We start from the raw sequence: 72,089 nt of genomic DNA on the forward strand, positions 1-72,089 counted from the left end.
GTGCGCTTTCTTCCTCTAACTATAGTAACCAGTGCTCGTCTATGTACACTAGATCAGTAGCACTGTGCGCTTTCTTCCTGTAACTATAGTAACCAGTGCTCGTCTATGTACACTAGGTCAGTAGCACTGTGCGCTTTCTTCCTGTAACTATAGTAACCAGTGCTCGTCTATGTACACTAGATCAGCCTCACTGTGCGCTTTCTTCCTGTAACTATAGTAACCAGTGCTCGTCTATGTACACTAGGTCAGTAGCACTGTGCGCTTTCTTCCTGTAACTATAGTAACCAGTGCTCGTCTATGTACACTAGGTCAGTAGCACTGTGCGCTTTCTTCCTGTAACTATAGTAACCAGTGCTCGTCTATGTACACTAGATCAGTAGCACTGTGTGCTTTCTTCCTGTAACTATAGTAACCAGTGCTCGTCTATGTACACTAGGTCAGTAGCACTGTGCGCTTTCTTCCTGTAACTATAGTAACCAGTGCTCGTCTATGTACACTAGATCAGTAGCACTGTGTGCTTTCTTCCTGTAACTATAGTAACCAGTGCTCGTCTATGTACACTAGGTCAGTAGCACTGTGCGCTTTCTTCCTGTAACTATAGTAACCAGTGCTCGTCTATGTACACTAGGTCAGTAGCACTGTGCGCTTTCTTCCTGTAACTATAGTAACCAGTGCTCGTCTATGTACACTAGGTCAGTAGCACTGTGCGCTTTCTTCCTGTAACTATAGTAACCAGTGCTCGTCTATGTACACTAGGTCAGTAGCACTGTGCGCTTTCTTCCTGTAACTATGGCAACCAGTGCTCATCTATGTACACTAGGTCAGTAGCACTGTGCGCTTTCTTCCTGTAACTATGGCAACCAGTGCTCGTCTATGTACACTAGATCAGCCTCACTGTGCGCTTTCTTCCTGTAACTATGGCAGCCAGTGCTCATCTATGTACACTAGGTCAGTAGCACTGTGCGCTTTCTTCCTGTAACTATGGCAACCAGTGCTCGTCTATGTACACTAGGTCAGTAGCACTGTGCGCTTTCTTCCTGTAACTATGGCAACCAGTGCTCGTCTATGTACACTAGATCAGCCTCACTGTGCGCTTTCTTCCTGTAACTATGGCAGCCAGTGCTCATCTATGTACACTAGGTCAGTAGCACTGTGCGCTTTCTTCCTGTAACTATGGCAACCAGTGCTCATCTATGTACACTAGGTCAGTAGCACTGTGCGCTTTCTTCCTGTAACTATAGTAACCAGTGCTCGTCTATGTACACTAGATCAGTAGCACTGTGCGCTTTCTTCCTGTAACTATGGCAACCAGTGCTCATCTATGTACACTAGATCAGCCTCACTGTGCGCTTTCTTCCTGTAACTATAGCAACCAGTGCTCGTCTATGTACACTAGGTCAGTAGCACTGTGCGCTTTCTTCCTGTAACTATAGTAACCAGTGCTCGTCTATGTACACTAGGTCAGTAGCACTGTGCGCTTTCTTCCTGTAACTATAGTAACCAGTGCTCGTCTATGTACACTAGGTCAGTAGCACTGTGCGCTTTCTTCCTGTAACTATAGTAACCAGTGCTCATCTATGTACACTAGGTCAGTAGCACTGTGCGCTTTCTTCCTGTAACTATAGTAACCAGTGCTCGTCTATGTACACTAGGTCAGTAGCACTGTGCGCTTTCTTCCTGTAACTATAGCAACCAGTGCTCGTCTATGTACACTAGGTCAGTAGCACTGTGCGCTTTCTTCCTGTAACTATAGCAGCCAGTGCTCATCTATGTACACTAGATCAGCCTCACTGTGCGCTTTCTTCCTGTAACTATAGCAACCAGTGCTCATCTATGTACACTAGATCAGCCTCACTGTGCGCTTTCTTCCTGTAACTATGGCAGCCAGTGCTCGTCTATGTACACTAAGTCAGTAGCGCCATCTTCTCACTGTGCGCTTTCTTCCTGTAACTATAGCAACCAGTGCTCGTCTATGTACACTAGATCAGTAGCACTGTGCGCTTTCTTCCTGTAACTATAGTAACCAGTGCTCGTCTATGTACACTAGGTCAGTAGCACTGTGCGCTTTCTTCCTGTAACTATAGTAACCAGTGCTCATCTATGTACACTAGGTCAGTAGCACTGTGCGCTTTCTTCCTGTAACTATAGTAACCAGTGCTCGTCTATGTACACTAGGTCAGTAGCACTGTGCGCTTTCTTCCTGTAACTATAGCAACCAGTGCTCGTCTATGTACACTAGATCAGCCTCACTGTGCGCTTTCTTCCTGTAACTATAGTAACCAGTGCTCGTCTATGTACACTAGGTCAGTAGCACTGTGCGCTTTCTTATTGTAACTATAGTAACCAGTGCTCGTCTATGTACACTAGATCAGCCTCACTGTGCGCTTTCTTCCTGTAACTATAGTAACCAGTGCTCGTCTATGTACACTAGGTCAGTAGCACTGTGCGCTTTCTTATTGTAACTATAGCAACCAGTGCTCATCTATGTACACTAGATCAGCCTCACTGTGCGCTTTCTTCCTGTAACTATAGTAACCAGTGCTCGTCTATGTACACTAGGTCAGTAGCACTGTGCGCTTTCTTATTGTAACTATAGCAGCCAGTGCTCATCTATGTACACTAGGTCAGTAGCACTGTGCGCTTTCTTCCTGTAACTATAGCAACCAGTGCTCGTCTATGTACACTAGGTCAGTAGCACTGTGCGCTTTCTTCCTGTAACTATAGTAACCAGTGCTCGTCTATGTACACTAGGTCAGTAGCACTGTGCGCTTTCTTCCTGTAACTATAGTAACCAGTGCTCATCTATGTACACTAGGTCAGTAGCACTGTGCGCTTTCTTCCTGTAACTATAGCAACCAGTGCTCATCTATGTACACTAGGTCAGTAGCGTCATCTTCTCACTGTGCGCTTTCTTCCTGTAACTATAGCAACCAGTGCTCATCTATGTACACTAGGTCAGTAGCACTGTGCGCTTTCTTCCTGTAACTAAGTATCAAGTGAACCCCGTTCTACTCCTCAGTTACAAATCCTTGAACTAGTCGGAAAACGAACCCAGGGCCTTGGAATACGAGACACACACGCACGCTACCTCTACACCACAGTGCTGGCTAAGAAGAAGAAGAAGAAGAAGAAGAAGAAGAAACTTCTCCGGAAAATGTATAGTCCCACAATAAAAAGTGGAATGTGGATTAAGAGGAGAACAGCGGACCTCTACTGGTTCGCTGATGCCGTACGCAAGAGACATCTGAAATTCTATGGCCATATCTATAGAACAGACTCGCCAACAGATTATTTAACGTAATCAACTCAAAGAAGGTGAAAATAAAGTGGCTAGAAGAAACTAAGGCCGACCTCCAAGAAATGAACATCACGGGTGACATCATAGAAGATCGTGGAGCTTTTAGCACAATAGTAGCCAAACACAAATTCGTGGGGAAGTCTAAGAAGAAAACTGGCAAGAAGTGGTCCACTGAACAGAAGATGCAAAACAGTGCATACATGAAGAGATTTGGGGAGGACAAGAAGGCGAAAACCATCAGGCCAACGTGCTCTTTGAATGGGCATAACGAAGACAGTAATAATAATAATAATAATAATAATAATAATAATAATAATAATAATAATAATAATAATAATAATAATAATAATACCGGGCGAGTTGGCCGTGCGGTCTGGGGCACGCAGCTGTGAGCTTACATCCGGGAGATAGTGGGTGCGAACCTCACTGTTGGCAACCATGAAGATGGTTTTCCGTTGTTTCCCGTGCTGGGGCTGTGCCTTAATTAAGGCCACGGCCGATTCCTTCCCACTCCTAGCCCTTTCCTATTCCATCGTCGCCATAAGACCTATCTGTGTCCGTGCGACGTAAAACAAATTCTAATAAAATAATAATAATAATAATAATTAGCGCCCGGAAGTTTATGACATGTCATATTTATTCTGTATATACTTTCCATGCAAAATACAACTTGAGCATGATTTTATCTATGGTGACTAAAATTATGCAATTTTCATGGGCCATATAAAGTCATATTTTGACTTTTTTAACGTTTCTTTGTCATTTTCCGGTAAGTTTTCATATTATGGGCATATTTCCCCTGAATATTCGTATTTTTGTCTAATTTTTAATATTTTGTATTCCATTTTCGCATAACTGCTTGCAGTCGTCTCAAATCTTCTAATTGTTGTCTGTAATTTATTTCTTAGATATTTATGTGAATTAGGAGGGTAAGCTGTATAGAAAGAGTCAGGTGCGCAGAAAGATGAGCCTCAGACGTATTTCAAATAAGCACCACTGTGATGTTGAGAGGTCTTTTCCCTGTTACAAGTCAGTGTTGCATGAAAATAGAAGATCGTTCCTACTTTAAAATGTATGTAATTTGTTGTTGTAATTATTTCTGATCGGCCATCAACATGAGACATTTATTTAATTCTGTGCAGAGTCGAGTTATCTCTGGATTGAGTAATTAAATTCAAAATACCGTATAAAAGTTAAAGCGCCCATAACCGCACGACAAACTCGCTCGGAATTATTATTATTATTATTATTATTATTATTATTATTATTATTATTATTATTATTATTATTATTATTGACACGGCATAAGCCCAAAACCCTATACAGTATCATGTGTATAAGTACGGGCCGTGAAAGCATCAATGGCAATATTATTTATTATTATTATTATTATTATTATTATTATTATTATTATTATTATTATTATTATTATTATTATTATTATTATTGAATGTGGTACATTTTGAAAGCATATTTTCAATATAATGCTAATGTAAACAGCGGAAAGATTTTGAAGATATCGAAAATGTTACGAAAAAATCTTGGTCATATTTATTGTCATATTTTAATACTTTTTTTACGTCATAGATGCTTACATATGTCTAACATTTTAGGTCATAAACATCCGGGCTCTAATAATAAAAATATAATAATAATAATAATAATAATAATAATAATAATAATAATAATAATAATAATAATAATAATAATAATAATAATAATAATAATAATAATAATAATGTTGGTGTAATATTTATGAGGTCTGGATTCTCTCATTTTATCACAATTCACGAGCCTTGCAATTCTTTCGTGTCGCAATGATTTTCTTTCTATTTATCAGAACTCTTTATCTTCCCTTTGCGTGTCTTGCACTCTTGGCTCTGTGCTTTTCCGTGTAGCTGAGAATATGTACTCGTGCAATCACTTCAACAATTTTCTCTTTGGAATGGCTATACGGTAAGGTCTGAAAAAGAGATGAAAACACTAAAAAAAATGAAAGATACGGTATTTTTGTTGTACCTGCTCTGTAAAGGCATCAGCATGATTGTGCTGATACGTGTTTAACGAATTTTCCCACTATTTGCCTTGACACTAAGGAATGCTAAAATAGGAATATTTCAAATGGCTCGTAGCTAAATCTGTGGGGAGGGAACAACAAATTATTATACCGTGGACGAATTTTAACAGGTGGTGGTGGTGATTATTGGTTTAAGAGGAAATACAACTAATCAATTTATCACTAATCGGTCACTACTGATCTGCATTTAGGGCAGTCGCGCAGGTGGCAGATTCCCTATCTGTTGTTTTCCTAGCCATTTCTTGAATGATTTCTAAGAAATTGGAAATTTATTGAAATCTCCATTGGTAAGTTATTCCAATCCCTAACTCCCTTTCCATTAAGCGAGTATTTGCCCCAATTTGTCCTCTTGAATTCCAACTTTATCTTCATATTGTGATCTTTCCTACTTTTAAAGACACCACTCAAAGTAATATCATTCCACGCCATCTCTCCACTGACAACTCGGAACTGACCACTTAGTCGAGCAGCTCGTCTTCTTTCTTCTAAGTCTTCCCAGCACAAACTTTGCAACATTTTTGTAACGCTACTCTTTTGTCGGAAATCACCCAGAACAAATCGAGCTGCTTTTCTTTGGATTTTTTTCCAGTTCTTGAATAAAGTAATTCTGGTGAGGGTCCCATACACTGGAACCATACTCTATTTGGGGTCTTACCAGAAACTTATATGCCCTTTCCTTTACATCCTTACTACAACCCATAAACACCCTCATAACCATGTGCAGAGATCTGTACCCTTTATCTACAATCCCATTTATGTGATTACCTCAATGAAGATATTTCCTTATATTAACACCTACATACTTACAATGATCCCCAAAAGGAACTTTCACCCCATCAACGCAGTAATTAAAACTGAGAGGACTTTTCCTATTTGTGAACCTCACAACCTGACTTTTAACCCCGATTATCAACATACCATTGCTTGCTGTCCATCTCACAACATTTTCGAGGTCACGCTGCAGTTGCTCACAATCTTGTAACTTATTTATCACTCTGTAGAGAATAACATCATCTGCAAAAAGCCTTCTCTAATTCCACTTCTTTACACATATCATTGATATATATAAGAAAACATAAAGGTCCAGTAATACTGCCTGGATGAATTCCCCTCGTAGGCAACCATCCTCTATATAACACTAACCAGAGAGAATAAATGGAAGGGATCCGACACTTCGAAAAATGAAGGTATCGGCCAAAGAAAGGCAAGGGGTTCGAAGGGCGTGAAAATGAAAGACTCCCTTGGCTTCGAGTGCTCTAATACCGTCGGGGTCAGAAAAGAACGAGAGTTGACCAAGGAAATAGTGCCAGGACCCAGCTAAGGGCACCGCGGTCGCCAACCAACGCTCCCAAGTTGGGAGCCCCTGAAGCCCCTATTAGTCGCCTCTTACGACAGGCAGAGGATACCGCGGGTGTTATTCTATCACCTCCACCCACAGCGGGGCTAATTTTAACAGAAGAGGGGTAATTTATATAAAAATATTCAGAAAAATATTCAGTCAAATGTTCCAGCCAGAGTAATTTCTCAACATTTCATACGTATATTAGCCAACGGTCGTGGCCGCGTTGAAACACCGGATCCCGTGAGATCTCCGAAGTTAAGCAACATTGGGCGTGGTCAGGAGTTGGATGGGTTGCCTCGCGCTGTTGGTGGGGGGTAAGGGAATGGAGGAGCGGAAAGGAACTGGCCACCCTACCGCTCGTAAACTCCGGCTCAGGAACACCTCTGCGGAGGTTCGGACCTGCCTTCGGGCAGAACAACCCTTACCTTACCATACGTATGTAGAACAGTTTGAAACAATACTGTTTCCATTCGGGAGGCACAGGTCATTGCCTGCTAGATAACTGAATGTCGTAGGGAAAACACGGGTATGCACAGAGAGTTTTGGTTGTACTGTACTTGTGCATCGACAACTTGCAGGCCTTATATCTGCCGGCCAACCATGGTACACCCAGTCTGCAAGACCTACAGTACACAATCACTGCAGGCTGGGTTGACACCGCAAAAGCAACCATGTATTTATTATTAACCCACACGACAGTGTGAGTTAGGTGGGAAAGAATTTTTTTTTCTATTTTAAACTGTATTAAACTGTCAAATAATGTAAATTCTCGTATTACAACTTAATTATATGGCCAAACAGCCTGGACATAGAAGTTACACATCGTATGGGAAGTTGACTGATGCGAGCAGAATAGATCCGTGGCACATGCAACCTCCAACCCTTGTCTCGTTTCTCTGTGGAGTCATGTATGAAGTGAGATGAATTTTCTTAGCGAGTTTTCCTGACGTCAACCTCATAAGAAGAGTTAATGAGATGAAATGAATGACGTGATATATGATAGTAGGAAGAGGCAGATGAAACCCAGTTCTGGCACATAGCCTACTCCTCTCGAGTATCATCAAGGGATCTGACCACGCCTTAACGTCTCCATACGACGGACGAGTCACTATCAACAGTTTTATCTGCTCTCTCTCCACATGAGCAGAGATACGGAACTGAATCCAGGTTTTTGGCACGCAATCTAGTGTTTGCCCTGCCGGCCAGCATTCTGATGGTGACATTTTTTCCGACTAACGGGACTCGAACCGGCTAACCTCGGTGTCAGACCATAACAATCAATAACACCAGGCGGGGTTAATGTCCTCTTTTACCTCTCAGATAGTGTGGGTGAAGTCCGTCACTATCACACCTCCCATGGTCCCTCGCCGAGTCTGATGTACACGGTCTTTCACTCAAAGTGGGGCCGGCGAGCTGAAGGTCAGACGATCACATGGCAACGCGTAGCGGAGACAGCTGCCACGCAGGATTTGCCGAGTTGACTTCGTTAATAGCCTAGTTTATAACGTATGTGCGTGTTAGTAGTTATTGTTTACGACGTGTGTGTGGTTATTGTTTAATTGTTATTGTGTTCCTAAATTTTATAACGTGTCATTGCTAAGGTAGTGTTAAAGCCTACTGTTTCAATAATGCCTCAAACTGCGTACACATTAGAACAAAAGATTTTCATGTACGACACATATGTATTGACAAATTCCTGTAGAGAAGTTAGAAGGCTGTATATAGAAAAATTCCCGGGTGCGAACATTCCAGGTAGAGAAACTGTAAGAAGACTTGTGAACAAATTTAGAAGCACAGGTTCGTTTCTCGATAGGAAGCGAAGAGTAAAAAAGCGTGTGCTTACTGAGGAGAAATTATACAAGGTAGGGGAAAAATTAGAACATACTCCTACAAAATCGCTCAAAAAACTTTCGCAGGAAACACAAATTTCGATTACTTCCGTGTGGCGAGCTACTAAAATGTTAAAATTGAAACCATAGAGGATCACTGTTGTTCGAGAGTTGCGTCCACGTGATGATGAGACCAGGGTAAATTTCTGTAACTGGGTTTTAAAGGTTTTTTATGGTAGGGTACTTAATTCGAAATTAATAATATTCTCTGATGAAGCATCGATTCCATTTAAGTGCACATGTTTCAAGTCAGAATAACAGGTACTGGTCTTAAGAAAAACCTGAAAATTTCATACATGAAACACCCCTACATTTTGTGGAAAGGGGAGTGTGGGCGGCAGTAACTGCAGACACGATAATAGGCCCTATCTTTTTTGAAACCACAATCACTGGCCAGAGATATAGGGATGACATTCTCGTGCCATTTTTTGAACAATTGATGGACAATGAATACCAATCTGGATATTTCCTGCAACACTCGGCAACCGCGCGTACGGCTAACGAGTCGTTAAGTTTAACTGAGGAAATTTTCGACAAGAAGCTAATTAGTTAATCGTTGTGGCTCGCAAGATCTCCAGATCTTCTGGTTTGCGATTTTTATTTATGGGGAAAATTGAAAAATATCGTTTATGCAAACAAAATATCACGAAATAAGCTGAGGCTATCTCGGTAGATGAACTAATGTGTGTGAATGAACACTTCCTTAGACGATGCCATAAATGTGTACATGCAGGGAGGACATTTTCAACATCTTCTGTGACAAGGTGAGTAATTATTTTACTTTGATTATGCGTTATTGTGTGTGCTTGTTATTTACATTCGATTCATACGGGGGCTCTCCCAGCCCCAAGCTCAGCAAGTTGCCGTGTGCTTGTTTGACCTTCAGCTCGCCCTTCTATCCGGCCTGCCGCTCGGGCCTACTTCGAGTGAAAGACCCTGTGCATTAATCACGATAAACACACAGGAACAGAACATACCAACATACCACATGAAACTCTTTCTTACTAGATCTCTCTCTGCGCTAGCTAGAGCGTCGCATCAAGTCGGCCGTGGTATATTCGAGTACCGCACTTTAGTATCTTGTGGCCAGAAATATTCATTTCAGGCAAGAAGTCAGCACAGCCCACAGAACCGCCCAGTACCTGCTTACTATCTGCGCACTTTTTAACGATAGATTTGTGTACGGGTTTGATGAGTAAGGAGGGGGCACTTCCGGTTCCGTTAGCACTGCCAACTGAATGGAAATGAAATCTGAATTGAATCGATAATATGATCGATCGATATGAATTTTCTGAACCTTTGTTATTTTAAGCCAACAGCTGTGTTACACACACACACACACACACACACACACACACACACACACACACACACACACACACACACACACACACACACACACACACACACACACACACACACCACACACATTATATAACATTTCTCGATGCGAATCTTATTCCTAGAGTGAATTCTATAGTTTGGCTTTGCTGTGTAAATAACAACAGTACTAGTATGTAAAGTGTACGCCAGATGTCGCACAGCGATTCATAGTTTGTGTTTCAAAGATTGCCAGTACGAATCTCGAAGATTGCCGAGGTCGACCGCTTCAGCACTAGGGTGTAAATCTATCGCTAAAAAGTGCGCAGATAGTACACATTCTCTCTCATTGGTCACATCCATTAGACACGCAACACTTGCACACATCTGAAGAGTGAAGGGGAGGTGGAGAGAGTGAAGTACGGGAAATCTAGCACGAACGAAACACGCGGAAGGGAAAGTACTTGCTCCCCGCCTGCCCGCACGTCCCCCTGGCTTGACGACGATGTGAGAGGGGAATGAGGGGAGACCTTGAAGGCAACAGACGTACTGTGTATATCAACTCATTGAGAGTCAAAATCTCCAGTTTCTTTGTAATTCTTGTGTGCGAAGGCTGGCTGAAATGATAGCGGTCTCGACCATGACTTCATTACCATCGTGCTCAACCACGGTAAGAAAGAATGACCCATATTTTCGTCAATATTGACCCTATTAATATAAAATACTCATGCAGACACTGTCAAAAGAAGAATTAATATACTTTGCACTAAAATATACACGGATATCAAATATGAACAAAAGAAATTAAGATAAACGAAGGTAACTGTTTCATATAAAGATTTAGGGCCTACCCTTTTATTGAAATATTATACCATTCGTTTTTCTTAATATAATTATGGGAAATGGGATAAAATGACGTGTACAAATACAAGACAGAAACAGTGCTTACGTTTAAAAGACATATAAATAAAATATTATTCACAATCGAAAAAAATAATGGTAGGTAATAATAAAAATGAGATATTCTCATAATAACACAGTAAAGTGTCTTAAAAGGAACAAAGGAGAGCATTTTGTAAGAAAAATGTAAATAAATAAAATGAACGCTTCCTGCACATGAAAATAATTGTATTTGTATAATCTTAAACAGTGCACTAGTTTTCCATAAAAATATTTTTCTAGCAATTCAAATGATTGGAGGAAACTAATTAGGGGGAAAAAAGGAAAGAATGGTTCTTCTTACTTTGTTAAATACGAAGCAGCAAGGTTGTTCCTATGGAGTTTTGGGCCGGTTTACATCGGGCACATTTTTTTCACAAGTAAATTACAGTTAATTAATTGTTTTCCTTGATTTTACCATAGAAAGTGGTGTTGGGAGTGACCACTGGGTGTGTAACGGGACAGGCCACACCTCCTGGACGACAAACGTTGCCTTGGTTACTTCTCCTTCATCCTCAGGGTTAGCCAAAATCTTCGCCCAAACGTTACCCGATTCCTTTTCCACCCGGGATTCTTTGTGATCGCGATTGTACACGTGTCAACCTGCTGTCGCATTGCATCTCGGATGCACTGATGTATCCCTGGAGTATTGCAGACCAGCTGACAGGATCTCGGGCCCCTAAATCCCGAATGCACTGATGTATCCCTGAAGTATTGCAGACCAGCTGACAGGATTCTCGGGCCCCTAAATCCCGAATGCACTGATGTATCCCTGAAGTACTGCAGACCAGCTGACAGGATTCTCGGGCCCCTAAATCCTGCCCCCCACCCTCACTTAATTTAGACCAAACTTGCAAACCAAGACTTACCTGGTTGACAGCTCCTGGCGGCGTAGCTTGCACTAAAAATAGGTGCAAAATTTTTGTCGGTTAAAACATGGTGTCTTTGTTGTGCTAATTTGATGCAAAAATGACAATGGATGCACTGATTTAATACCAATGAAAAATGCAACCAAACTGCACCATAATTACACCAGATATTTTTTTACGTTAATTTACACCATTTTTACACCAACGAGGTTGGTGTAAGGGAAGAGACATTTTACACTAACAACGAAATACATTAATCAGACAATTTCTGCACCAAGTTCGCGCCGAAATACACCAAAGTTTTTTATTTTTTTCAGCCTTCTTTATGGTTAACACCACTGTTGAACCAAATTGCTTCAAAAAATGCTCCAAAGTTACACCAAGGATTTGGGTGCGTTTCTAGAATCAGCTTAGTGCCTTTTTAGTGCAATCTTTATGCAATTGTCTTCGTATTTACCCCACAAATACAATGGTTCAAATTTGGTCTAATCTTAGTATAAAGTAGTTGTATTTTTGGCGTATTTTTCGAAGCAACCATTGTGGTGCATTTGTGGAGTAACCTTTGTGCCACATTGCTTCAAAATTAGTGCATATTCTTTCCCATTTACCCCCCCCCCAAAAAAAACTATGGTATAACATTGGCAACAACAACAACGCTAACGTCACACTTCTCTGCTGCATACTTGCACACGCTCTACCTTCATTTGTTTCAAACAACAAAGGTTTGTATTCTTATTGGTATTTACATTTATTTAAATTTTAAGCTTTTTTCCCTGGGTCTACGCATCTATCATTGCTGACGGAAGGCATTTTGAACACTTCATGTGGTTTCTTGGTATATTCTGTTCCTGTTTGTTTGTTTGTTTGTTTCTTAATCTGCTTACCCTCCAGGGTTGGTTTTTCCCTCGGACTCAGCGAGGGATCCCACCTCTACCGCCTCAAGGGCAGTGTCCTGGAGCGTCAGACAGGATGGTGTACTCGCTGAGTGCCCGAGTGTCTTCCTGCCGATGAGCTTCCACTCCGCATTTGCGGTGAATAAACATATAGAGCGGAAGCACAGCGTACACTCAAGTGTCTGGAGCAGCCTCACAGTGTCACTGATCAAGGTCGTGCGCGTGCCATGTATATAACACCTTAGACTTTGATAGCACTTTGATGACTTCCGGGTAGTTCAATAGGTCGCGGGATACAACTGGGGAGAATGACCAGTACCTCGCCCAGGCTGAACAGGTGCCTTGGTGAGGGATGGGAAGATTGGAAGGGATAGACAAGGAAGAGGGAAGGAAGCGATCGTGGCCGTGAGTTAGGTACCATCCCGGCATATGCCTGAAGGAGGCGTGGAAACCACGGAAAACCACTTCGAGGAGGGAATCGAACCCTACTCTTCTGCGCTGACCTCCTGAGGCTGAGTGGACTCCATTGCAGCCCTTGTACCACTTTTCAAATTTCGTGGCAGAGCCGGGAATCGAACCCGGACGTCTAGGAGTGGCAGCTAATCACACCAACCACTACACCACAAAGGCGAACGAGGTATTTTCCAACTTGCCATTTTTCTTTCTGCACTGTATTCACTTGGAACCACTAAGGCTTACTAAAGCACTAAACCACTATTGTACTGTTAGAACTTCGACTTGCCTTTGGCCTGCAGGATGAAGCTCCATATAGAGCAGGGCCTCTCAGGGTGCATGCACTGTGCACGGTGCAAAAGACGACTTGGCTTGGTTGACCAGAGTGCAGACTCCTCGATTTGGAGCAATAGCGCTTACTTTCGCTTTCCTCACGCCTCTCTCGCTCGCTCCGCCTGTCTCCCTCTGCCCCACTTGCGCCGTAGCGCTCCAAATCCGGTCTGAGTTGAGCCGAGTAGAGCCGAGCTTAGCCGAGTAGCCCAGAGACGAAGCGTTGATCCGTTGATCCCAGTCATACCGAGCGGCACCGATGCACAGTGCACGGAGCTCTTGCGCCTCGCTCTGCACGCGTGAGATTTTGGGCGTTTGAGAGGCCCTGATATAGAGTCACTGTAATCAGGACGGTATGCACCTCTGTTTCCAGATCTGATTGAGAGATTCACAAGCACCGTGTTGCCTCCTTTGGCAGTTTGGTTCAAATACAAGGCCAAGAGGAAAGTAGCGGTGCATTTAAAAACATCCGTTGCACATTCCACATGAGAAAATAATACCTCATTCTACTCTGTGTAAGCCGTGCTGGGTAGGTGACTCAGCCTGTACGGAGCTCAAGTTGTCGGGTTCGATCCCGGCTCAGTGCCGTAGTATTTGAAGGTAGCACTCAAATACGTTAGTTTCGTGTTGGTAGATATAGCGGCAAGTTCAAGAACTCGTGCGGGACAAAGTTCCGACACCCGGGCGTGTCCGAAAACCGTAAAATTAGTCAGTGGGACCTAAAACGAACAGCATTATTACTGAGGGCGTGGCTAGCTCAGTGGCTCGGCCGGAAGGCTCAGGTTCGAATCCCGGTCAATTCTGGGTCGAGATATTCATCTAAAAAATCACGCGGCGTCCGGAAAGGTATTCGGCCTTAAACCGCACTGAGCCTGTGTGGCTCAAACAGCAGCACGCCGGCCTCTCACCGCTGGGTTCCGTGGTTCAAATCCCGGTCACTCCATGTGAGATTTGTGCTGGACAAAGCGGAGGCGGGGCAGGTTTTTCTCCGCGTACACCGATTTTCCCTGTCATCATTCATTTCAGCAACACTCTCCAATATATTTAATTTCATCTGTCATTCATTAATCATTGCCGCAGAGGATGCGACAGGCTTCGGCAGCCGGCATAATTCCTATCCTCGCCGCTAGATGGAGGCTCCATTCATTCCATTCCTGACCCGGTCGAATGACGGAAACAGGCTGTGGATTTTCATTATTATCTTCTTTTTCTTATTCTGTTTACCCTCCAGGGTCGTTTTTTCCTCGGACTCAGCGAGGGATCCCACCTCTACCGCCTCAAGGGTAGTGCCTTTGAGCGTGAGGCTTTGTGTTGGGGGATGGAACTGGGGAGGAGGACCGGTACCTCACCCGGGCGACGGCGTCATCTGCTATGCTGAACAGGGGCCTGGTAGGGGAATGAGATGATTGGAAGGGATAGGCAAGGAAGAGGGAAGGAGGCGGCCGTGGGCTTAAGTTAGGTACCATCCTGGCATTTGTCTGGAGGAAGAGTGAGAGACCACAGAAAACCACTTCAAAGATGGCTGAGGTGGGAATCGAACCCCCTCTACTCAGTTGACCTCCCGAGGCTGAGTAGACCCCGTTCCAGCCCTCGTACCACTTTTCAAATTTCGTGATATAGTCGGGAATCGAACCCAGGCGTCCGGGGGTGGCAGCTAATCACGCTAACCACCACACCACAGAGGCGGACTTATTATTATTATTATTATTATTATTATTATTATTATTATTATTATTATTATTATTATTATTATTATTATTATTATTATTATTACAAGTGGCCTTACGTCGCGCCAACACAGATAGGTCTTATGGCGGCGATGTGAGAGGAAAGGGCTAGGAGTGGGAAGGAAGTGGCCGTGGCCTTAACTGAGGTACAGCCTGACATGAAAATGGGAAACCACGGAAAACCATCTTCAGGGCTGCCGACAGTGGGGTTCGAATCCACTATCTGCCGAATACAAGCTGATAGCTATGCGACCTTAACCGCTCGGCAACTTGCTCCGTGGTTTTTGATCTTCAATGCTTGATTCTCTTGTCTCGGGGACTGGGTTTTGTGCTGTCCCCAACATTCTTGAAACTCACACACGTCAACACAATAACACGCAGTTTGCACATAATAATAATAATAATAATAATAATAATAATAATAATAATAATAATAATAATAATAATAATAATAATAATAATAATAATAATACAGCCTGTTTTATTGCTCTAATTTATTTCAGGATGACCCAGTAAATACACACTTACAATTCTATTCAACTATGAGTGACCAAACCCACTAATTGCTTACAAGTCTCTGTCCTCTTCACAGTAGGTGGTCAGGCTCGCAGGCTTACATGGTGGGAGATGGTAATCCTGATTGACAGGCCTTTCGCTTTCATTCATGTAAAGGTGCGTTTTCCAAGGTGCGATTGTAGCCGCCACGGCAGCCAGAGCCGCACGACTGGGGTCACCATATACGTTGGCGACGGGCCCGTGGGGTGTTCCCTTAGACACGACTCTAGCCGCCAGTCGCGCAGTCCAGTTCGTCAGAAATGGACGAGAGCACAGGTGATTTCTTTAATGGCAGGGTTTTCCTTGAAATTTTAATGAAAGAATAATAAGAGGACGACCGTTTACTGTTATTTTTGTACCAATCTCATCCCAAACATTGTCTCGTACACACATATCCTTATACTGAGTGTGCTTTAAATCGTACACACATTTATGCTTGGAAACTAAGTGGCAAAGAGCTATATCATGCGAGTGACTGAACTCTCCCTCGACTTCTCGTTGATTCGACATCGTACCCATAGTCAATAAGTAACTGCTACACTACTACTACTACTATCGAAGTTTTCATTCCCCACCTTGAAGGGGTGGGGCGGGCCACCTAGAGGGTGCCGCCCTCTCTCTGGCCAGGAGAGTTAACGGGGTTGAGGAGAGGTATTAGAAGAAGGAGATGGGTAATATGTGATGTAATTAAAGAGTGGAGGTGGCTAAGTGGAGGTAATTATACTGTGCTTTATTGAGATTGGATACAAGACATGAATGGATATGACAGCGATGCTGTAAAGCGAAGGTTTAGACAAGGTGGGAGGGAAATAGGTGAAGTGCAAAGCTATGATAGGAGGAGAAGTTAATAAGAGAAGTGAGGAGAAGTCGAATGATGTCAAAGGAAGGTGGTGGTGAAAAATAACCGGGTGGAGGTGGGGGTGGATAAGAGCGAAGATATGGACTAGGTGGTTGGGGAGGTGGGGCAGGCCAGGGACGGCTACGAGATGTGGTGGGACGAGGCGAAGTTTGGGGAGGTGAACGAGATGGTTCGATCCGATGGTGGCGGCCGTTGAGGTGTCTCCCGGTGGCGATGTGTCGTGCGGAGTCGTCAGAAGTTGGAATGTTGGACCGTCGGCGTTGTAAAAGCGGAAAGCTCTTCGCACGGGTAGTCCTGCCTGGCGGAGTTCCTGGGCGATGACTGCAGATGGTATGCTAGGCTCCACGCAGCTATAGGTGTTAGCATAGGCAGAAGGCGGTGGTGTCGGTGGAGGATGTACTGAACCCTTGAACTTACCATTCCATCGTTGGTTGGCCACAGCTGCTACAGCAGAGCAATATTGAACTCTTAAATCTTGGGTCGTTGTGGGGAGAAATTCGGTCACGATCTGAACCAAACGATGGGGTTCAGAAGAGAGTCTAACTACTTGAAATGAGGAGCAATTATGTGCTTACTAACTTTTATTAAATTCGAAATGGCACGACAACATTATTATTTTATATAAATCATTGAGATAAAAAATATAAATTATTTATTATTGAATGATTCAAACGCAGTCACATTGCATAGCGTTGATTTATATCTCACAAAATCGAAGAGTTGCTTCTGGGAAAGTAATAAATTAGTGGACAGCGAAACAAAAAAACTTTAAAGGAAAAACCTGAAAACCGGGCACCTATTACTCCAAACGAGAACTGAGAATTAATCCACACGATCCGTGGAAAATCTGACTTTCAACAAGTAGAACGCCTGATTTCCTCTCAATTAAGGTTATCCACCAGTCGAATACCCTTGCGGATACGGAACACCGCCGAATGGACCCTTAATCGAACCAAATTGACTATCAGTTGCTTTGGATAGGTTGCGAAATATTATGGGAAAGCATGGTGTTCAATGCGAGTTAACAGCAGCATTCACAATTGAAATAAAATTCCACCATGTATTTGTCATTCATGACACCCTTAAGTGATAAAATAATCCCAATGCTAAACGTGCATCACCCAAACAGCTGTTCAGAAGGAACCAACAACACCATGATCCGCGAGGATCTTACGTTACGTCGTCCTGAAGGAACAAAACTGCAAAATGCAGGAAACACTTATTCATCACGCATTTAGAAGAAATGCCAAACACTGAAGTTAATTAAAAAGTGGTAACTCACTTGAAAAGTATTATTATCAAACCGATTTTCAGGTTAGAAATGGTTACGTTACGCTGAATAAAATTACCAGTCCAAATTGAAAAATACAACAAACTTAAGGAATTCTTTCCTTCTTAAACATTGACTACGATTACAGATCCATCTACTTATTGTTTGTCCCAACACACTACCTACAAAGTTATCACTTGATCGAATTCAACTACGTATAAAAATGACAGAACGACAAAGATTGAAAATAAAAATAATTACTGGCTGACGAATCGAATACGTATTCGTAACTCAAGTCTCTCACTAATACATTGAGTGTCAATATGTACACTATCAAAGTAAAAACGGACGTCAGAACCACAAAACAATCAAGTCCGTAAAATAAAAAAAAAAAATCGAAGTTATTTGAACTCAACACGCGTGGAGAACTGTAGTAAAATGTTCAATTCCCATTAGCTCGATATCCAATGTTGGACAACCCTTATTATGCACGCCGTCATGGGTCCCGTAATCTTAGGTCAACACCTTCCAGCTCTTGAGGGCTGCGAGCACGTTTGGCTTCATTATTATCAAGCTAACTCTCTTCACTTCGTATATCACTACCGGCACTACATTCGGTCAAGGCACTACGCAAAAACATCTAAACTGAGACTTGAGTATGTACAGCTGACATCCCAGACCTATCGTCGGGCTTACTTAAAGTCTGTACACCCTAACACTAATCTCTATGTACACAATACCTTCGTAATTCTATCGTCGAGCGTGAACTAGGACGTCTCATCATCAGTAAACTCCTAGGATAACATGTGACGTCCTAATTCTATTGTCGGGCGGACATTGGGTCGTATACGCTACCCCTGGCACATCAGGCGAACTAGCAATTTCAAACAAACCCTGACATTTCAGTTGTAAACCTGGTCAGACTAATAACACACAACGGAACAACGTCTCTTACTATTAAACGAACGCAAGTCGGAAAATGCAGTAAGTCTATCTCTTTACAAAAACAACGTGAACTTGAAAAATAAATATCACGTGACGAACAATCCCCCAACTCAAACACGATCTCAGCATGCGCAATGAAGTTTTAGGGAAGAATAGTAGTTCCCAACACACGTCTACCATTTAGTGGATGTTGTCCAAAAATAATAATCATCACCAGCGCAGAAATCCATACTAAAATTTTAGGATAAAGCCTTCAGATTGCCTAACGTCATTTTCCAAATATACATATCCATGACTATCCAGTGAAACGAAATTCAATAAATTTACACAGTCAAACATATCGCTCTAAAAACGTTGAATACATCATTTCACAAATGCTCCTATTTACCGATAAATTAACACCCTGTAATTTATGAACTCTACTGAATGGAAGCTCGTCCTCACAACCAAACAACACCAACCGTGTACACAAAATGCTCTTTTATCCTTGAGGTCATATTATTCTGATATCCATTACTGACTTTACGTAACTAGTCACTTGACTTTTACTACCAAGATTTTTAATCTTTACTAGAATCGTTTTACACTTGGGATCTTATTAGAAATCTACTGTGCATCACACAGTATTCGTCTCAATTTTCGGATTGTTAGCGGAATACACTACAGCCTGCCGCATGAAATTTCACATTTAATATACAGCCTGTCTCACAAATCCTTCGTCGGCAAACATAGCCTGTCTCAAAACTCATTCTCCTCGCCTTATCCCGGCGGTATTACTTAAAATCCAGGCTCCCCTTTCACCTTCAATATTTCTACCGCTCTCATCTCCACATATATAAATTCTTCGCTCTCAATCCATTTTTCTTATATTTCAAGACCCTTTTTTAAATTTCAATCCTCTTGTGAAAAACAATAACCATTATAAAATACACCTCTTTATTTTACTGTTACTACAACTTTCGGACCTCGAGAATACAAACACACACCGTGATTTTCCATATCATCGGCATACACGATGTCACAAAATTTTACTTCCCGTGAATAAAACATAACTTTATCGGATTTCACTGGAAATTTTTCTAAATGCCTGCCATCCTTGTAAAACATGCTTGTTAAATGCGCTTTTAACATAGGAAAATTTTATCCCGCGGTAGACATTATTATTATTATTATTATTATTATTATTATTATTATTATTATTATTATTAATATTAATTTTGACAAAATTTCTGAATTCAAATGATATTTGAAAATAAGACATTCGCCACGACTACTTTATCATGATCACCTTCCTAATTTTTCTCACTCGGACAATATCTCGGAGAACAATAACACAAGATTTAAGCGTCGCATTTTATAGTTTCTTGACGTGAATTTTACAAAACTAAAATTTTCACATGCCGACCAAAATTATAACACTTTTCGCCTGATAATTACAAATATCAACCCGACACTCGCCTTGAAAAATTGGTTGGGACAAACAACGGTCTAACTACAACATAATACAAAAATATAGACAGACCTGCATTGATGTCATCTTCAATATTCTGGCTACATTTAGCCAGCTGCCCTCGTACTTAGCTGCACATGGCTACAAGGAACACCATCTTCTTATATATATCTATCTTACAAATACTGCCTTTTCACACGTTATTAAATGACAATACAAATCACGCAGTTCCTTCGTTATGATTTTGTACAGCAAACCTCCTTCGTTCTGCAGTCGACCGCAACTGTCTCCCTTCTCCCCAGACTCGGGTTTCATTCACCCTAATACAACAGGTGTTCCTCAGATAACGAAATCAGAACTACTCTGACTAGCTTCCCAACTCCCTTAACAATTTCCAACGCACACGAGGTGATACAATAAAATCAGCTTTGTATTTAAACAGACGCCTATGCTTTCACAGTTTTGTCGGCGAAAGTTCAGAAAAATTTCTATCACCTTCCCTTTCTAACAGTAGATGTGAACCATAGCCACGAACATGTACTAAGTTATTTGGAGATCAATCTTATACACTTTTCTGCCGACGACAGGCATGAGCTTCCGCTGCTTCAGAAACCAGACAGACACTGAGAAATATGCAGAGGGGGGTTTCTTTTATAGTCTTATGAAGTGACGCCACTCACACCACTAAGCTTGATTATGCAATCTGCTAATTTCGCGTCCAATAGACCGATTTTCATGAAACTTGTTCCAGAATTCTGGACAGATTTGCGATTTATTTAGATGTTAATCTCATAATTTTACCACACTCACGACAGGTGAAATAAATTATTTCTGCCCAGGCGTTTCGCGGGTTTTCTTCATCCATTGACATTGGCACGTGGAGCTAGTTCACTGATCGGGCGCAGATTTGTACGTAGGCTTAACTGCAGTTATATTTACCCTGGGGGTTCTGTCTTCACGTAGTGTTTAAGAATAATTTAGATTATTTATTTCTGTATTTACTGCGTTGCCAAAATCTCTCGTTACGAAGAATTCCTTGAATATAAAATATTGTTGAATATTCGCAGTCCACCGAAGTGTCACGGTATTTCACGAGCTTGCGGCTCGGCCCGACACAGGGCGAGTTCGTTCCCACGCGACAGCGGGGCTTTTGAAACGCAACATGGCTGCTCTCAAAAATAAAAGTAGCTTCTTATTTGAAATAAATATTGAGAAAAATAAAAAATAATTTTCTCATCGTAGAATTATGGGTTCAGTACCATGTTTCCAGGAGCATCTGTAGTAGAATTTCCCTCGGCGGGTGACTGAAGAGATACGCTCTGAGGATGTGTTAGATCAGGGTTGGGAGGGAAGGGAAGAGTAGACGTCATAAGAGGAAAGGAATGAGACATGACAGTAGTAGTAATAGGCGGGTGGGCTGAGGTGGTCGTGGTGGTGATAGTGGTGGTGGTAGTGATAGGGGTGGTGTAAATGGAAGACGAAGGTTGTGGTGATGAGGTGGAGGAAGATAGCGTGGTTACGGCGATCAGAGCGACTGTTGCAAGCTGAGAGGGTTCGTCGTCCTGTAGCTGGTGCTGGACTTGAATATCCTCTGGAGTAGGTTCCGCTGGATAAAGATGACCACGAATACGGGATCCAGTCTTGTAGATGGTGGAGAGGTCTGCTGGAGAGTGAAAATACACAAGTATATCTGGTGCTCGTTGAGTCCCTTCGTAGAGCCGGAGACAGAATAGGCGCCGGTGGGATGAAGTTCAGTAAGGAGGTCATCTTCAGAAAATACAAGGGGAACGTCGCGAAGAACACAGATGAACAGCATGATGGGAGGGCTGACCTCCAACTTGGTGCCAGCCTATATGCTTTATTATCTCGGCGGGGTGCTAAATTAAAGATGAGCAGAGACCCAGCCGGAAAAAAAAGATACGTTGCTTCGGGGCAGTGAAGTGTTCAACCAGAGCTCGTGTTGGTAGGATGTCCCTCCCTTCTGCTACACAACAGATACATATATCAACTGTCGCAGGGACTGCGGCCGCCAACACTGCTTACTATACCAGTGTGGTGGCTCAAGCTGCCATCACCGACCAAACTCAAACTGTGCATGCGTGGAGGTCGAGACTGCTGTCGTCGTTGCGGCTACAATCGCACCTTAGAAAACGCACCTTAAGCTGTCAGTTTTCATATGTATTGACTACTTACTGCACTGAATAAACAGGAGATACAGAATCCGCCTCGTCAAAACTAATCAAAAAACGATTTAACGTATGTTAATTACTTGTAGGCCTACATGTATTGAGAACATATCATTCTCTTCTTCAGTGAAGGTGCTGTATTTCATAATTCAGTGACTTGATTACAATAATCAGATGTTCACTTTAGTGCAGTAAGTTTGTCACACAACAGTCTTTTGCAGACACTCTCAAAACACAAGGCTTCTGGCTACCATGACATGTAGTGATTACTCCTTGGTTCGATCCAGAGAAAGTCCAGTAATTCACACAGTCAAACACAGTGAACAATAAAACAGCAACAGCTGAACAGTGTTAAAGAGCAGGGCAGTACTCCTCACAACAACGACCATGAACACTGTTCCATTTACATCTCACACTCTGACAGGGTAGTGTACGCACACACACACTACAACTACTCCTCTTTTGTGGCAGTTTTGTATTTATATCTTGATGAGAGATTACTAGAATATTCAGGGCTCAGCTAGAGGCAGAACATTCCTGTTTCATATTCCACGAGGTGGAGGTTAAAACCAGATGAAGAGAACAATAATGTGGTCAGACAGTGTACATTTTTGGACTAAAAAATAGAGAATTTTTAACGGCTCTCCATGTCTAAGTCATGTAATTGTTCAATCACCTGTGCTCACTTCCTCATTTTTTGTTTCTCTTTCCAACGTGATGTACAGGTTCCTTGCTGAAAGCTTCCGTCTTCAAGATGTTTGTCTTCCTGTTACTGGTCGGTGCTGTTGCTGCTAATTCTCAGTGTGAGACGTCGCCTTCCCTGAAGCTCTCTGTATCCTGCGCTAACAACCAGACCGTACAGGTAAGAGCTACGTAACTGAGTGACGGGCGCAATTCAGATGATGGTTGAAGATTCTTGAACCATACCCAGCTTCTTTATCATCATATAAAGGACTGGTGTAGATAATGTTGATGATGTTGGTAAATCATCTGCAAAGTTATGTTTTGTGCCAGCAAAGAGTTTCACTAATAGCATCAAGACAGCTGCACCCACACCGAGCATTCTTCGGAATCAATACTGACAACAACAGTGCACACTCCTCGACTGCAGTATGTACTTTGCAATCAATCAATCAATCAATCAATCAATCAATCAATCAATCAATCAATCAATCAATCAATCAATTGACAAATGACAAATTCCCTATGAATTGTTTACCTAACTTTTTCTTTAAAATTTTCAAGTGACTGGAAATTTCTCAAACATTTCTCTTGATAATTTATTCCAATCCCTTACTCCTCGACCTATAAATGAATATTTTCTCCAATTGGTCCTCTTGAACTTATCTGTGATCCCTGTTATTTACTTATATCATTTATATACTGTATATAAGAAAACATAAAGGCCCAATAACACTGCCCTGTGGGACCCTCCTCTTAATCATTACATGATCAGATAACACTTCACCTACACTAATTCTTTGAGTTCTATTTGCTGGAAATTTAGCCCCCCATTCAACCTCTCTTTTGTCTTGGCAAATAGCCCTCCTATGATCTACAATGTTGGCCTTAACAGGATAAGAAGCAGAATGAGATGCAAAGCTACATTCAAAAGAATGCTGATCTTGACAATCTGTTTCATGTCCAAAACACCTGTGGAAACTCAACTTGAAGAGTACAGTCAGAGAATATAGCTCTTGTAGTTGCTTCGCAATGGAACACTTCCAACATTCGAGGAGACTTCGACATACGGTAATCATCATCATCTGCAAAATTTGTAACCATTACATTTTTTTCTAATGTTTTTTCTTGGCTTTGGTATAAGCCACTTAACCAAGTTATAAGCTGTCATATAAGCTAGTATTCACAGAAGTAGTCGAGGTGCTGGCTCCCTAATACAAGGTGCATGAGATCGAGTCATCATCGAACATTCTATTTCTCTTTCCTTTCACATTTCTGTATTTCCTTAAACTGTCTTCATTCATAATTCTTTTCTTAGCTTATGTTATTTCTGACATGGAAGATTTTGTAGTAACATGTATCAATAGTCGATTGAGTTATGTACCAAGCTGTGACGGGAAGAGTAGAAGAAAAAATTTGTTAAGAATGAAGTCATGTTTTCCATCGTCGACATAGTAAAATATAACAAAAATCTTTCCAGTCTGTCAAACACACAAAAATTTCAATATAAATTATAACACTATAAACATACCTGTAAGAAAAGTAGACTTCCTTGCTGAAAGTTTTCGTCTTCAAGATGTTTGTGTTTCTGTTACTGGTTGGTGCTGTTGCTGCTAATTCTCAGTGTGATGTTCTCTACAAGAACATCCTCAGATTCTATCAAATCACTTAAAACGGTATTGTTTACGTTTCATAAACTTGTCAATGATAGAGAGTTACATGATAATATGAACAAGTCATCATCATCGTCGCCATCCTAAACCATCTCCAGTTTCCCATGTGTGGTATATGAGCCTCCTCCATCTCATCCTGTCCTTGTACCATTCTTCCTCCACCAACTTGTCCCAATCATGACCTCTCAGCAGTACATAGTTCTTAACTAAATCTATCCATTTCCTTCGTGGCCTTCCCACGGGTCGTCTTCCTTCTACTTTTCTTTTACAAGATATTAGAATCATTCCGTACTGAGGGTTTTCACTTTACAATGGCGAAAAATGAAAGTATCCTCCTGTTCAATACATCATATATTCCGTCATTAGACGGAGTAAACAAGTTCAGACATGTTTCGGCTCGTTTGAGCCATCTTCAGTGAAAAAATTAGGGGGGTTGGAATAATTTACATAATATGAGTTGAAAAAATGCTAAAAAACATAATGAAAGCGCAAATGAAAAAACAAACAAAAGAGAGCCTAGACGGAAACAAAATAGCATAAATATACAATATTTACATCAATATGCAGAGCAAAAAACAACTTATTGTGACAAAATTCAGTGAAACAGGTGTTAATTTGAAATAATAATTGATACTAAAAACTGCGTTAACCTAAGAAACAAGGGAATGAGAAAACAAATGATGCAGATGGAAATGAATAATAGTAGCACATTCTACTTGAAACATTCATTCCATACATTTGTCAGAATTTCCATAACACAAACAAACCCCACCTCCATCTCCCCGACTCACCACCACTCCCCCCCCCCTCCTCACACCAACCCTCCCCCTCCGCTCCTTCCAACCTAGCAAACACAGCCAACCAACAATAGACTCGATCACGCGACCGAGACCGTCACTTTAAGAAGGCCACACCATTCGAGCTTTAGAAGTCAGCGAGTAAACTAACATCCTCTTGAAACATTCATTCCTTATATTTACCAAACAAACCCACCTCCATCTCTCCAACTCAACATCCCCTCCCTTCCTCAAACCAGCCCTGCACCTCCCTTCCCCCTCCGCTCCTTCCAACCTAACAAACACAGCCAACCAACAATAGACTCGATCACGCGACCGAGACCTTCACTTTAAGAAGGCCACACCATTCGAGCTTTAGAAGTCAGCGAGTAAACTAACATCCTCTTGAAACATTCATTCTTTATATTTGCCAAACAAACCCACCTCCATCTCTCCAACTCAACACCCCTCCCTTCCTCAAACCAGCCCTGTACCTCCCCTTCCCCCTCCGCTCCTTCCATCCTAGCAGACACAGCCGAACCAACAATAGACTCGATCACGCGAACGAGACCGTTACTTTGAGAAAGCCAGGCCACTAGAGAGGACAACCACCTACTGCACACCGTAAGTTTAAGCTTTCTTCACAACCATTCCACACTTTTTACTTATCAACCCATGTTTCTCATACAACCTCATTTTTTCCATTACAGATTAGAACTTCATTGATGGTTTCCACTAGATCACTACAATTTACTATGCATCTGTCTTCTACCTAACACAGCTTCTCATATTTTTATATGCGGCCCTTCCGACCCCTCTATAATAAGGCAAAACACCAGCCAACATTATGAAACAATAATGAAGAAAGGGACCGCTAGATTGAGAAGATATTAAGAATGCTGCTATTTCTGAAGCCTTAAATTTAAGGTGTTTTTTCTCCTTATCACAGGCTTTTCGCCTGCAGGTTAATTCAGGCTTGGTTTCTCTCAAAATGTTTGCTCCCGCTCTCCTCCTGACCAATTTTATGTGATGGGTTTCCACTAGGATTTTGACAGCGATTTCAAACTGTTTTGTCGTTTTTATAAACTAATAATTTGTAAACTATGAGGTCCACAACCTCACCATGTGCTACTATTATTCATTTCCATCTGCATCATTTGTTTTCTCATTCCCTTGTTTCTTAGGTTAACGCAGTTTTTAGTATCAATTATTATTTCAAATTAACACCTGTTTCACTGAATTTTGTCGCAATAAGTTGTTTTTTGCTCTGCATATTGATGTAAATATTGTATAGTTATGCTATTTTGTTTCCGTCTAGGCTCTCTTTTGTTTGTTTTTTCATTTGCGCTTTCATTATGTTTTTTAGCATTTTTTCAACTCATATTATGTAAATTATTCCAACCCCCCTAATTTTTTCACTGAAGATGGCTCAAACGAGCCGAAACATGTCTGAACTTGTTTACTCCGTCTAATGACAGAATATATGATGTATTGAACAGGAGGATACTTTCATTTTTCGCCATTGTAAAAAGTTCTACTTTTCTGTCAAATTGCTTCCTTGCAGTTCTGTTTACTGGCATCCTCTTCATGTGACCAAACCACTTCAGTCTTGATATCCGAATCTTATTGAGGAGAGAATCATCTATTCCTACTTCTCTAATTTTCTCATTCCTAATCTTGTCTTTCCTGGTTTTCTGAATCATAGTGCGTAGGAATTTCGTTTCAGCTGCCTGAAGTTTGGAATTATCTCTATTGGTCAGTGTTATGGTTTCGAGACTGTATGTAAGAATTGGTGTATAATAGGACTTGTACAATGTCATTTTTGTTTTCATAGGTATTTGCTCATCCCACAGCAGGTGTCTTACCTAGTGGTAGAGTTGTGTTGCCTTGTTGATTCGATTGTTCACCACATGTTTTGCTAGGTTGTCATTTGATATAACGCTACCCAAGTATTGGAAAACTGGAACGCTGTCCAGTTCTTCATTTAACATGATTATTGGCTCTGCTCCTTCCCCATACACTTTCATCACCACCGTCTTGGTCTTGCTGATGTTTAAACCATATTTCTTAAACTCCTCATTCCAGCTTTGCATTCTCTCTCCCAATTCCTCTTCTGAGTCACTCCAGATCTCAACATCATCTGCAAATGTGAAGGCTTTGATATCTCCATGTTCTTTCCTTTTAATAGATTTCATTACTACATCCATTACAATAATAAATAGAACTGGTGACAATGAGCTGCCCTGCTGCACTCCTCTCTTTGTTTCAAACCAGTCCGACAAACTACGTCCTAATTGAATACAACTTCTATTCCCACTATACAACATTTTCACTTTGTCTATGAGGCTGTCTCGCACTTGAAGTTCTTTCATGCATTGCCAAATTCTTTCCCTTGGTACACTGTCGTATGCTTTCTCAATGTCCCAAAATATTAGAAATAAAGGCTTGTTTTTCTCCCAGTATTTTTCCATTAGCATCCTAATTGCAAATATAAGGTCTGTAGTTGACCTTCCTGGTCTAAAACCGTACTGCCCTTCTTCCAAAATTGGTTCAATAATATCTCTGATTCTGGTCTCTTATTATTTTTTCCAATATTTTCAGGACATGAGACAGTAGTGTAATACCACAATAATTAGTACATTTTCGTCGGCTTCCTTTCTTGAACAGAGGTACAATGATGCCCATCTTCCAGTCCTCAGGAATAGTATTTTCCTTCCATATCTTGTTGAGCAGTCTGTAGAGCCACTGGAATCGTGGAAATCCCGCCGCTTTCAGCATATCTGCACATTTCATCTATGCCCATTGCCTTTCCTTTCTTCATGCTCTTGAGTGCATTTTCAACCTCAAGCCATGTAATTGGTGGTTCATTTGTAGTTCCTTGACTTGGCTGTCCTCTATCCGTTGTTATGTTTTCTGTATCTCCATTCAGCAACTTTTCAAAATAGATCTTGAGTTCCTGTTTAATTTCTCCCTCTTCTTGTGCCAGAGTTCCATCATCACGTTCTATTGCTTTTATGGTCTCTTGATCCCTTTGCTTGTTTTTCATTACTCTGTATAGCAATTTCATATTTCCTTTACTGTCCTCTTCCAGTTTGTCTGCAAAATCATTCCATTTCTTCTCTTTTTCTTCCCTTACAATGTTCTTTACAGCAAGTTTCTTGTTCCTGTATGCTTTTTGGAGTCTTTGTATTTCTTGTTCATTGCGTTCTTGTCCCTGTTTTTGTTTTTTCCTTGTCCAGTCTTGTCTTTATTTGGTTTCCTTCTTTCACCACTGTTTTCACTCTATCATTCCACCGTGGTGTCTCCTTTTTTCTTTTGATAGAACTTGTAACTCCACATAGGTTTTTGGTTTCTCCCACAAAGGTGTCTTTGAAAGCCTTCCACTCTTCATTAACGTTGGTTACTTCACCCTTTGGCAGACTCTGTTGAATCCTTAGTTTGTATTCTTCCTTTATTTGGACTTCTTGCAATTTCCAAGTTTTAACCCTTGATTTTTTCAGAATAATTTTGTGCATTTCATTACTCTTATGTTTGAAGTCTACTACTAGCAATCTGTGGTCACTGTCCATGCTTCCACTAGGGATGACCTTTACATCTGTTATGTATCTGCCACCATTTTTATTCGTGATTACATAGTCAGTCATTGTTCTATACTGGCCATCCCAACTGTACCTTGTTTTTCTGTGACTGTCTCTTTTCTTGAAGAATGTATTTTTGATTATAAGATCATTTCTTCTGCACAGATCTAATAGTTATTCTCCTTCTGGGTTCCTTAGTCCAAATCCATGTGGACCAATGATGTTCTCGTACCCAAGTCTGTCTACCCCAACTTGAGCATTTAGATCTCCAATAATAATCACATTTTCCAGGTCTTGCCGAAATTTCTCGTTGTCTTCCTCACTGCAGCCTGTCTGTGGGGCATACACTTGTACGATGGTGAACTTAGTGTTCTCCAGTTTCACAAACATTTTAATGATTCTGTCACTTTTTCAGAAAACTTCAGCTGAAGCATCAGTCTCCTTGTTAATTAAGAATCCAACACCATTTTTTGCTACCATCTCCTGTCCACTCCAGTACAATTTGTATCCTCCACGAAGTGTCTTACTTCCAATCCCTTTCCATTTGGTCTCACTTAATCCCAAAATTGATATTTTTCTTCTGTCCTTCATGTCTAGGTGTTCCTCTAACTTTCCAGTTAATGATAGAATGTTCATAGTTCCAATTCGGTATTTGAATCTTTTATTTATTTTGGGTTTCCTTTCAGAACATTGTATATCATCAGCCTTATGGTCATCATACCTTACAATTGTCTGAGAGGACGTGTCAGTCTGGTCTATAATCTTCTTCCTGAGGCTCTTTTAATTGAAAGCGACTGTACTCAATACTCTCCTGATGACTTGCTAGGCCTAACACATAAGAGGATTTTCTTTCAGGGTTTACTCCCTTAGCCCTTGAGGATGCCTTCCTCATCCTACAAGGCAATAGGTTCCATATGTACACCCCCAGAAGGATGGGTTGCCTCTTCCGCCATCTCCACCGTACCGAAGTCCATCTTCTCCGCCATAGATGCCGTTGAGGTCTTCACCCTTAACCCAGGGCAAGGGCCCTCCATATTTATGACCCCTGGAGAGAAGGTGTCCCAGTATTCTAAAGCCTCCAGGAATTGAGCTACCTGTTGGTCCGCGGGTTTATTGGTTATTTCAAACCAGCCCTACATACTTTAGTTTTATGGAAATGACTGCTTCTTTTTTTCACTTGGAGCTGGAATAATTCAAAAGCTTGCAAGGAAATGGAATATATTACTTCATTTTGTGTGGGTTTTCTAAATAACAGAGACTGTCATAACCAGATGACACTAAAAATGATACCTTGGAATTTTTAAAATGATATTTTCCCATCATTTTTATTTTAGTTCATGACTTCTAGCTTTTAAAATTATTTTCAATTTACTTTGCAAATAAATTAATTGGTTCTTAAAATTCTCATCGTTAATCCTTGACATCATACAGATGTTGAATCCCATAGGGAACCTGAAATATTTGTCCTGAATGAGCAAATTTATAATACTAATATAAATGGTCCGTAATTGGACATTATAAATTTTCCAGCTAACTCAATCCTGGCTGCCAGCGTTTTGCCCCAGTGTGCTAAGTTGGGCTCATCAGTTGGTAAATAGCACACCTACCAAGATGCATGGCTAGTGCATACCATGGACGCCACTGCATAGGCTATCTGGAGCCACCGACAGTGCCAATGCACTAAGAGACTTTGTCTCATTACCAAAAATTGATGCCTGTCTAGCCATCAGGTGATATAGATGTTGGTTCCCGTTGTGAACCTGAAATATTTGTCCCAAATGAGTAAATTTATAATGCCAATATAAATGGTCCGTTATTGGACATTACCAACTGATGAGCCCGACTTCGCACACTGGTGTGAAACGCTGGCAGCCAGGAATGAGTTAGCTGGACAATTTACAATGTCCAATAACGGACCATTTATATTGGTATTAATCCTCGACATCTCAAGGGGAACTACATCTTTACATTTACTAAAATTATGCCCTACAGGGGCTCTCGAAGTAATGCCTGTGTTTAATTTGAAGAACACCATTGGAGTGTCTTTGGAAGTACTGGAGAGGTAACAACTGGTGAAGCTGCTGGTTCTGCTGTAATAGAACTGAAAAAGTTATCTTCATAATATAATTTTTTCACATTTCCACTTCTACAAAGCCTCCGTGGTTCAGACAGCAGCGTGCCAGCCTCTCACCGCTGGGTTCTGTGGTTCAAATCCCGGTCACTCCATGTTAGATTTGTGTTGAACAAAGTGGAGGCGGGACAGGTTTTTCTCCGGGTACTCCAGTTTTCCCTGTCATCTTTCATTCCAGCAATACTTTCCAGTATCATTTCATCTTCGGCAGCCAGAACAATTCCTATCTTTGCCACTAGATAGGGACTTCATGCATTCCATCCCTGACCTGGTCAAATGACTGGAAACAGGGTGTGGTTTTTCATTTTTCATTTTCACATTTCCACTTCTGTGCAATGTATATCAATTACTAGAATATAATGATTGCAACTTTATTTCAAGAAGTAAATTACAAGTAAAAATAACATTTTGTAAAAGGTAATGACTAGAAGTAAAAATTACTGAGAATGTATTTGTTATAAGTAATTCTTTACCTGATATGCTAAAATTATGAAATTTTCCAATTTTTATATTTTTTCATAATTTTCAGAATATTCTCTTCCCAATGATACATGATGCAAACAGTTAAAAACATTGGATAAGAGTAAATTTAATTCAGAAATTAAGAAAGAAAATGACATGATGGAGAGTGAAACACATAGACCTTACATAACAGAGCCAGCACCTTCACCACTATGCTGTGAAAGCCATCTCTCAATTCTGTTTCAAATCTGAAATGCTGAAATCTTCAGAAATAAAACCTCATTCAAGAGGAGAAAAAAAGTAACAGTATTGTTCCCTTGTGAAAGCTCGAACCACGCTGTTGACTACCCTTGTAAGTCAAGTGTGTTGTGTGCGTTGCAATGATCATGTACAAGAGATGTGATAATAACTAACATCATATATGTTTCAGGGAGAGATAACAAGTAATGTGCCATTCAAAGATGCAGTGGATCAGTTCATGGGCAAGTGGCGAGACACGTGTGATTCTACTGCCCGAGTGGATGTCTCACCAGGTTCATCAGGTAAAGATTGACTTTATACCCAGCGTTGCGAGTGTATCTAGGAATTCTCATCATCAGAAATATCATAATTGTGTCATTTCATCACCCATTACATTTTGATTATGATGCTTGTTGTTTAAAGGGGCTTAACATGTAGGTCATCGGCCCCTAATGGTACAAAATGAGATGAAATTTAATGACAATTTAAAAGTCCAAAATCATCACTGACCAGAATTCAAAGCATGATGATGAAGAATGAATGGATGGATATGAATTTAAAACAAACAGCGGATCCAACCCGCAATGCCCCACATTCCCACAAACTAGCGTTAAACAATGGTACTATTGACCAATGGACTGCTTCTAGAACACAAACCTGAATCGATGATGCTTGCAGTCTAAAGGGGTCCAAAATCCAGGTTATTGGCTTCTTTTAATGGTACTGATCACTAAGAAAGTAGAAACATGGTATTTGTCATGTTCTGGTACTAATCAAAAGTAGCGTAGACTCACGGTATTTCACATATTGTGGTACTATTCACAGGTAATGTAATATGCACATGTAATGCAGACCTGTGGTGTTCCTCACACATGGTGTTGCTCATATAGTGGTACCAATCCCTGGGGAAGGTCAAAGAGATATCAATGTCACAATTGATGGAGTGAGCCTTCAAGTTGTAAAGACCTTCCCATACCTTGGCAGCACCCTCTCATCAAGCGCAAATATAGATTCAGAAATCCAACACAGAATTAACCGTGCAGGAGCATCCTTTGCTAAGTTAAGATCTTGAGTTTTTGTCAGTCACGATGTCAATATCACAACAAAGATTCTTGTGTATAGTTCTGTTGTAGTTCCAACCTTACTCTACGGATCTGAATCCTGGACATACTACAGTCGACACCTTAAGAAGCTGGAACAGTATCATCAACATTGCTTGAGGAGAATACTGCAAATAACTTGGCAAGACAGGCGCACAAATATCAGCGTTCTTGAAGAGGCACACACCACCAGTATAGAATTGATGGTTTTAAGACGCCAGCTACGATGGACAGGCCACGTAGTTCGCATGCCCAATAATTGCATTCCCAAACAAGTGTTTTACTCTGAGCTATCAGTAGGTAAACGCTGTGTAGGCGGTCAGAGGAAGTGATTTAAAGATGTAATCAAGGCTAACTTGAAGAGACGTAACATTGATGTTGATAACTGGGAGAGCTTAGCGCTTGACCGTTCATCCTGGACATCACTAGTCCATTACGGCACACTGTCTTTTGAAGAAAACCGCCGACATACAGCGAATGACAAGAGGCAACGTAGGAAAGAAAAAGAAGTGCTGAGAAGACATAGAAATAACATGACTGCTCTACCTGGGACTACCTGTCATCACTGTGGCAAATTGTGTAACTCCCGCATTGGACTGTATAGTCACCTCCGAACACATAGATGAAGAGACATCCTACCTGGAAGACAAACCTACTCGATTACGAGTGTTTGCTATCATATCGGTACCAATCACAGCTACTGTAAAACCCACCCTGATTCACACACTCTCGCTACTAATCACAAACCAATAGTTTACCTAACATAGTGGTAGTACATGCAAATAAACGTGACGCAAGGTGTTTCCCATGGGGTAGTACTAATTACAAGTAGTCTCATGGTTCTAATTCTATCATCCCTTGGTCGGCCCTTTTAGTTGCTTCTTACGACAGGCAGGGGACACCGTGGGTGTATTCTTTACCTGCGTTCTCCACCCACAGGGGGACCATTACATTTTAGTCACTGGCCATTTCAGTTTCTGGTTGTTCATTCAATGTTTTACAAGCGTTTTACAAGAGCCATTAGGGGCCATGAAAAATTATTACATGGAGGTTACATGTACACCAGACATAAAGTTTGAGAATTCATTTTTTGTTGGGAAGTGTGACCAGCACAGAAGAAACAACACTGCAGTAACCATATCTCTTAACAGAAGATCTAGTATCAAGGGTCCTTATGAACATTATAGTCATGAATGAAAGTGGGGAAGGGTTCACTCCACTGAACACATTGAGTTAATGAAGTAAATAGAACAGACAGTTGTTGCACCACCTTCAGCCATTATTTGGCATCACCTGACAGTTGTTGCAAGTGAAACAAATGTAATCTTCCAAGGGAAGGAGCAAGGAGGAAGGACACTGCATAAGATACAGAGAGAAAGTTAACCACCAGGGCCCCACCCAGCATATGGATGATTTGGAGGATATAATGATGGATATAAAAGAATCCTAGAGGGAAGTACATGGCTTTTGCATTTCAACACAGCACAAGGTACAAAATGGCTATTTTTTCAACAGAAAAACAGCTGAGGATGCTGCAATGATCAAATATCTGGATAATGAACTGCAGTTTCAAGTCAAATCCACTCCCACAGCCTTCTTTCAGCTATACATCATCCGTGTTCGTGACCATGGACTGTGGCTTCCAGCAGTGCTGGCAAACCACACTTTAAAAAAAAAGAGTTCACCAACATTTGCATTATCATTTTCAGCCATTACATGTAGGAAGTTGTTAGAAAATAACTGTAATGAATGCTGTAGCAGATGCATTTCCTGGAGTTCACCTATCTGTAGCAGTATATACAGTACGTAGGTTGTGGCAACCTTGCTCCAGTACAACCATGCAACGGTGGCCGCTTTGTTTTTCTTACCAAAGTTTGCTGCCCTGCGTCTCCTTCCTCAGAGCTCATGACCTCACCCTTCCTCCTCCACATCCAGGTGCACATGACCGGTTGTGAGCAAGCGTTTGCACAAGACAGTTGCCATGTTTTCCAAGCATGAACATGCTGGAGGTGGCATGACACAACAGTGTCACCAAGGATGTGAACGTGTATTGCACATGTCTCAGTTGTTCAAGGTGCTCTCTCACCCCGCCATACTCCCTGTGACTTCAGTTTAATCCCTCAGATGAAGGAAGTGCTTCTGTACAATTGAAAACATTTTGCTGGCCAGTGACCACTCTCTTTGCACCATTGAGAGACTGCGCAACGGCAACGGGATCCAACATGTTTCACATCGCAGGAAACACGTTGTGCAGAACACTGGTGACTATATCGAAGGCCTACGGAACTTAGAGCCAATCCTATGTATCAAATAGTTGCCAAAACTTAAAAACCAACCCTTGTATATATACGGCATATACAAAAGGCGTACTCAATTGTTTTACACTTTATTTTTTGTATGTCCTGGTATGGTTCACATTTCACTTTTGAATGTGGTGATGTGAAACTAGTGTCTTGATCCACTGTTTGGTAGCAGCACAAGCACAGGGGCCAATGAATGCACTCATCATAGCCATTCCATAAGAACACTGTCAACGTAGGAGCAGACAGCATGGAAAGCAACCGTCAGGGACAGCGCTATACGACTTGGTTCCTATGGAAAGAAGGCGTGACCACTGCAGAAATTTATCGGCGCTTGGTGGCAGTCTGTGGGGAACATGCTCCTTCACAGAAAACAGTTTACAACAGGTTGGAAGGTTGGAAAAAATGGCACACATCGGTGGACAAGGGAACCAGTTCTGGAAGGAATGTGACACAGTCAACACCAGCCAACATTGCCCGGCTCGAACAGGCCATCCAAGGAAACAAATGCTTCACATTTACGAAAATGGAGGCAGCCACAGGAATTAGCCGAAACATCCTGCAGCGGATCATGCACGGCCACTGCAGTTGGGGAAGGTATCATCCACGTGGGTGCCTAGACTCTTGTCTGCAGATGAAAAGCAGAGGTGTGTGGACATGTGCAGAGATCTTTTGCAACGCCATGATCAAGATTCAAGCCGACTTCATGACTAGGCTTGTGACTGGTGATGAGACGTGTGTGCCCTGTTTTCCAACCTTCTATCCAGTTAAAAACTTTTTTCCATGACAGAGCATGTTCTCCACAGATTGCCACCAAGTGCCAATGAATTTTTGTAGTGGTCATGCCTTTTTTCCATAGGAACCAAGTCGTATAGCGCTGTCCCTGATGGTTCGTTTCCATGTTGTCTGGTCCTACACTGACAGTGTTGTTATGAAATGGCTTTGACGAGTGCATTCGATGTGCTGCTACCAAGCAGTGGATCAAGACACTAGTTACATGTCACCCCCTTCAAAAGTGAAATGTGAATCATACCTGGACGTACAAAAAATAAAGTGTAAAACAATATAGTACGCCCTTAGCACACGTACTGTGTGTGACCTGAAGGATCCTGCTAGTAGACATAATGTTACAATTTGGGATGAAAAAAGAAAATCATATGCACAAATATAGAACTGCTTGGACTCATACTTTACAGAAAGAAAATGCAACACTTTGATAGGGGATTATATATCACACAAAGTGGGTTAGATTGACAGTTATTATAAACACCATGATTTACTTTTCATTTCTGTCAAACATGTGATCAATATGCCAGTGACGAAGGAGTCAAATGACCAAAATGCCAACATGAGCAGAACACTGAATAACGAGATAGTCATGGTGACAAGAAGGATGTGTTGAAATGTTACAATGACTAGGGATCCAGTGACAAGAATTCTGGATCCTGTTGTCAGCTAGTTATCCTCCAAATTCCCCTGCGAAAACATTGAAGAGATGCTAAATTTAACCAAAAACCTCAGATTGAATTTTTAAATTATTTTTATTGACTGTTGTCTCAAACTGTATGTCATAACTGAAATTGACTTTATCAATGGGAGAAAAATTTCATTTTGAGTGATGGAATGAACTAAGCGGTTTCTTTATCTTTAAATGATTGATTAAATAATTAAATATTTCAAAAGTAAGGTTCTTAGAAGGAAACCGTAATTTAATTTTGTTGATTGCAAATGTTAAAAACATTAAAGCTGTTTAGGTTTATCAATCATGAAATCACCAGCGTTTCACCCCAGTGTAGCAGTGGGCTCATCACACACCTGTCTGAGACGCTGGCAGCTAAACACCACTGCAGTGATGGTGGTGCACTAGGGGAAGCATGTGCCTTTATATCAAAAATAAGGTTCCTAGAAGGAAACCATAATTTAATTTCATCAATTGCAAATGTTGAAAATGTTAATGTAATTAAATATTTCCAATAAACTTCAACCACAAAATGCTCATGTCACTATTGCAGAATCTTCCAGAAATTTCCAAAATACAGTCTTTTAAAATAGCATTTTCTAGACACTTTTCCTTCATTTCACAATCACAAGTCTTAGCGACTAATAAATGAAAATAATGTTATCCTACTCATTTTATTTACTTTACGTGTCCAGGATATCAGTTTTACATAGTTAAATACAGAAATCTGTGTAACTATACAAACTACATCACTAGATGGAATGGCCTTATAATTAGCGGAAATTAGATCGTTCATGCTGCAAGTTTCAGGCAGGCTTCTGGGTCCTGTAAATCTCCACACTCGCAGAGCTCGTTCTCACTGATGTATCAGCATTTCTTCAGATTCGCCTTGCATCGGGACACTTCATTTCTAAGCCTATTTAATGTCTTCCATCTAGCGTATGGCAAATGATAGCTGATCGCAGGTATCTCCTCAACATTCTCCCAATACTACTGAACTATAACTACGACTCTGGCAAATCTTAAAATAGACAAAAATCAGATAGAAGTATTGTTGTCAACTGTTGAGGTTTTGTACAGATGTTTCCTGCACCATTGCCATATTTGTTACAATTGGAGATACAAGATAAGAAAATTCTCTGCATTAGCCTTAAAAAATATCTCAACTCTGCCTGCCAATTGCAGTGTTCTTTTCCCTTCTGAACACTACCGATAAATCAACAGATTTAGTGGGAAACAAAGAAAAATGGCAACACTGTAAATTGTACCTCAGTAAAGAATAAGTTGTGATGTGATTTGCAATCTGATTCAAGTTTTATCATCATCATCATCATTAACTCAACTTTATGTACCTTAGCCTTACACAGTAGTGTCTACCAATCTTCCCTGTTCAGCGCCAAGCTCCTTCAGTTCTTAATTCCCAAGATCCTGATGTCCTGGATCCAATTCTCAAGTCCATTACAAATTTTTCTCGTTGTCATAAAGTGTAACCGTTACTACACAGTTAAAGGGAGGAAAATAAAAGCAATCATACGGTACCTTAAACACTACACACACTAAACATCTGATGAACTGCACAGAAAACAACACAAGTAAATATCATTGGGGGCAACTCAACAGTAATAAACAAGGAACGTGGGAAGGAGACTTTACCAAAGGCCATGGAGATGGGAAGGTTGCAGTTTTCCAAAAAATCAACAGTGATCTCTTGTTTTTAAAATATAATTTTCAAAATTCGACAATACATATTAAACTTCTGAAACAAATTCAGCTGTACAGAAAATACATCTCAGCACAAATCAAAATCTACATATACAATCTTGAAGGTAAGAGGAAACACAATATGTTATCACAGTTTATAGTGAAACTAAGCATGCTTTTCAGAACATCTGATCAATAGAGTTGCGATTAGGGCAATGTCCTGTGTGATACACCAATGAAAATTAAATGCAAATTAAAACGGGACAGACAACAACAGTGCTTACACTAAGGCAGCTCACACTGGCAGCGAGGAGGCGCTGACGACGGCAGACAAGAGAACAAATCGAGAGACCAAAGACCAACGACTTAAAGATTGACAAAATGCTGCCTTGCTCCCTTTCAAAGGGAAATCTGGCCTTGGAGTAGCCAATGAGAATGCAGGAGCTTGCCTGTCGCCACCCGGATTTACCAATCACAACTTTTTCTGCGGTCGCGATCTTTAGACAACTTTCTCAAACACGTATACAAACCTCAATCGTGAACCTGCCATATTCCAGAATAGAAAGGACGTATTTCTAAAACCATAACTGAACAAAGGCCGACACACCCTGTTCCAAAGGTTCGCGTCACAACTTTTCTGGACTGTTCCAGTAAATATAGCACAATAATCTAGAAGTTACAAATACAATATGCTACAACACTGTACAGGTTAGGTAGCTAAATGGAATGCGAATAAATTATTCTAGCACAACACTCCAGATCATACAGAAAGCAGTACTTAAAACGATTTACAAATGAAATCTTCTACAAACACTTTCCACCTCCAAGAGATTCTACACATGTCTCATAAAGAACTCAAGCTAAGTCGTCTTTAGATTTTAAAACGAGTTTTTTTAACGGGTTGGGTTGTCAGCGCTATGCCAACCCCCAGCAATCCTGGAGGACCAATGTTTTCTGTAAGGGTTGTCTTTCTATATAGGTTGGTCATACTGATATATAATTTGAAAAAATAGTTTGGTATCTTGTGCCATTGTTATTTTATGAGTTGCTGAAGTTAGCCAATCAGATCATTTAGTGGGCAAATTGAAATGGGCTTTGCAAGGCTTAAGACCGGGTTGAGAGAAATCAGCATCAAACTCAAATACACCGCTTGGCTTGGAGGTCCGTGTTCAAAATCCCTCCCATGGGGAAGGTTTCTTTTCTTTGATTGGTGGTCTCTAGCTAGTCCTAAGCCATGTGCTCATTTAGCAATGCTGCTTCGCAAAGCCTATTTTAATTTGCCTGTGAAGTGATCTGATTGGCTAAATTCAGCAGCTGGTAAAATGACAATGGAACGAGATAGCATTTTTTCACAATTAAGTATTTAATTTATTTTCCACCTAGTCGATACAATGATTGCTTAAGGCAATTTTTAATGGTCAAAAGTGGTACATGTTTCGTATATTATCAACATCTTCAGCCACATAACACTGTTTAGATGAAAAATATATAAAATTGACAAAGTAATGCTTTAGAGGAAGTGTCCTTAAAATTAACATAAGATTGACAAGATTAAAACAAACAAATAACTCAAGAGAAAATATATAAATTATTTCTACAATAGAAAGCAGTCGTCAAGGAAACACTTGTACAATATTCCATAGAGAAATTGTCCTAATAAATATTCTTTTCTTAATAATTCATGAATTGTATAATTTTTAATTTATAAATTGATCTTTGTTCATGAATTATTAAGAAAAGAATATTTATTAGGACAATTTCTCTATGGAATATTGTACAAGTGTTTCCTTGACGACTGCTTTCTATTGCAGAAATAATTTATATATTTTCTCTTGAGTTATTTGTTTGTTTTAATCTTGTCAATCTTATGTTAATTTTAAGGACACTTCCTCTAAAGCATTACTTTGTCAATTTTATATATTTTTCATCTAAACAGTGTTATGTGGCTGAAGATGTTGATAATATACGAAACATGTACCACTTTTGACCATTAAAAATTGCCTTAAGCAATCATTGTATCGACTAGGTGGAAAATAAATTAAATACTTAATTGTGAATCTATTGAAGTGCGATACGGACCATGAAGCTGATTTTATGTAATAGCATTTTTTCTCGAATTATCTATCACAATGACCATCCACCCTGTATATGACTATTTCTCACTTTTTAGTTCATTCCCATTACCTGTGTTGTCACTGCAGACTACCAGCTGATCCCAGGCCACGGGTACTACAAAGTACACAACGTGTTGCTCACCTGGGACGAGGGACGGAGACTCTGCGAGATGGATGGAGCCCACATGGTGGTCTTCGATTCGCAGGAAGAAGCCGATGCCGTGTTTGAAATTGCCGACTGTTGCCCTTGGGTGGGCGTCAGCCGTCAAAATAGCCGCAGTCCATGGATGACGGTGCTTGGTGAGTATTTGCGGGACTTCTTTCGTGCTCAAGGAGATCAGTTATACAGAAGTCGCCGAGCGAGTTGGTTACGTGAGCTTGCAGTTGGGAGATAATAGGTGTGAACCCCACAGTCGGCAGCTCTGAAGACGATTCTCTGTCACTTCCCATAGCAAATGCTGCAGCTGTACCTTAATCATAGACCTAATCGTATAGTACTCATGTACATTTTATAGAAAACAAATCCAAAAAAAGAAATAAACAAAGTTGATCACAATCTAAGTTCATAACAAAGTCTACTGGTGGAGAAGGACAGAGGTGAAATCCTTTCAGGACTTTATTTCAGTGTCCATCACAGCAGGTGAATGAAACAAACCATTGTGAGAAGAGTTGACAGATAGAAGAGATTATGATGATAGACTGAAGAGAGAAAGCAATGTTGAAGATATGAGGGTAATAGTCTGTGTGAGAGACAGGATGTAGAATGTAAGATAAACATAAAACTGATAATTACAGGCCAGTCAGCTTGATGTATGTTGTTTGCAAGCTCTGGGAAAGCACTCTTTCTGATTATATCAGACACATTTGTGAATTTACTGACTGTTTTGATAGAAGGGAGTTTGGGTTTATGAAAGGTTATTTCAGTGAGGCTCAAGTTATAGGATACCCCAGTTAGAGTATGGTTCCATTGTATAGGATATAGCACAGGGCAATATTATTGAAACTTTATGTTTTCTTACATATATAAATGATATGAGTAAAGAAGTGGAATCAGAGGTAAGGCTATTTGCAGATGATGTTATTCTATATAGAGTAATAAATAAGTTACAAAATTGTGAGCAACTGCAATGTTGTGAGATGGACAGCAGGCAATGGTATGATGATAAACGGTGTTAAAAGTCAGGTTGTGAGTTTCACAAATAGGAAAAGTCCTCTCACTTTTAATTACTGTGTTAATGAGGTGAAAGTTCCTTTTGGGGAACATTGTAAGTATCTAGGTCTTAATATAAAGAAAGATCTTCATTGGGGTAATCACATAAATTTGATTGTAAATAAAGGGTACAGATCTCTGCACATGGTTATGAGGGTATTTATGGGTTGTAGTAAGGATGTAAAGGAGAGGGCAGATAAGTCTCTGGTAAGACCCCAACTAGAGTATGGTTCCAGTGTATGGGACCCTCACCAGTATTACGTTTTTCAAGACCTGGAAAAAATCCAAAGAAAAGCAGCTCGATTTGTACTGGGTGATTTCCGAGAAAAGAGTAGCGTTACAAAAATGTTGCAAAGTTTGGGCTGGGAAGACTTTGGAGAAAGAAGACGAGCTGCTCGACTAAGTGGTATGTTACAAGCTATCAGTATAGAGATCTCTTGGAACGACATTATTAGACAAATAAGTTTGAGTCATGTTTATTTTCTTCTATTGGCTTTACGTCGCACCGACACAGATAGGTCTTATGGCGATGATGGGATAGGAAAGGCGTAGGAGTTGGAAGGAAGCGGCTGTGGTCTTAATTAAAGTACAGCCGCAGCATTTGCCTGGTGTGAAAATGGGAAACCACGGAAAACCATCTTCAGGGTTGCCAACAGTGAGATTCGAACCTACTATGTCCTGGATGCAAGCTCACAGCCGCACCACCAAATCGCCCGGTGAGTCGTGTCTTTAAAACTAGGAAAGATAACAATACGAAGATAAAGTTGGAATTCAAGAGGACAGTTTGGGGCAATTCTTTGTTTGTACGAAGAGGAGTCAGGGATTGGAATAACTTACCAAAGGCGATGTTCAGTAAATTTCCAGATTTTTTGTAACTTAATTATTTAAGAAAAGACTAGATAAACAACTGATAGGATATCTGCCATTTGGGCAACTATCTTGAATGCAGATCATGATTGATTGATTGATTGATTGATTGATTGATTGATTGATTGATTGATTGATTGATTGATTGATTGATGTCATTATTTCATGTGTAGAATGAGGTCATGGGAGGATAATGTAAGAATTTGGCAGGGGACATATAATAATATAATAATAATTTATTTGATTTCATGGTTTATTTAAATATGTATATACTGTACATTTGTTTGTTTTGTAATTCCTTATGATACTGTCAAGTCCTTTTTAGTATGTATTTAGAACATTTTTCAAAGAAAATCAAAAAGGAATTTGGAACAGGAATCATAGTGCAATGAGAGCAAATTAAGATCTTAAAATATGCCAGTGAAATTTGTTTCCTTATCTCCATCCACGAGGGGATGGAGCAGTTGATGAATGTTATAGATACAGCCTTGAAACTGAAGTATGTACAACCAAAGAAAATTTGAACTCGGTTGTTTTAAAGTCATGGCCACAAGTTTTGCTATAAAATACTGTATTTTCTTGCATAATTTACGCATCCCAATATTTTTGGGTCCAAAGTGGAGAGAAAGAAATGTTCACGTATTTGACGCACCCACTTCTTTGAACATCCATCACGCAGCTCTGGATGCGTTTCGAAATAAAGATGTCAACTTCTCAGGTAGCAGCCTTCCTATTGTGAAACCGGGCATTCCAAATACCGGGCAACATGCTGTTATCAGCCGGTAGGTAATACCACTGCACTAGTTCAGTGAGAGAATCAGCGCAGAAGTGATTAGTGACGCTCTATTCCAGTCTGGTAGAAATGTATTTTACGAGTGTTTCGGGTACGGGGAAGATGCAGGAAGTAAGTGGCCATGACCTAAATTAAGGTACAGCCCGAGCATTTTCTGTGATCTCAAGGTTGTTTGTTAGTCCACAGTGAGCAAGTATTCAAGTAATAGTGCATCATATAAACTTGCGGTGATCAGCTACGCCAAAATGTATGGGAATAGGCCAGTTTTGTATGTATGGTTGGATTGTGTTTGGAACTGTAAGGGTGAAGACAGGAGAGAATTAGTCAGTAAGGACTTTTTAATTTAAAATTTGCTTGACGTCGCACTGACACACATAGGTCTTATGGTGACAATGGCAAAGGAATGGGCTAGATGCAGGAAGTAAGTGGCCATGACCTAAATTAAGGTACAGCCCGAGCATTTGTTTGGAGTGAAAATGGGAAGGCAGAGCAAACCATCTTCAGGGCTGCCGACAGTGAATCAGTAAATCACTATATCAATCAGTCACTACTGATCTGCATTTAGGGCAGTTGCCCAGGTGGCAGATTTCCTATCTGTTGTTTTCCTAGCCTTTTCTTAAATGATTTCTAAGAAATTGGAAACTTATTGAACATCTCCCTTGGTAAGTTATTCCAATCCTTAACTCCCCTTCCTATAAATGAATATTTGTCCCAATTTGTCCTCTTGAATTCCTACTTTATCTCCATATTGTGATCTTTCCTACTTTTAAAGACACCACTCAAAATGATTTGTCTACTAACGTCATTCCATGCCATCTCTCTGCTGACAGCTCGGAACATACAGTACCACTTATGATGCACACCTACCAAGACGCATGGCTAGTGCATACTGCGTAGGCTACTTGAAGCCACCGGCAGTGCCAGTGCACTATGAGAGTGTCTCATTATAAAAAATTGATGCCTCCCATTTTTGGTAATGAGACAATAATGCATTGGCACTGCCGGTGGCTCCAAGTAGCCTGCGCAGTGGCCTCCACAGTATGCACTAGCCATGCGTCTTGGTAGGTGTGCTGTTTACCAACTGATGAGCCCAACTTAGCACACTGGGATGAACCACTGGCAACCAGGAATGAGTTAGCTGGAAAATTTATAATGTCAAATAACGGACCATTTATATTGGTATTATAAATCTATTCGTTTTCCCTATGGGAATCAACATCTATATCAGGTGGTGTTGGTGGTGATTATTGTTTTAAAAGGAAGTACAACTAGGCAACCATCCTCTATATTACACTAATCAGAGAGAAAAATGGAAGGGATCCGACACTTCGAGAAATGAAAGTATCGGCCATAGGAAGACCAGGACCACGAAGGGCATGAAAATGAAAGACTCCCTAGGCCTCCATACGTAATACCGACGGGGTCGGAAAAGAACACGAGTTGACCAATGGAGGTCGGATAGGATAGATGAAAGTGGGGAGCCTGGCACAAGTAAGTGGAAGCAATGCCAGGACTCAGCTGAGGGCACCGTGGTCGCCAACCCACGCTCCAAAGTTCAGAGCCCTTGGGGCCCCTATTAGTCGCCTCTTACAACAGGCAGGGGATACCATGGATGTTATTCTATCGCCCCCACCCACAGGGGGTAAACAACATCTATATCATCTGATGGCCCGACAGGCATCAATTTTTGGTAATGAGACAAAGTCTCTCATAGTGCACTGGCACTGCCGGTGGCTCCAAGTAGCCTATGCAGTTGCGTCCACGGTATGCACTAGCCATGCGTCTTGGTAGGTGTGCTATTTACTAATTGATGAGCCCAACTTAGCACACTGAGGCGAAACGCTGGCAACCATGAATGAGTTAGCTGGAAATTTTATAATGTCAAATAACGGACCATTTATATTGGTATTACATACTACTTAGTTAAATGGCTCGTCTGCTTTCTCCCAAGTCTTCCCAGCCCAAACTTTGCAACATTTTTGCAAAGCTATTTTGTTGGAAATCACCTAGAACAAATCGAGCTGTTATTCTTGGATTTTTTCCCGTTCTCGAATGAAGTTATCCTGGTGAGGGTACCATACACTGGAACCATACGCTATTTGGGGTCTTTCCAGAGACTTTATGCCCCCTCCTTTACATCCTTACTACAACCCCTAAACACACTCATAACCATAAAGATCCTTCCTTATATTAAAACCTAGGTACTTACAATGATCCCCATAAGAAACTTTCACCCCATAAATGCCGTAATTAAAACTGAGAGGACTTTTCCTATTTGTGAAACTCACAACCTGACTTTTAACCCTGTTTATCATCATACATTACCTACTGTCCTTCTCAGAACATTATCGAGGTCATTTTGCAGTTACTCAAAATTTATTTATTACACTATACAGAATAACATGATCCATAAATAGCCTTATCTCTGATTCCACTTCTTTACTCATATCATCTATATATATAAAATAAGAGTTTTGTCTGTACATTGCTCAGAATTTGAAAAGAATGGTATTTCTATATTGGTCATGTCCACAGTAACAAGGAAATGCACTTTTTACTTTTCCGTAATTTCTGTCTGTCTGTCTGTCTGTCTGTCTGTCTGTCTGTCTGTCTGTCTGTCTGTCTGTCTGTATGTATGTATGTATGTATGTATGTATGTACACTTATCACTAGAAAACAACTAAAGAGAATTTAATGAAAATCGGTAAGCAAAGTCGGGGAATAAGTCGCTACAATCTAGGCCATAAATAATTTTATTTACGCTGATAGAAATGGTAGTTTAGGGGAAGGCCTAAAATTTAATTTTCAAATATTTATGTTATTAGTGGACCTTTCTTAATGAAAATCAGTATGCAAAGTCGGGAATTAAGTCACTACAATCTAGGCTATAAATAATTTTATTCACGCTGTGTGAAATGGTAGTTTAGGGGAAGGTCAAAAATGTAATTCTTAAATATTTACGTTATGAGTGGTCCTATCTCAATGAAAATTGGTATGCATAGTTGGAGAATGAGCCACTATAATCTTGGCTATGAATAAATTTATTTACTGTGAGTGAAATGATAGTTTATGGGAAGGCCTAAAATTTAATTCTAAAATATTTACATTATTAGTGGTCATATCGATAAATACTACATAACCAAAGTTATATAGAATTAAATTTTTGACCATTTATGTCTTCTACATTATTAACGTACCGGCTATGATAACAGATATTCATGAATTTGTAATTTTGTTGCTAAGTCCATATCAACGCCGAGCCACGAGAAAGTAGGTTAACAGAATTTAATGAAAATCGGTATATAGAGTCAGGGAATAAGAAACAACCGCCTAAGCTATAAGCAAATTTATTCACTCTAGATGAAATTGTAGTTTAGGGGAAGGCGCCTAAAATGTAATTTTTAAATACGGTACCTATGTTATTGGTCCTATTGAAAAGTACTACATAACAAAAGTTATAGAGAATACTATTTCCAATCATTTATGTTTTATTTAGTTTTACCGTACCGACTGTGATAAGAGTGGTATTTCAGAGTTGGAAGAAAACTAAATGTGAAGGCCTACAATATCGAAAGCGCATAACATTGATCAACATTAACATTACATTGAACATTGTTTGCTGTGATGTTCTTTGTCTCTTATGCTGCCTCTTAACTCCGATATATAGGATTACTGCTGCGTACTGAGTATAACAGTCTGACTGAATATTGGCAGGAAATAGCTGGGGAATTAGAAAACTTTCTTCTTTATCATGCCATTACGCTGGTTCATACATTTTCTGATACTGCTGGTACGTAACACACTGGTTCATAATAGCATTCCAGCTATTTGATCCCTACCCTGACACACTGTTTTAAATGAGCAGTGTGAACACATTGGCCTAAGGCAGACGCACACGTACCAGTAGTAGTAGTAGTAGTAGTATGGCCTGATCTAGAATAAAAATTTAGGCCTATTCCAAATTATATCACCACAATTCACTAAATAACTCAAAATTCAACCCTGAAAAGAGCTGTTTCTTCTTCCTCTTCACTTTTATTAATTTCTACATTAATTTTATTACAAATTAGCAGTGAAGAGGGGTTTCTCCTCTGGCTTGGAGGAAAAATTTGCCTCAAGTCAGATTTTTCTGCCGCCAGTGTAGTGAATTAAGATTTTTGACTCATCGGGTACTCCTAGGAAACAGATTAGTAAAAGGGCATTGTTTCAGCCCTGGGAGTCTCCACTATTCGACCCTCTCCGCGCCGAAAAGAGACAAAGAATGTTCATGGATCACGGCTCTCTGCGGCCTTTATCATTCCAGCTCTGGAACTTTGGACTGTTAGATCGGCAGCATAGTCCTGTTCATTAAAAGTGAGAAAATGTGTGGTTTTTCATTACACTCGGTATTTCATATGTAGGCATTGCATTTAATCGTGCCATTCCTATTGACGTCATTGTAATGACGTATGTTAATTTCAGTTAGGAAAACCACTAAGACAGTCTTTCTGAGGATTTAAAAATGCAGGTGGGTAGTGAGTGTCTATCGTTATAATGGAAACTCCCCAACCTGATTGTGATTGATGGTAGTCAAGCGGGCCTACCATTACAGTGAAAATTCCCTAACTCAGTCTTCATATGAGAAAAGACGTTTGGTGACTTCCCTGTCGCGTTTCTAGGGTAACGGTAAGAGCTATGCAATTTAATAATCTTGCTCACAATGTGTACACTACCTAACTTGAAATTCTGTATACAATGTAAAATTCGGTAGCGAAGCGTGGGTACATCAGCTAGTTTATATATATATAAGAAAACATATAGGTCCAGTAATACTGCCTCGACGAATTCCTCTCTTAATTATTACAGGGTCAGATAAAGCTAATTCTAATAATAATGTTATTTGTTTTACGTCCCACTAACTACTTTTTTTAAGGTCTTCGGAGACGCCGAGGTGCCGGAATTTAGTCCTGCAGGAGTTCTTTTACGTGCCAGTAAATCTACCAACACGGGGCTGTCGTATTTGAGCACCTTCAAATACCACTGGACTGAGCCAGGATCGAACCTGCCAAGTTGGGGTTAGAAGGCCAGCGCCTTAACCGTCTGAGCCACTCAGCCCGGCCAAAGCTAATTCTCTGAGATCTCTTTTCTAGAATATAGCCACCCATTCGGTGGGGTTTGATCCCATTATTACCCAAATGCAAGCCGATACCTATGTGCCCCAAACCACGCAGCCACTTGATTTGTTTCACATTGCAGCTTTCTCGTATCATCAACTCTATTGTCCTCTATCTCCTGTTGTTCTCTCTTTCAGGTCAGCCCCTCAGCTCCACGGGCTTCACTGGTTGGGCAACTGGGTACCCATTGGAGTCAGGAAACTGTAACATGATCTTCAAAAACAACGGCATTGGCATGATCAACTGGATATGTTCCTTAAACTTGGGAGTTATCTGTGAGAAACCACTCAACTAACTGCTTGGAGCTAAACATTCTCATCTTCTATGTTACACCCATCACAGAAAGAGTGATATCAATAAACTGCATTCAACTTCACTTATTGTTCAAGTCATTCTCAATTTGGGTAATCCCATCTTCTTCTCAACATTTACCATGAATTATTATTATTAATATTGACCGGGATACTTTGCCGTGTGGTTAGGGGCGCTCAGCTGTGAGCTTGTACCCGGGAGATAGTGGGTTCGAACCCTACTGTCAACAGCCCTGAAGATGGTTTTCCATGGTTTCCCATTTTCATACCAGGCTCCCTTGGTAAATTATTCAAATCCCTAACTCCTCTTCCTGTGTGTGTATGTTCAGTCTTCAGCCCTAAGGCTGGTTGGATCCTCAACAGCTTCGCCATCAGCTGTCATAGATGGCCCAGGTATCACTGAAGAGGCGTACTAGGGAAATGAGGAGTGAGGTAGTTTCCTGTTGCTTTCCTCACCGAGCCAGAAGTTGCTATTACATATCAGTCTGCCAAGCCCACTGAAATGCATGCACCAACCGACCCTATGAGTAACATTTTCACACCATTCATAGCAGGGACTGGCTGCAGAAGGAATGGCATTACTAGCATCGCTCATACCTCAGTCACTTTCACATTGTCAAAGCCAAGTATAAGACAGAGACAGATCAATGAAAGTAACAAAATTACTCTAGCCCATACCAGAAGACATAGTGCACTGTAAACACTAGGTCCTGCCAGCAAAGGCATCTCCTCTTCCTATAAAGAAATATTTTCCCCAATTTGTCCTCTTGAATTCCAACTTTATCTTCATACTGTGATCTTTCCTAATTTTAAAAAATCCACTCAAACTTATTCATCTACTAGTATCATTCCATGCCATGTCTCCACTGACGGCTCAGAGGATACCATTTAATTATGAAGAATTTAAAGGAGAGTCCACCTATTCAATACAAAATTCACTTTATTTATTTGTTTACTAAGTCACATTAACACACGGGACATGTTTCATCCTGAAGTGCAGGACATCTTCAGCCATAGTCTGACTAGAGATAAAAATGAACAAACATAAGAAAGAAAGAAAAAACATGCAATTCCTACAATAATATAATTTTGTCCACTAAAAATCAGTTCAGATTTAAAATTGATCTATTTTCAGTTTAAGAAAGTTTAAAAAAGTCTTCCAGAATCTTGTAGTTTGAAGACAGTAAAAACTTATTGCGCAGCACTAGTCGCATTAACAAACTCTACATGCTAAAATCCAGGTGAAGTTTTGACTATATGGGAGAGAAGGGACCTCTCAAAGGCAAGGCTTAAAAAGACAGTCCCTAAAAAGATGTCAAGTGCGGCAAGATCTTGCGTCAGGACGAAACTGTCCCCTGTATTAATGTGAACAATTATTAAACAAATAAATAAAGTGTATTCTGTATCGAGTAGGTGGACTCTCAAAGGCCTTTAAATTCTTCACAATTATTGAGTCTCAATATGGATCAAATAATGAATGTTGTAATGTGCAACATACCACTTAGTTGAGCAGCTCGTCTCCTTTCTCCCAAGTGTTCCTAAACCAAACTTTGCAACATTTTCATAACGCTACTCGTTTGTCAGAATTCACCCAGAACAAATCGAGCTGCTTTTCTTTGGATAATTTCCAGTTCTAAAATCAAGTATTGCTGGTGAGAAAGCCATACATTGCTGCAACCATATTCTGGGCAGAGGTATAATGAATATGATATTTGTCTGCGTAGCAAATTCTGAACAGAGATTTAACGTTTTTCAATCATCTTGCCTCTTTAAACTTGCTTCCTAGGATCTCTTCAGACAATTATTTAAAGAATATCATTCAGCTTCTCCAGTCTTTCAAAGGAAGGTACCAAGACCTTGATGTTTTGAAAAAAGAAATGAGATTGTTCAGCACTCCTTTCTCAGTTACCCCTGATGACTTCCTGCGATCAATACAATTGGAAATAATAGAATAGAATTCTTACCTTACTAATAGACATTGAAACACTCTGGATCTGTCACAATGGAATCCTTTATTACTCCAAGAACCTTTCCCAAGCTGCACAAGAATGCAGCACAGATCCTGAGTATGTTTGGGTCCAGATACTTTTGCAAGCAACTTTTCTCGATCATGAACAGAATAAAGCAAAGACAGATCAGTGCTCAGAGATCCAACAATGAAGGGTGCTCTGTGCATCAAATCTGCAAATGCATTGACTCCTGATATATCAGCACTTGTTTCAAAGTAAACCATATACGCTTGCTTGTTGTTTAAAGGGGCCTAACATCTAGGTCATCGGCCCAAACCATATACGTTCTGATACCCAATAAACATATTACAGTAGAAGTCCATTATAGCAAGAATTCTTAACAGCGAAAAATTCACTCGCTATAACGGATTGTCGTTATATCCGATTTTTTGTAAAAGTCGGCGAAACCCCCATACACATTAAAATCAGTATGAAACGACAGTCAGCTTGCACAAAACTTGCATTTTCGCAGATAATATCCACTTTACGGCTTACTTGTTTGTTATTTTTCGAAATCTGGTATCACGTGAAAGTGAATGTTTAATTTCATTCTGGAAAGTTATAGTACCGTATTTCTCCGAATCCAAGACGCCCCCATCTTTTCCCTTTTCCTTCAAAATATTTAAATCAGTCTTAAAAAGTGCTTTGTAAAATCATATGAATGCCTTTCTTAAGCGGTACACATTTTAGACTATTTTTAGATGCTGAACATTGGCTTTAGTTATGGCGTATTATTTTTCGGCAACATGCAACACATTACATGACAAACCACCTCAAAAACTCACACCGTTATAGTGAAAACATCTCTTCACGCACGGTTGGCATCAGGAAAGATCCATATTCCACACGTAAAACTAGGCTAACTAGGGAAAGTTCACGAAGAAGAAGAAGTGACTGATGACACATGACACTGTGAAACATACGCAATAATAAATGGTGGTCTAGTTGGAATGGAGGCACAAACGGACAATAATATGGTAAGTAACCATGAAAAAGAACAGTCTAAAGTGAGAGATGCTTTAGAAGGGGTTGTAATATTTTCTACAAATGGTCGGGAGGGGTATTGTGATATTCTGTGGCAAATTATGAACAGAGAATGCAATTTAAAAAGTATGTATTGAATCATCATCGATCACCATGGATCTGCACTTCAGGCTGGAGGAAGAGGGCAACCATCCTCTATTAACACCAATCGGAAAGTAAAACACTTCGAAAAATGAAGGTATCAGCCCAATGAAGACAAGGACCACAAAGGACACGGAAATGAAAGACTCTCTAGGTGGTTTTTAAGATGAAGTACAACTGGGCAATCATCCCCTATATAACATTAATCAGAGAGAGAAAATTGAAGGGGCCCGACACTTCGTAAACTGATGTATCGACGAAAGAAAGACAAGGGCCATGAAGGGTGTGAAAACAAAAGGTCAAGCTCGATAGCTGCAGTCCTTTAAGTGCGGCGGCCATTATACAGTATTCGGGAGATAGTGGGTTCGAACCCAACTGTCGGCAGCCCTGACGATGATTTTCCACCGTTTCCCATTTTCATACCAGGCAAATGCCAGGGCTGTACCTTAATTAAGGCCACGGTTGCTTGTTTCCCACTTGTAGCCCTTTCCTGTCCCAACGTCGCCCTAAGACCTATCTGTGTCGGTTCGACGTAAAGCAACTTGTAAAAATAACAAAAATTAAAAATGAAAGACTCCCTAAGCCTCGAATGCTTCAATCCAATTGGAGTCAGAAAAGAACAAGAGTTGACCAAGGGAGGTCAGATAGGTTAGATGAAAGTGAGGAACCTGACACAAGTAAGTTGAAGCAGTACCAGCACTCAGCTAAAGGCCTCATGTTCGCCAATCCAATCTCCAATGTTAAGAGGCCCTGGTGCCCTTTTAGTCATCTCTCACAAAGGGGGGGATTCTGTGGATGTTATTCTAGCACCCTTACCCAGGTCCAGGTGGCAGATTCCCTATCAGCAATGCCTCGTCTTTTCTTAAATAATTTCAAAGTGCTTGGTAATTTATCAAACATTTCTCTCATGATTCCTAATTCCTCTTGTTATTAATAAGTATTTGCCCCAATTAATCCTGGTGGTAGTCATAGTGATTATTATTGTAAGAAGAAGTACACTGTAAAGGAGAGGGTGTGTAAGTCTCTGGTAAAACCCCAACTAGAGTATGGTTCCAGTGTATGGGACCCCTCACCAGGATTACTTGATTCAAGAACTGGAAACAATCCAAAGAAAAGCAGCTCGATTTGTTCTGGATGATTTCCAACAAAAGAGTAGGGTTCCAAAAATGTTGCAAAGTTTGGGCTGGGAAGACTCGGGAGAAAGAAGACGAGCTGCTCGACTAAGTGGTATGTTCTGAGCTGTCGGTGGAGAGATGGCGTGGAATGGCTTAAGTAGACGAATAAGTTTATGTGGTGTCTTTAAAAGTAGGAAAGATCACAATATGAAGATAAAGCTGGAATTCAAGAGGACAAATTGGGGAAAATATTAATTTATAGGAAAGGGAGTTAGGGATTGGAATAACTTACCAAGGGAGATGTTCAATAAATTTCCAATGTGTTTGCAATCATTTAAGAAAAGGCTAGGAAACAAGAGATAGGGAATCTGCCACCTGGGTGACTGCCCTAAATACAGATCAGTAGTGACTTGGTAACTGGACAGAGTAGCGTAGCCAGGATCGCGCGATGGTGGTGGTGGTGGTGGTGGTGGGGGGGTTATAGTTACAAAATGACGATAGAACACACTGAAGGTGCTTGTGTGGTGCGCGCATACAGAACACTGATACAAATGAATTATGTTGATATTCAGATTGCAGTACAGGACAAAGCCTTACATTGAAATACAGAACAAGAACAAGAACAATATGATCAATTGTAAATAATAATTGTGTTGTCTCTAAAATTTCCGTGGGAGGGGGTGTCTAAACCCCAGTAACCCCCCCCCCCCCCGCCCGACTACTCCCCTAACACGGCAATCATTGTCTATTAACACTAATCAGAGGGGAAGAAATGGGGTCCAACAATTTGAAAGATGAAGGTATCGGCCAAAGAAAGAGAAGGGCTATGAAGGACGTGAAAATGAAAGATTCCCTAGGCCTCAGAACCTAATACCGGTACCTAATAGTTAGAGAAGGTTAGAACAGCATATCTTTGTCTAAATTCACTCCAGTTTGTGTCACGTGTGAGTTAACCAGAGAGCCTTTTTTTATTGACGAGCTACGTCTACATTTCCTGCTGCCTGCAGTGTCGTCATTCTTAGACAACCGTGGTGTGTATAAAGGAAAAGAAAGGTGTAATGTGGGACAGATGCTATGATCAACTGCGAACGGAAGCGAGGACGGTACGACCTGCGGCACATAGTGACAAGACTTTCTGCGGTGTGAAACAGTATCATGAGCCGAGCACAGGCTGCGTCAGTAGAAGATGAACTCAACCGTGTGGGAGATGCAAAATGCAACTCTTAAAACATTTTGTACAAACTATTGATTTATACCAAGCGTGGTATTGTACAAAACTTGTTTTATTAATGTCTGTAAAAATTAATTTGCATTGCAGATATTCTACTTAAAATGAGTGATTTTCCCTTATCAAATATCTAAAAAGAATTCAGTTTACATAATCATCCCTAGCTTAAGTTCCTGACAGTCTCATATGGTGGGAGGGAATCCGGAGTCTGCGTAACTGCATGAAGCTGAACCTTCGAGTTAAAACTCGGTGATAGATTGACGAAAATTTTAAAAAATTCGAAGCTATATGCAAGAAATCTGAAGGCATAAGGCTACTCTGATGAATGGAGTTAGATGATGATGATGATGATGATGATGATGATGATGATGATGATGATGATGATGATTGTTGTTTAAAGGGGCCTAACAGCTAGGTCATTGGCCCTGAGTGGAGTTAAGTGGAGGGCATACGGTGTACACTCATGTGTACATTCGGCTACAGCCCCGAAGACACGAAAAAATTAAATACCATTGTTATTATTATTATTATTATTATTATTATTATTATTATTATTATTATTATTATTATTAAATGAAAAAGCTTGGTAAGTACTGTATGTTATGTGGTGTAGTTTTAACTGTACAAAGTACAACTGTTATGACATTTAGCACCATATTTTATGTTTTACCTACCGGTAGAGCCGTGCACGGATGCGGATATCCGCGAAGTTAGTGTCTTGGGGGATACAAACTGTATGGCAGTGTGGATAATTTCTAAATAATGATGTTTATTGATTTTCACTGTGGTACACTCTTACTTTTACTTGTAGTTAGACACCTTCGACATTGGTATGGGAGAATGGTTATATAAAGAGCCTTGTGACCATAAAGTCATAAATCTGACCTTCTGCCCGCAATTAGTGGAAGAAGAAAACAATGGTCAATACGTTGGTAGTTGTCACAACATAAAATCCCTCATACACCTGTAACTGTAGGGGTCCTGGTGCCAGGTGTTAGGCCTATTGTATTATGTTAACAGATTTATCAGTTTCAATATATTGGGTGTAATATATGGTAGGTAATATTTATAATATGCATGGATAACCATTTGCGGATGCGGATAGCTATTCATAGATGCAGGTGTGGATGAAGGAAGTGTGGATGCGGATGAAGGAAGTGCGGAGGGCTCTACCTACCGGTAGCCAAGAATAACGGCTGAGAGGATTTGTCGTTACGTGTCGACCACATGACCCCGTAATGTGCAGACCTTCGGGCTGAGCAGCGGTTGCGTGGTAGGCCATGGCCCTTCCAGACTCTTGTGCCATGGGAGGAAGGAATTTTATGTTGTACATATCTACTTCAATTTTGTACAGATGTAGAAGTAAATGTGGTACAATCTGAAGCATGTCAAACTAAGGTTTGTTCAATATTACTTTCCATCTCACTCAACTGATACCAAGGGTGTAGCCAAGTGGGGGAGGGGGGTGAGGAAAGTTATTGGGGATAGGAAACCCTGCCCAATATAATTTTTACAAAAGAACGTAAACAGAAACTGACAATAAACAAGTGAAAGTCAACTCAATGTGTTGGTTCTTGTGAACATTCACAGACGCATAATTGTAAAACCAACCGATCAGTGTGTTTGTAACCTTTGTGGCATGCAGTTGCTTGTGTGTTCACTCTGTGTGACTCACACTCACTTATCGTACGGCAGTACGGACTTAGTAGTTGTGTGGACATTTATTCATGCCTTTCAGTGACTACGTCTACTAGTGTGTACCCTAACGACATACCTAGCAGTTTAATTAACTGTTAGTGCTATGGAAGGAGGCCTATATGGGGAGGGCGGTCCTCCCCCCATATCACAGTCTAATGTGCTCATACCGAACAGTATACAGCAGGTGTCTCACAGTGTCGGGAGTGCTTTGGCAGATCTAAATCCACCACCTCCCTACAACTGTAATATGGAGGCGAGTTTTCCATCTGTTGTAGCGGTAAACAAGCGAGCATTAGAAGAACCTTCAGGTAACATCGATAAGAAACAAGCAGTTACACCAGAAAACGCTACAGGTAATATTTCACAACAGATATATTCTTCCAGTAATTCAGGGTCTAGCTCAGCTTCTAGTCAAGGTGATAGTGTTTCTGACTTGAATGCGGTACCACCCGTGCTTCCTCCTGAAAATAGCCGAGCACTGCCTCGACTCAGTGAATATGATTATAACAAAGCCAACCGGTATCACATCGATTCTTCAGGGAAAGAAGAAAACATAGGTAAACTTCATCCGATGGCGTTTGGTAAAATGATTTATTGGGAGTGTCCATTTCAATGTTGAAATAACAAAGATATCTCTTCATCGGGAAAAATCATCTTAAAATGGAATTTCATTCAGCACAAGCAGCAAACTGGTTCGTTACTTCTACTTTCTTTTCCTCACATCAATTAGAAGGTTACATTCTGTCTCATGTCATAACTCGACAGGGTGTCTTTCGAGATGTACATACAGAAATAGAGGAAGACGAACTGTTACAAGTGATATATTTTTCTGTTAAAATCCTACTTGTCTGTCGTATGTATAAGCGCACAATGAAGGACAATGTTTCAACTGCTGTTCCAATATGGACTTACGTGGTTACTTTTTACTCTCAGATGCTGCCAGACAGTGTGTCAATATATGGGGCACGTTGTGAGGTTTCTCCATATGTGGCTCCAGTACGTATTTGTTACAATTGCTTGCACTCCGGACACATTAGTAAACACTGTCGCTCACAGGGTAGATGCAATAACTGTGGTGTGTCACATACTCCAAACCCCTGCTCACTGCCTGTCAAGGTCAACACAGTGCCCTCAGTAAAGAGTGCCCAGAGCATAACAAATGATTAGAGATAAACGAGCTTTCAGCTAAATATAACATGCTGCTCAAGGAAGCTGTTATGAAAAAAATCACATGGTCAAGTGGTTCAGCCATTACCTCTCACACATGAGCAAGCTTTTCCTCCCTTACCAAGATGGCATATTCACAAAATTACCATTTTTCAACGTTGGCGACCTCCTCCGGAGTTACCCAGAACATTTATCCCAACCCACCGGTATTTTACCATCCTCGTGAAGTCAGCGGGGGTCCAGTGGGCCCAAACCCTTATCCACCTCAGCCGCAATTAATAGCACCCCGTAGTGCAAGTCCCTTGCCTGGCAGCTCTTCTTAACCACCACTTACCTCATCAGAATCCCTTATGACTGGTATCCTTACCCTAGTTACATAGCTTCTACAGGGAATTCTCCTATCAAATCGTGGTATACCTTCGGCATCGGAACTTCGCGAAATTATAACACAAAACATTCATGGAAGCTTTTAAAATATTGCAGTGGAATAGCCAATCAGCACTGGCTCATAAACACAGTCTTCAAAAAGACATGATCGGCACATCAACTTGGCAGCATTATCCGAGATTTGGTTTAGCGCTGGTATACCAGTTATGTTTCCTGGATATTGTGTTCTGCTTTCAGACAGAGATGATGGATCTGGAGGAAGTGGTCTGTTAATAGGCAACAATATTAGTCACAGTGCAATATCCCGTACTTTTCCCGGAGTTCTTTCATTCCAAGTGGTAGCGGCTTGTATCTTCCTCGCCACTGTGGCATTTACATTAATATCTATCTATTGTCCATCACGTATTGTAATTCAACCAGGCAAATGGACAGTTTATTTAACCAACTGGAACCTCCATACATTATATGTGGTGCTCTGAACGCCCATAGTGTAGCTTGGAGGTGTGCTTATACGGACCGTGCTGGAATAGCCCTTCAAGGTATGATGGATGACTATCACCTGGTCGTACTCAACGACGATAGTCCTACCATTATATCTCGGCCTGGACACCGACCTTTGGCAGTAGATGTAACTATTCGTTCTCCAGCCATCGCTGCCAACCTAACCTGGGAAGCACGACGATACTCCCTGGGATCTGATCATCTTCCTATCGAAATTCATTTACCTACAACCTTCAATCCCACCACAAAATGGAACACCAAACGAGCAAATTGGATTGCCTTCAGCGAGAACATAGACTCCGAACTTCGTACTGCAACTCTCCCTACCGACCCACTTAAAAAATGTGACTGTTTAATACACGTCATAAACGCTGCAGCTTCGGTTAGTATCCCAGTGAAACAGCCTTTCTATTTTTCGAAACATACCCCTACGCCGTGCTGGGACACAGAATGTTCCCGAATGATTGCAAGAAGAAAACTTACTTTTAAACAACATCGACGCCTTTCTTCCTGGGAAAATTAGTCTAATTATAACGCATCAACGCACAGGTCAAAATAGTTTTAAAACAGGAAAAGCGATCCATTTGGCGAAGATACTGTGAAGAAATTAGCAGAGAAACCCCGCTTACTACGATCTGGAATAAAGTAAGATCCTTAAAAGAGGTGGGGAGTAGCTCCCTACGTTCTTCATTTCCGTCGGATTGCGTCGAGGCTTTTCATAGTCATATTGCTCCACCGACTGTGCCGCAGTTGCCCGGTTGGCGCATTTCATCCAGCTGGGATCGCAATCATTTTCTGTTACGGCCATTTACTTACACGGAACTCCAGCTGGCGTTAAATCATAACAACACTGCCCCTGGTAAGGACTAAATCCAGTACTCGATGTTATCCCATCTCCCTCGCACAGCGCATATTCTCTTACTAGACATTTTTAATAATATATGGACACGGGAAGAATTACCTTTGGACTGGATTACTCAAATTGTCATCCCTATTCTGAAGTCTGGAAAGGACCCTAGTGACCCTTCTTCTTATAGAGCAATTGCTCTTTCCTCGTGTGTGGTAAAGACTCTGGAAAGGATGGTGAAAACACGACTTGAGTGGTGGTTAGAACATCAGCAGCTGCTTCCTCAGTCGCAGTATGGATGCCGCCGTGGGAGAGGAACATTGGACCATCTCAGTATATTCACTTCTGCAATAGAACATGCTTTTGAGCTTAATGGATAACTTACGGCTCTCTCACTGGACATCAGCTCAGTATATGATAACGCCAGTATACCGGTTCTCTTCAGTAAGCTTCAAACATTCCATATCCCTCCAGCTTTTATATATGGTCTTCAGACATTGTTACAAGAACAATGTATCTACGTACGAGGTGGACTCAGTCGTTTGCATGGCCCTCGTCACGTGTGTAAAGGTCTCCCACAGGGTGCTGTACTCAGCCCGCTTCTCTATACAACTTACGCTGCTGATCTTCAGCATCTGTTCAGCCCCTCAATTCACGTTTTACAATACGCGGACGACGTGTGTATTTACACTACTTCATCTAGCTTCGAGGTTACATCTCTTCGTTTACATTATGTGGCCTGTGATCTGGCAAAATGGTTGCATAATAATGGTCTTGAATTGTCTCTATCTAAATCTACTGTGGTGACTTTTACGCGGAAGAGGACTTTACCTCAGCTTGGTGATATCCATTTAGGACCATTCACATTTCCAGTGAAATCATCATTACGCCTATTGAGTATGCACTTTGATAGTCGACTATTTTGGAGTTGCCATACTGCTCACATTGAACGAGCGATTAATATTCTCCGCTTTGTGACCCGTACCTGGTGGGGAGCTGATCCTGTTATACTTTTGACTCTGTAGCGTTCTGGGATACGCTCCATGATTCATTATGGGTCTGCTCCTGCATACGTCACGAAGAAACTCGACACCATACAATTTCGGGCGATTCGCATCTGTTTGGTTGCTATGGGATCCACACCAACAAATGCTCTCTTAATAGAAGCTGGAGAATTATCTTTGCAAATGCGCCGCTATTTCACAGCATCCGATTCTTATTGCACTTCAACGATTGACCGTTATCGAGGAGAGAAATGGATGACGCTCACGATACAAGCCACAGCTTCTGTTACGCTGCTACAACGAACTGAAAATGATTTTCACTGTAACTCTCAAAACACGAACCATGCCCGGCTTTCAGTGCTCTTCACATCGACTGTCGATATACTATCTACCTAGATATCTCACCACAACAGCTCATACACACAACTACGTTCCGGCTCTGATTCGCTCCATGTGGCCCAATAGTACTTATTTCTTTACGGATGGTTCCAAATTCGCAGACTCGGTGGGATATGCATATTACTGCCAACAAACGGGAGAATGTGGTAGCTTAAAACTGCCGCCCGAAACCTCTATTTATACAGCGGAAATTTTAGCTATATGTGCTGCACTTCGTTTTTGTCAAAAGAAGCGATTCGCTTCCGCTCTCGTCATTACGGACTCCCAAAGTGTTATGAAAAATTACAAAATCTCAAGTGGAATCTCCAAACGCATGGTTACCTGTATGACATCGCAGAGCGAGCTTTTAACATCTACTCTTCAGGTTGCTCCATAGCATTTCTTTGGGTCAAAGGAGATAGTGGAATTTTCGCCAATGAAAAAGCTGACGTACTAGACATCAGAAGGGCTATTTACAGCGCTGCAACTCCCACGGATGGATTTTATTCCCATTATTCGACAACAAATTCGTCACAAATGGTCTACGGACTGGGAAACATCTCAGCTGCATAAAGGTAGAGCTTATGCTCTCGTACAACCCAACAACCCTCCTAAGCCATGGTATTATAAGTTTCATCGATCACGAGGTCTAACGGTATCCGTAGTCCGACTCGTTGGCTGAACGGTCAGCGTACTGGCCTTCGGTTCAGAGGGTCCCGGGTTCGATTCCCGGGCGGGTCGGGGATTTTAACCTTAAATGGTTAATTCCTATGGCACGGGGGCTGGGTGTATGTGCTGTCTTCATCATCATTTCATCCTCATCACGACGCGCAGGTCGCCTAAGGGAGTCAAATAGAAAGACCTGCACCTGGCGAGCCGAACCCGTCCTGGGATATCGCGGCACTAAAAGCCATACAACATTTCATTTTTACGGTATCCGTAATCCGAATGCGGCTCAATCATGGATCATTCCCTTCACATCTCCATCGCATAGGAGTTTTGACGTCACCGCGCTGTCGATGTCAGTATGCGATAGATGGAGATCTCAACCACATTTTGTTTAACTGTGGCCTTTATGAAGCTTCTCGAAGCCGCTTTTTATCTGAACTATCTGATCTACAAGTTCCGTTCCCGATCAGCGCTGCATTGGTGTTGCACGGTGAAAATAATTGAGTTCTCAATGCTGTGATGGACTTTTTGAGAACCGCGGAAATAAGAATTTGACTTTGTGTTCTTCGCATTGTTGCAAGTGTTTTGTGTTTTGTAGTGTTTTGTGTTGTGTTTTGTTTGTTCTCCCTTTTCTCCCGGAAGAGAGATTCAGTCAGTGTATTGTTCTCTACTTGAAGACTGTGGCAGTCTGAATTTCAGACTTTGCACTGACAAGTTTTTTATTTTATTTATTATGCTGTGAGTGTTCCTTGTACTATACACGATGGCGGCTAGAGTAGACACGCGCAAGCTTAGTGCTGCTGCAGTTTGTGTTGTTTGTGTGGTAATAATCAGAGTTGTTGCGCTTTACGGTTCTCTGCACGGGTCTATTCGAGTTAAGGAATCGATGTGTGCAAGTGAAAAAGTGAGTTCTCCTTTTGCATGGCTACTAGCAGAGAGAAACTACTACATTCCGGCGTTCTCATTGACTGGATGCGCCATTTTCCAGACTTATAGGCGCCTCCCTACTAGCTCGGAGCCGAACAAGCCTAGGCCTGGTCGCTCAGCGATTAGGGGCTTGCTTTGCCTTCTGCTACTGACTGGAGATGTCCAGTTAAACTCCGGTCCCACCACTTGTGAAATGAAAAGACATAAACATCTATTGTCAGAATGTGCAAAGCCTAAACAATAAGCTGTCTGATTGTGAACTATCCCTGCCAGACTTAAGAGAAGTTGACGTGATCGGACTTACTGAAACATGGCTCTCGTGGGCTAGTGACAGTGAACTATCACTCAGTGCTAATTACAGCATATTTCCGTCGTGATCGCGCTACTCTAGGTGGTGGAGTGATGCTAGCAGTGAACAGTGCGTTACCGTGTAAACGAAGGACAGATTTCGAACGGAAATGTGAGTTAGTGTGGGTGGAGCTACTCTTTCCTCGACGCCCTGTACTTGTGGGATGTTACTACAGACCACCAAACAGCCCATTCAGTGACCTTGAACAGTGCCTGGACTCAGTCATTGCAGCTCTCCCTCATGGTGAATTAATTTTAATGGGCGACTTTAACCTGTCTATAAAGTGGTCTTCTCCAACTACCGGACAGTCAGCTAACAACTGTGACACATACTTTATAGACAGTTTTATCAATGGCCTCGGACTGAAACAGTTTCATATGTACCCAACACCCTGGACTTCATACTCTCCTCATTAGAACTTAAAACAATAACCCCAGGCAGAAACCTTTTCCTGTGCGACCACCAATCTCTCGATGCTACATTCCTCCTTCCCCACCCCTTCTCAAAGCCTCACAGCAGGACATCCTACCGCCCTACCTACATCTGGCGCCGTGCCGACTGGCCTGCAATGTGTCGTGCCCTGGAATGCCTTCCCTGGAGTCTGCTCCAAATAGCTGATATCGAATCGGCTCTTGACCTGCTGTACGACTGGCTGCAAGCTGCAATTAAAGACTTCGTACCTGCACAACGGGATACTACTAGCAAACATCAACACTGGATATCACAAGAGACCAGATTTATACTATTTAATAAGAAGAGAGCTTGGCGCCTGTGGAAAGACTTCCATAACCCACACACTCACAATACCTTCGTTAAAATCCGCCGCCATGCGAGGTTTATGGTCAGAAGAGACTACAAAACACACGTAGACACTTTCACTGAAAACGTCTGCAGCAATCCCAAGCGCTACTGGAGTCTCATCAACACACGGAGAAGGACGGAGCGGATTCCTGTCAGCGTGAACCACAACGATACAACAGCAGACGGCGCCGATCGCAATGAACTGTTCAACAGGTATTTCTTCTTCAACTTCTCCCCTCCCTTACAAAACCAACCGCTCCCTCCCGTTGGTACAGCTTCAAACAGAACCCTATCAAGCATAACTATCACACCAAGTGAAGTTCATAACTTTCTTCAAACTCTTCGTACCAACAAAGCTACCGGTGCCGACACTATAGGTCCTCTCTTCCTAAAAAATATTGCCAGCACTCTTTGCGTCCCTCTCTCTAAATTATTTAACAGATGTTTTGCCGCGGGCTATTTTCCTATTACCTGGAAACAGGCAAATATTGTTCCACTTCTCAAATCAGGCAACAAATTTAATGTTTCATCTTACCGACCAATTTCTATTCTCCCCACACTATCCTTTATCTTTGAAAAAATTATACACCAGCGTCTCCTCGCATTCACTTTGCCGTATATCTCAACCAAGCAGCATGGTTTTCTACCAGGTGGCTCTTGTCTAACAAACCTGGCCACTCTGCATAGCTTTGCTTCACACGCCATTGCAGCTAAATCACAGCTGGATATCTGCTACGTAGACATTTCGAAAGCTTTCGATTCTGTACACCATGGTAATATCAGGCACTTCATCCTCATGGTTACCAGTTACCAGTCACCTCCGGTGTCCCACAAGGCAGTACTCTTGGCCCCTTGATGTTTTCTTTGCTTATGGACGATCTGCCGTCCGAACTCAACGAAACAGCGAATACCCTACTCTTTGCTGACGACTGCAAGATATTTAGGGAGATCAGGAATCCAGCAGATGCAGCTCTGCTAGAGTCCTCACGTAATGCCCTCTCGAACTGGTGCCGTACTTGGAAACTTATCCCCAATCCACAAAAATGCAGCCACATGACCATAACACTACGTAAATCTCCTCTACCGACATCATATTACCTACTCGACAAGCCCATCACCGTGGTTACGCAACAGCGTGACCTAGGTATAATATTCGATACAAAATTACAATTTAAGACCCATATAGAAACATATACAACCAAGGCTATGAAATTACTAGGCATTCTCTATCGCTTCACAGAAATTTCTGACCCCATTGCTCTTCGTCACTTCTTCCTCATGATCATTCAACTTCTCTTAAACTACTGCTCTCTGATTTGGACAACAGCCACCCCCTCCAATACTAAGCAGTTAGACAGAGCAGTGTCCTTCTTTGCTGCAATTGTAAGGAACAGAAACCCCAAGCTCAGAAATCTGTCTACGCAGCAGGTATTAATGGCAATTAATATGTCACCGCTGCGCATCAGGCGACAGGTAGCTGACCTGAGATTCCTTCACGGGATCTTAAATGCACATTACCGCTCGGAACATCTTGTCTCACTCTTCTCTCTCCGTGTTCCTTCCCGCTCCACCAGAACCAAAGACCTTCTCCACATTCCCCACACTCAGCACTCAATACTTTAACGATCTTTCCTAATCCGCCTCCCAACACTCTTTAACAATATTAATAGGAGACAAGAGCTTGATCTAGCATCAAATAAAAGTGTATTCGAGAGGTGTGTAAGTAGTATCTTAAAGATAAGTTGATGTGAAGGGATTATACCGCCATTTTGATCCACGACGACTTGGCTATGAACATGGACATTCTCATGGTTTTCGATTTGGACAGTTGTTATTAGTAGGCTGTGTACCTGATCTTGTTATATTTTGTTATGTTTCTTATGTTTTATGATGAAAGTTTACGTTTGTTAAATAGTCTGTTGACAGTGCAAGTGAAATTTGCTCGGTGTAGCTGTATCTTGTGCTTCGTGAATAAATAAATAAATAAATAAATATATGGAGGATGACCAAATGTTGTACTAACGAAGGTCAATTAAAATATTTAAAACAACAGATCTCTTGAATCTATTTTCTAAGAAGCCTTGAGTGCTGAATGTTATGTTGTAATGTTCACCGTGATCGTACTCTTATTCGGCATTATATTGCAAGCTGTTATAGAGTACCGGAACTTCAATCTTAATATTAGCCTAATTTACTTGTATCAATATCCTTAGGTTCGCCTCCATGGCTAATGGTTAGCTTGCTGGCCTTTGGTCATATGGGACCCCGGTTCGATTCCCGGCAGGGTCGGGAATTTTAACCATCATTAGTTAATTTCGCTGACACGGGGGGAGGGTGTACGTGTCGTCTTGCTAATAATTTTATCCTCATCGTGACGCGCAGGTCGCCTACGGGAGTCAACTGTAAAGACCTGCATCTGGCGGGCCGAAGTCGTCCTCGGACACTCCCGGCACTAAAAGCTATACGTCATTTCATTTCAACGCGCCGTATCTTGCTAGTCTTTCTCGACTGGCTCCACTGTCTCTGATACAAGAGAGCTGAGTTTCCTGCAATTAGTCAAGAATTAAAATGCTTGGGTGAGCGGAGGACTGAACTCGAAACCCTCCGTGTAAAAGACATACATGTTCAGGGTGTTCCAACTTCATTCAAGTTCGGAATTTGTTAAGTGCTCAACTTTAAAACGAAATTCTCTCTCTTCTCTTGTCGATTAACTAAATGCAGTATAAGATTATTCTTACGTAATTACAAAGTTCATAGTCATTTTAAGGCCTTGAAAGCGATGTCCATTTCCCTGCAGTTGGTAGCCCTGGCGAGCACGTGGACGGCATGTTACGTCACTCTCCTTGGTCACTTCCTCACAGCCAGCTGTTAGCCAAGGTCACTTGTGCCTCAGGGCATTGCATTTGGTGGATCCATGAGACGAGGCCTCAAGTTGGTATTTCTGGTTGTTGATCAATAGTGAACTGGACTTCCCCGTGTGCAATCAGCCCCGTGACGAGGTTTTGCCGTACGTGAAAAGGTAAGGAATCACAGTACTTCATTTTTCATAATCTGTAGTAGATGCTAGGTTAAGGGACTTGCTTTCAATGTAGTGGTTGCAGGATCGAATCCGTGAACAGTCGGTGCTTGAAACGAGAGAGAATTTTCGAGTGAACTTGTATTGTGTCACGTATACCGGTATCATTGATGCCCAGGAATAGTTACTTTTGTACGGTGATATTTTCTTTATTATTAGATAATTTCAGTATCGGTACTATCAAATTATTGGTTGCATTTCGTTTTCTGAACAGTTTATGAATACATCGGGCTACTTTTACTGTTCCGTATAATCTGTTAGGTACAGTTAAAAATGTAAACCATATTTATAGGCCTATTTCATACATTAGTGAAATATGAAATTACACAACAACACTAGTTAGATCGTAGAAATGTTTTTAAACACAGTTTTTGGAAATATTTATAAAATGCGGTAAGGTCATTGACTCGTCCTTCCACACTATTTGATACTACTTGTATAGTTATTTCAGGATGTCTTCTACACAATGTTACATGAGAAAGTTAAGTCTTATAAAACATAAAATTGCCCCTCGCTAAAACAGTCATATTTTAATCACATCTCACTTTTTAGTATTACCGGAACTTAGGCCTACTATAGTTATTATAGGTTATAAAATAATATGAACTAAGTGTAGAAATTAATTGATTGAAACCCACACAAATGAATGCACTGTGCACTACCAGTTGTAGGGATGTTACTCTGTTATTACAACTCTTCACAGTTGCCAGTTAGCTGTGAAACAATGTTATCCCATATTTATTCTCGCAAGGGAATTATTAGTCAAGTTTCAAAGAATTTAGATCAATAGTCAACATATCCTAAATTTGATGGTAATTATCAACAACTGCAGTGTTTTAATTGCTGAAAAATAACTGGGCGTCACGGAACAGTTAGCTGATGTCGTAAAATGGCCTTGAGTATGAGCTGTAGAAATATCCTACACCGATAGTTAAACCGATTTTTAAAGTTACAGAAAACACACTACTGTATACTGTAAGCGATATTCTGACTACACGAGCAGAATTTCACACTGTACAACCTAACACGTACACTTTATGAATATATCAAAATCCTAGGGTTATAATACAGTACCTCATATCAGTTATAGTGGAAGTTAAAATATTATGCAGTGTGAAATATTGGTCATCTGTATACAAACTTACGTGTTACTAATGTAATATGTTATTAGCACAAACATGAAAACTAACGAATTCCTGTTCAGAATTACTCATTCTGTCATGCCGTGAAACAAATAACGGGAGGCGCGCCGCGATGTTCTAATGTCTCAATTGATCATCCTGCCAAGTTTCTTTGCAAGCGGCACCTTCCATACACCGCGTTCCATTTTGAGCTAGAGCAACAAATTACTGTTTTTAAGTAGTAAATATTATTTTATCCGCCTCTGTGGTGTAGTGGTCAGTGTGATTAGCTGCCACCCCCGGAAGCCCTGGTTCGATTCCCGGCTCTGTCACGAAATTTGAAAAATTGTACGAGGGCTGGGACGGGGTCTACTCAGCTTCGGGAGGCCAACTGAGTAGAGGTAGGTTCGATTCCTACCTCAGCCATCCTGGAAGTGGTTTTCCGTGGTTTTCCACTTATCGTCTCATCTTCCCATCCCTCACCAAGGCCCTGTTCAGCATAGCAGCTGAGGCCGCCTGGGCGAGATACTGGTCATTCTCCCCAATTGTATCCCCCGACCCAATGTTTCAGGCTCCAGGACACTGCCCTTGAGGCAGTAGAGGTGGGATCCCTCGTTGAGTCCGAGGGAAAAGCCAACCCTGGAGGGTAAGCAGATTAGCAAGAAGAAATATTATTTTACGGCAGAATCACTGTTACTAATAAGCAGGACTGGGCAAATCGTCTTGGCAACGAAAAATAGCATGATAGAATGAGAGATTTCGTTTCCCCTGGAAACTCCTCAGCGTTGTTCTGTGAAAGTGAGGAACTTCGTATGCAAGGGGGTGTAATACCGTACTCTAGAACAAGTCCACAACCAGATAGCATGAAATCATGAATGAGCCAAGCCTAGAAGATTTTGAATCGACAATCACAATCAGTCACGACTGACATGTATTTTGGGCATTCCTGGGCAGATTTTCTGTCCGTTGTTTACCACATCTTTTCTTAAATGATTTCAAGGAAGTTGGAAATTTATCGGACATCTCCGTTTGTAAGTCACGAAATTGGAAACCCTAATTCCTAATCCTTTGTTTTTTTATTTGTTTTTATAAGTTGCTTTACGTCGCAACGACAGTTAGATATTATGGCGACGATAGGATAGGAAAGGGGAAGGAAGGAAGTGGTTGTGGCCTTAATTTTTAAGGTACAGCCCGAGAATTTGTCTGGTGTGAAAATGGGAAACCACGGAAAACCATCTTCAGGGGTGCCGATACTGGGGTTCGAACCCACTGTCTCCCGAATGCACGGCCAACTCGCTCGGTCTGCCTATACATTAACAATTGTCTTGTTGAAGTCCAACTTTATCTTCATATCTTTCGTGCTTTAAAAAAACTCCATTCAAGCTAATGCGTGTACTAAGAACATCCACTGGCATTTTCAAACCAAGTACTAGGAGAAGTGAATAAGAAGGGAAGGATGATAACATTGAACTAGTTAATGCTAGGGAGGCAAGCAGGTTATTTTATTTTTGATGCCTGCCTCCTGGATACGGTCAGCCCTGCCATTAAGTTTATGATGTCTTTGCAATCGGTTGCTCCAACCCGGACTCGGAAGACGTGTGCACAGTGCACTTGCACAATATTAGATAGAGATAAACCCACACCTTATCAATTACAGTAAACATGGTAGTCACGTCACTTGGTGCTCGTATTGATCGCGGCGGCTACGTCACAGCAGTGAGCCAGATCGAGCAAGTGCTGCTGAATGAGGCGTGACTAGTTCGTCTCTTTACCACTACTCAGAGGAAGAGTTGAAGAGCGCCCAACTTCTTAAAAAAAGAGGGTATCGGAGAAAGGAAGGCAAGGCTACGAATGGGTGTAGAATTTAAAAAATCACCGAACAAGGGGTGTGCGGGTTTGGGTTCGAACCCCATTGTCGGTAGTCCTGAAGATGGTTTTCCGTGGTTTCCCATCTCCACACCAGGCAAATGCCGGGCCTGTGCCTTAATTAAGGCCACAGTCACTTCCTTCCCTTTCCTAGGCCTTTCCTATCCCATCCTCGCCACAAGACCTATCTGTGTCGATGCGACGTAAAGCAAATAGCAAAAATAATTCAAAAATACAAAGATTCTCTTTAGGCCTCTTAAATCTAATACCATCGGGTTCGGAAGAGAATAAGAGACGACCAGTATTGACAGGGACTGTTCTAGACCAAATTCATATTCGTATTTTAGTCGCCATGTCCGCCTCTGTGGTGTAGTGGTTAGTGTCATTAGCTGCCACCCCCTGGAGGCTCGGGTTCGATTCCCGGCTCTGCCACGAAATTTGAAAAGTGGTACGAGGGCTGGAACGGGGTCCACTCTGCCTCGGGAGGTCAACTGGGTAGATGTGGGTTCGATTCCCACCTCAGCCATCCTGGAAGTGGTTTTCTGTGGTTTCCCACTTCTCCTCCAGACAAATGCCGGGATGGTACCTAACTTAAGGCCACGGCCGCTTCCTTCCCACTTTCTTGTCTATCCCTCCCAGTCTTTCCAAACCCCCACAAGGCCCCTGTTCAGCATAGCAGGTGAGGCAGCCTGGGCGAGGTACTGGTCATCTTCCCCAGTTGTATCCACCGACCCACAGTCTGAAGCTCCAGGACACTGTCCTTGAGGCGGTAGAGGTGGGATCCCTCACTGAGTCCGAGGGAAAAAACCTAGAGGGTAAACAGATTAAGAAGAAGAAGAAAAATAAGATTTTAGTCCCATACACGTTGCTACCCCTCCCCTCACCAAGCCGTGCACAACTCCCCATCGAAACACGAGTTGCGTGTTATTCTAATACCAGAAACGTTCATTTATCTGTGCGAATAACTTACTACTACAGTGCACCGTTCGTTCGTTCGTAATCTGTTTACCCTCCAGTGTCCTGGAGCTTCAGACTCTGGGTCGGGAGATACAACTGGGGAGAATGACCAGTAACTCGCCCAGGCGGCCTCACCTGCTAATCTGTCCAGGGGCCTTGGTGGGGGATGGGAAGATTGGAAGGGATAGACAAGGAAGAGGGAAGGAAGCGGCCGTGGCCTTTAGTTAGGTACCATCCCTGCATTTGCCTGGAGGAGAAGTGGGAAACCACGCAAAACCACTTCCAAGATGGCTGAGGTGGGAATCGAACCCTCCTGTACTCAGTTGATCTCCCGAGGCTGAGTGGACCCCGTTCCAGTCCTCGTACCACTTTTCAAATTTCGTGGCAGAGCCGGGAATCGAACCCGGGCCTCCGGCGGTGGCAGCTAATGACACTAACCACTACACCACAGAGGCGCACACTACAGTTCATACCTGATAATACAGGGTGTAATGCCTGTTCAGTTTTATATGCAGATAATACTATAATTTTAAATGACCGAGTGAGTTGGCCGTGCGGTTAAGGATGCGCAGCTGTGAGTTTGAATCCGGGCGATAGCGGGTTCTGGCCCACTGTCGGCAGCTCTGGAGATAGTGTTCCGTGGTTTCCTATTTTCACACCAGGCTGTACCTTAATTAAGGCCACGGCCGCTTCCTTTCCACTCCTAGGCCTTTCATATCCCATCGTCGCCATAAGACTATCCGTATCAGTGCGACGTAAAGAAAGTTGTAAAAAGAGTAATAATTGAATGAGGCTAAGATAATTGGAGAGTTCAGTGTGCTATGTAACTGGTGGTGGTGGTGATTATTGTTTTAAGGGGGAGTACAACTGTGCTTCCATCCTCTATTAACGCTAATCAGAGGGGAAAAATGGAAGGGGTCTGATACTTCGAAAATTAAAGTATGGGCCAAAGAAAGTCAAGGGCCACGAATGGCATGAAAATGAAAATGAAAAACTCCATAGGATTCGCAAACCTAATACCGTCGGCACCAGAAAGGAACAAGAGTTCACTAAGGGAAGTCGGATAGGATAGATGAAAGCGAGCAAGCTGGCACAAGTAAGTGGAAACAATGCCAGGACTCAGCTAAGGGCTCCGTAGTCCCCAACCCACACTCCCAAGTTAAGAGCCCTTGGGTCCCTTTTAGTCGACTCTTACGACAGGTAGGGGTTTCCGTGGATGATATTCCACCGCCCCCACCCACTGGGGAAAGATATAAAAGAAGTACCATCTAATAACATATTCAGAAATAAGCCTACTCAGTGCGGGAATACTTCGAAATTCATGAGATTGTTATACCAGGTGAGTCAGCCGCGCCTGACGTTTTGTACTGTTAGGCATCCCACCGAACGTGACTGGTGACGTTATGGTCTATTCTCCTTTGCAGTGTACCAAGCAACAATCGCCGTTAATCACTCAATGCACCATCACCTTTGCAAAAACATGTACCATATGCGACAGGCATTTACACAATGCATCGAACTGCCATACGGTTATGTAAAAAGTACGTGCCAATTATGAGCTTTCAGTAGGGTATGAAATGAGCGCTAAAAGCGATGGCATACTGATAGAAAACGCGTGTGCTTTTGTGAAGCGGAAGTAGTTGTCCATCTAGTGGGCTTTCTGAAAACTTACTCGCTGGAGTCGCCGTGGTGTCGTAGATTAAGTGCGGTGCTGTTGATACAGCAGCGTTTGGTAGGTGGGTTCGAATACCACTTGAGTCTGTAAATTTTATTCGCATTTCGTACTTCGAGAATCTTTTTTTCTTCTTGCCATTTGCTTTACGTCGCACCGACACAGATAGGTCTTATGGCGACGATTGGATGGGAAAGGCCTAGGAGTGGGAAGGAAGCGACCGTGGCCTTAATTAAGGTAC

The 72,089-nt window shown here is 41.4% G+C and overlaps 1 protein-coding gene across 2 annotated transcripts; it reads left to right on the forward strand.

Annotated features, from left to right (window-relative positions):
• Window positions 1-23,127: 23,127 nt before the first annotated feature.
• LOC136883356 (hemolymph lipopolysaccharide-binding protein) lies at window positions 23,128-49,016 on the forward strand. Of its 2 annotated transcripts, XM_067155613.2 has the most exons (4): window positions 23,128-23,264; window positions 32,134-32,245; window positions 40,705-40,917; window positions 48,778-49,016. In XM_067155613.2, exons 1-4 carry the CDS (start codon window positions 23,157-23,159, stop codon window positions 48,933-48,935), a joined length of 591 nt encoding a protein of 196 aa, XP_067011714.2. In that variant the 5' UTR covers window positions 23,128-23,156; the 3' UTR covers window positions 48,936-49,016. The 2 variants fall into 2 exon arrangements, with proteins under 2 accessions (XP_067011714.2, XP_068085955.1); XM_068229854.1 differs by lacking the exon at window positions 23,128-23,264 and having other exon boundaries at window positions 40,674-40,917.
• The last annotated feature ends 23,073 nt before the right edge of the window (window positions 49,017-72,089 follow it).

This window comes from Anabrus simplex, chromosome 1 (assembly GCF_040414725.1).
Source record: "Anabrus simplex isolate iqAnaSimp1 chromosome 1, ASM4041472v1, whole genome shotgun sequence".
NCBI lineage: Eukaryota > Metazoa > Arthropoda > Insecta > Orthoptera > Tettigoniidae > Anabrus > Anabrus simplex.

What these genes read in the sequence shown, in the direction of transcription:
- LOC136883356 (XM_067155613.2), top strand. Translation starts at nt 23,157, where the DNA reads ATGTTTGTCTTCCTGTTACTGGTCGGTGCTGTTGCTGCTAATTCTCAG. An exon ending in CTAACAACCAGACCGTACAG is followed by an intron (nt 23,265 to 32,133) that starts GTAAGAGCTACG and finishes TATATGTTTCAG; the next exon opens with GGAGAGATAACAAGTAATGT. An exon ending in TGTCTCACCAGGTTCATCAG is followed by an intron (nt 32,246 to 40,704) that starts GTAAAGATTGAC and finishes TTGTCACTGCAG; the next exon opens with ACTACCAGCTGATCCCAGGC.